Source organism: Cryptomeria japonica, chromosome 9 (genome assembly GCF_030272615.1).
Source record: "Cryptomeria japonica chromosome 9, Sugi_1.0, whole genome shotgun sequence".
NCBI lineage: Eukaryota > Viridiplantae > Streptophyta > Pinopsida > Cupressales > Cupressaceae > Cryptomeria > Cryptomeria japonica.
The window spans coordinates 637682594-637754682 of NC_081413.1; positions in this window are offsets into that span (position 1 = coordinate 637682594).

Here is a 72089-nt window from a genome sequence, read left to right on the forward strand (position 1 = left end):
GATGCCGGTAAATGTGCCTAATGGTGCCGGTGCCTATCGGTGTATGATGTTTGCGATGCTGATGTATGTATAGAATCTTGTTACCTGTTGGTTGCCATCAATGACAACATCAACCATATTCTCATTAGAGTGTAGAATGCCAACACCAAATTTGTTACTTTTAATCAAAGAAATTCATAGTTTTTGTAAATTAAAAGAACACATTTGAGGCTAAGATCATCATATATATATATATATATCATCAAAACTTTAAAAGTACATCATCATATAAAAAATTGACCACTAGACACAAAATATGGTCTTTTCTATATCAACACTTTCTATGGATGGTGGCTACTCAAGCCCTTGGGTCCCTATCATGGTGGTCCCATAGGTGTATAATAGGACAAGGACTTTGAGTGACTCCTGGGAGAGATCATCTAATCTCGGTCTATGACTATGCCTTGATACATGGACGGCTTCACCTATGACTCTGCTAGCTCATGTTGTAGCCGATCCCCCTCTTCTCGTCTAATCTCTAGCTCTATTTGAATTAAGTCCAATAGATCCTTGTGTCATCCAGAACTCCTTTGAGGTCTATGCATGATCTGCAAAGACCGAGGTATGCATGACATAGTGACGATGTCAGATAGGGTCTGCTAGATAAGGGATCGCCACTCTTGTACTCCAACTATAGAAGAAGGAATAAAAATAAAATCAGATATATATCATAATGTAAATTCTAAATAAACTCAATTAAATAAAATATCCTTACTTGGATCTCCTTCCTACCAGTATGGGTCATGTGTCATGGCCATCTTTGATCTAGAGTCCCTGCCCTCTTCATGCTCGTAGTGTCTCTATACTCCACTAGGTGGTGTTGGAGATTATTAGGGTAATCTCGAGGTGGGCCACTTGAAATCAGCTATCTCTCCTTTACCTAAGACTTCTGGTGGATCTAGGGCTATGGTGTTGTCCCTATAGTGATGGAGAATCTCTTCCTCCTCCTCTCTCTCTCTCTCCTCCTCCTCCTCCTCTTCCTCCTCCTACTCTCCTTTCTCTTCCTCTCCCCCTTCCTCTGGATCATCGTCCTCATCATTCCCACCCTGACCTCCCTCCCCACCAATATCACCATCACCTCCTTCCCCATCATCATCATCATCATCGTTTATCTCCTACTATTCTTCCTCCTCCTCCTCTCTCTCATCCTAATGATCTATTGTGTCTCCATCACTTGGGTCCTCAGATGTCTCATGATCCTTAGTAGTGGAGCTAGCTGATCACCTCCATGGCTCAAGATTACCCCTCAGATAATATAAAGGGGAAAAGGCTCCAGGGTAGATCCTATCCCACCATGTGATGTACCTATGATGAGATCCCACATCATCATTAATGGGGACCACGACATCATCTTGATCAGAATCATCTGATTATGCCATCTCAATCTCATCACTTCTTGGCCTAGGAACTACTCCCGGTCTTGTGATCACTTGAGAGTGGCGTATAAAGACTAACACATATGACAAAACAACCTAGTCTAGCCCAAAATTCTGCCTAACACAGTTGAAATAGAATGGGATTATGATATGGCTGTGGCACCCCTCGAGGTAGCAGTTCCTCTGCATAAGGAAAAGCTGACTGTGATGGCCTAGCCATATATTTGTGTGCTAATATGACCTCCATGTGATGAAATCTTATCTCAATATATCAATCAAAATCCTCCAATGTAACAAGTCACCATTCTGCCATGGTCTGGTGAGTGGGTATGCATATACTCTAGGGTCATCTGAGCCAACATTAACTCATACTCCTGCTAGCCTAGTTCATGTGATATGCTCAAACATCCAAACCTGTAGGAGGGTGCATGTCATAAAACTACATCCCTCGCCATAGACATATTCTCCTAAATCATGGTAGAGATGGTCCAACTGTTATAATCAGGGATCACTAAGAGGGGGGGTGAATCAGTGATCTATCAGAAATCAAATCCATAAACATATTCTTTATCCACCATTTAGCAATGCATAATAGAAAAGAACATAAAAATGTAACAAAGAATCCACAACACCTGAATTTTTACATGGAAACCCAAAAAGAGAAAAACCACGATGGGGTTGAAACCCCAATATTCATATACTATGGTCAGGAGTACATAAATATTATATAGATGGGGAATGCACTTGCATTCAGGCTCACTTCCTAGAGCTCACTACTTAATTACAATTGCCCAGAAGGCTACAACCTTTGGGGAAGTCTCACTGACTTACAATTTGATTACAATGAGGAAATACAATGAAATGAACTCTCAAGTAGCATCTGAAAATGCAAGATTGAGTTCTGATTAAGCATTGAATCTCTTACTATCTTCGCTTTGCTGAATACTCTATTTCTGTCTCACTCCAGATTGTCTGAAAGAAAAGTGTGCACATGAAATTGCACTCAATCACACCAAAACAGATCACCACAATTGTATTACCACCAAAACCAATTGCCAATTTGATCTTATATATCCGTTCTTAGCACAAAAGTAATTTCCTTCAAGTCAGCTTCAAGAAGTGTAATGTGTAGCTTCAAGTTTGCTTAAATCTCAAACAAAACATAGCATCGGACCAAAAGAGTGTATTCACACACTTCCTAAGGATCTTACCATTCATCAAGAACATGAAATCAACCACCAAAATTACCGCAATCTTTAGAAATTACTCCAAACCAAAACATTACCGAGATACCTTGTTTTACTGATTAACAACAAATCGGTTAACTGCAGCTTTTGAATAAGATGAATCGTGACCACCAAATCGAGTCTCCAAGAAGAGTTTCCATCAATGACAACCCTAGACCATAAATCAAGCATCAGAGATCACCGGATGAGTGTCAATTGCCAACAATCTCCCCCTTTGGCATTGATGGCAACACCTATGAAAAATGTTAAGTGTTGAAACTTGTGAAACCTCTACAGCGAATGAAGGAATGAAAGAATTAGTGTTGAAACTTGTGAAACCTATACACCAGATGAAAGAATGAAAGAATTAGTGTTGAAAATTGTAAAACCTTTACACTAGATGAAAGAATTATAGAATTCCAAGGCTCCCCCTTAGATCAACAATCCAAAAATTTGTATTATACCAGACTATACACTCCATACATACAATCAACCTGTACATTTTTCACCTCATCTCTCCCCCTTTGACATCAATTCCAAAAATAGGGTGTGCATCAAAATTGCCTATACATATATACACATTCACTGGATGATCAATTCTATACATGTTTCAGGACATCTGCATATGCCATCTTAAGGAACCCAAGATACGTGTTCCATTCTGCCTGCAACTTCTCCAAAATTGAAACAAAACCATTCAAAACATAAGCATGAAATTCTATAGCCGCAATCTTAGTAGGAGTCTCCTAAGACATATTTTGAATGCAGTCCATCTTATGATACACTAAGGTGTCAAACCGAGGACCAATTAGGTTCCAGAATTCACCTGTCCGCCTGATCATCCTCTCCTTCTCCTTCTCAAAATTCCTAGTCTGCTCCATGATATTCAAAATTTGTCCTTCAATGCTCCTGGTTAGGATCATAAGCTTGAGAAATCTAAGAGAACTATCCTCTACAATTATCTATCTGCTTGTCTATCTCAGCAGTAAAATTGGTCAAAATTAGACAAGCCATAAATTTTATTGCCTTCTGCTAAGGCCTCATCAATTAGTTTTAATTGCTTATCTAGTTGGGCTTTATCATTAGTAATAATTTTTAAAAATGCTTGAACTTTAGCATCTTTAAATTTATCCATAGCTTGTCAAGTTGATTCCTTTGTCAAAGAATCAAACTGGGTGGATATATGATGAATTAAGTTCTGAAGATTACTAGATGAATTGGTGTTTGCATAAAGTTGCAGTTCGGTACCACCTATTCCAAAACTTTAACTATTTTTTCAATAAGTCTCTTTTCTTCACATTCTATATGTGCTGACTCCTAACTGGCTTATTCTTGGAGAGAAGCAACAACAATCATCCTCTCTGTTAGAGACATCTGATTGAATGGTTTATCAAAACTAATAGTGAACTATGGAAAACTCCCTTGGCTTTGAATTTTAATTGTGTCAATTGCCACAAGGATCTGAGTCTTCATTGCCTTACCCTTTCCTGATCTATCCGGTTCTTATTGTTTTTCTTCTACCTTTTTCTCAACTTTGACCTGTTTGGATTTGCCTTCTTTAGGTACCTCCTCTGCACCGATGTAACCACTTGGTGCACCATCCTCTACCTCTGCTGATTAATCATTCTCTTTAGCAGGCTCAACCTCAACAGAATCCAAAATTTGTTGTTCCACAAAATCTTGAGTATCCTCTTCCTTATTTACATCATTAACTGGTGGATTTTTTGATTGAGTGGCTTCATGTTGTGAGATAGTATCTACAAGACGGTTCTCAATAAGAAACTTCTTCTAGATTGCACTCGTTTCTCTCCTTTTTTCTCCAACTAGGCCAACCATCAAACTATTTACTTTGTGCTTGCTCCTGAATTCCTTTTTATTCGCTAACAAAATTAATTTGTCAATTTCCTCTAAAGTGATACTGGTGCACTGATTAACCAATTCACTCTCCTTTATTTCTCTATCCATTTGGCTAGCAGGTTTTCTCCTAGCATCAATTAAACTATACATATCTTGGGGAATATATTTTTCTAATTCAATTAATACTTTACTAAATATATCCATGTACAAAATTACAGCTTCCTCAATCTGTCTTTGATCCTTAACATCCATATTCTCATAAAATATAGAGATTTTCTTCAAATTTCCATCTTTAATAATTTCATCAATCAACTCTTGAATAGACAAAGGAGGAACAATATGATACTCTGTTTAGAAGCCTTCATCTTACCAGATTCTATTGTTTCATCCAAGTCAAATTTTGTCTTCTTTCTTCTCTTGGGCTTTCCTATTGGTATAGGATCAGACCTTGCCTTCTTCTCCTTTTGCCCTTTCTTCTCACTACTGGATTGGGATTTCCAGATCACTCTAGAAAACTCTCCTTTCTTCAGTGCCTTGGTAATGTCTGTATCTAATTCAATCTTATATTGGACTAGAGAAACTACTACATATTCACTTTGGGGTTTCTTCTTCTTCCTCAGAACACCTTTACCCTTTGTAGATGAACCAGAGGGTTTTACTATAGCAGGAGGTGTCTTCATCGGAGTGGGAGAAGGTCCTGTTAGCTTTACCTTAACTGGAGCAGGTGTAGTCTTTTATTTCTTTTCTTTCTCAATCACATCCCTTTCAGCTCTAGCAACTCTAACTCTCTCTCGATGATGTCCTTCTTCAACAAGAATGTCCTACACAATCTTTCCAACTTTTTTGTTTCTTGCCGATTCACTGAATTTAGTGAGTAACTTCATTGACTTCTCCTTACAAGTTCCAAACATCTTCTTTGGTCTCTACTAGAGCTTTTAACAAATGTTGTTTATAGGCATCCAATGTGAATTCATTAACCTCATATCCCATAGGCATTATCCATATTGTCCAGAGTTGAACTTGTTGGCATATGCACACTCCAATGAGACATTGTATGTGATTGAAGGTTTTGTCATTGATGGCAACCTTGCAATCCTATGGCACCGGCAAAGGCATTATACCGGCATCAATAGATCACACTCTACACCGGCACTCAGGACACCAGCACCGACATAGAAGAAAGGAAGTATACTGGCACAGAGGCCAATAGGATTTTGTTATATTATATTTTGTTTATTATTGAAAAAAAATTGTAACCTGACATTGGAAAATTGTAAAATGACTCTTATATATAAAAGAGATCATTGTAGACATTTGATATAGGAGACATAAGCATTAAGGAAAATATTAGGTAGACCTATTGTGCAAAATATAGGTTAAGGGGTATATGTAAAGAATAGAGCAGGAACTAGTACTGAACCTAGCATTGAAAATGCTATTGTAAAGCAGTACAAGTTATTGGATTTGTATAATCCCCATTGTAAGTCAGTGAGACTTCCCATTGAGAAGTGAGCTCTATGCAGTTGGCCTTCCTACATGTGTAGGCCCCTATTGTAAGTAATATTATCTTATTGGCCAGTGAGTGAATATTGTGGGTCACAAATCCCACCGAGGTTTTTCCCACACTGGGTTTCCTCGTTAAAATCTTGTGTTATGGCGTGCTTTTCATGTGGATGTTCTTGATTCTATTTATTGCATTATTTCTTGCATACTAGTACACTGTTATATTATGTTCTGCATGTTTTAAGTTAAGAAATTCCATTCATTGGTTAGATACTGATTAACCCCCCCCCCTCCCCCCTCTCAGTATCTGTGGGATTCCTAACAATTGGTATCAGAGCCTGGTCCTCTATTTTCAGAAGCCTAACAGCTTGAGGAAGATCTTGACACCGGTAAAGATGGAAAATCTAATGAAGCAACTTGAAGGAGCTCTTACAAACTATGATGCAGAGAAATTGAAAAATATCAAACTAGAAGATGATTTAAGGGCAGCTTAGGATATCATTCAGGCACTTCAAGAAAATTTAACTGTTGCAAGAAATAAGAGAAGAGAACTTTGTGAAAAATTGCAAAATGAGAATGATGAAAAGGAATCACTTAATGATATAATAAGCAAGCTGAAACAAGAGATCATGACAACAAAGAATGAGATGCAGGACATGACTATGAGATTTTTCAAAGAGATTGAGGATAGGAAGAAGAATGAAGAAGAATTGACCAGAAGACTAATTGATGCAACAAATGAGAACACAAGACTTGGCTATGAAAATGACATGTTGAAGACAGATCTGATGCATACTCAGAATGACTCAAATGAACTGATGAGACAAAAAGAAGTCTTCGAAAGAGAACTAGAAACTGCAAATCAACATAAAGAAAAATTCAAGAAAAGCTCAGAGGAACTTGGCACCTTGCTGAAGAATAAAAAAACTAAAGGTGACACTTCTGGAATTGGCTTTGAAGTTGGTGAAAGCTTCAATACTGCAAATAATCTGGATCATAGCAAACCGGTAAGACAACCTAATGCTTATAAATTCAATGGGAAATGCTTTAACTATAATAAGTATGGTCATAGAGCAAATGAATGTAGATCTAGAAATTATCAAAATATTAACACACCCACCGGTCAATGTTCTAAATGCAACAAAGTTGGTCACAACTCTAAAAAACTGCAGAATGAATGTGAGATGTTATGTTTGTGGAAGATTTGGACATTTATCTAATCAATGCAGAAGACAAACCAGCATAGGTTATGGAAAAGCTATTCAGAAATATAATGTAACTTGTTATGCATGTAACAAGATTGGGCATATTGCTAAATTCTATAGAAGTAAAGGAACACCAGTAGACAACAAAAGTTTTAGCTTGAAAGGTAAGGAAAAAATTGAAGAGGTTAAGCAAGAATTCTCAAAACAATGGATTAGAAAAGTTGATCTAAATATTGGGAATACTCCTCCACCGATAGAACAAACCAATGCTTCACTGATAGGATAGAGTGATGCTTCATCATAAGGATAGAGTAGTGCTCCACCGGCAAGAAGTTCTTCATCTAATTGAAGAAATTTTCCTTGAGGGTTTGGCAAACTAATGACACATATGCTATTATTCCCTCGGTTAGAGATAAGAAGTTGGAAATTACTTATTGGCGGTAAACAATGTTAAGTGAATACTTAACTGACATGCAATTAATGTGGTAGATGGCAAAAAGACACCATAAAATTAAGGTTTTGGCTCTATTTCATTTCACTGAGATTTGAAATTTATGAAGAGCGCAAAGATTCCAAGCTAAGGCATTTCGAGAAAGAAGCAAGAACACTCCAAGAAATCATCCATCCTAAAGGCAGTAAAAGGTATTTAATCACAACATCCACCTCTACAATTGAATATATAGCAAACCCTACTATTGTTGAAGTGATAAAAAGACCTAGGCTAGTATTTCAGTTAGTTCTCGAGGTAACTAAGAAAGATGATACCCTAGGTGCTTTTTCTCAAATTCCTAAGGGAGTTGTTTATGCTAAAGACCCCAGAATGTACATCCATTGCAACATTGAGGAACTAGGAGATGAAGAAATTAAAACCATGTTTAAAACTGTGATATGTGATAAAACTGGCAATGTAAAAGATGAACACAAAATTATTGAGACCCTAGGATTTACAAAGATCCTTAGCATTCCTGAATTTCCCAAGGATGTGATTAGGATAGTCTTAAGCAGGGTACATGGTGAGTTTTTCTGGTTAGATACAGTCCACAAAATCATCAAGGAAGCTGTGAAAGTTGTCACAGGGTTACTGACCACCGGTAAAAGACTAGATAAAACCAAGAAAGTATCCAATGACCTAGTTACAAACCTAACTGGTGCAACATTCGACAAGAGGTCCCTAAGAGTTAATGATGTAATAGACATTAATGTAAGATTCATCAGCATGATATTAGGGTATAAAGCTACTCATGCAAATAGACTCAATTTAGTTTCAAGTTTATGCATTAAGAGTGCTTATGATATGGTCACAGATAATGCAAAAATTGATGTATGTGAGTGGTTAAAAGATGAATTAATTGACAACCTTGGAAAGATCAAGAAGGACAAGAAAGAAACTTTCAGGTTTGGAAATTTGTTAGTATGTCTGATGCTACATATAACAAAATAGGTTCCCGATATAGGCTACAAAGAACTTGGATATGATATACCGATAGGCAAACAATTAACAGAACTAATCAATAACATGGGAGAAGACAAGGAAAACAATATTCATGACTTTTTTCAAGCATTGAAGGCCAAAATGAAGAAAAGAATAAGGTTATCACAAAAGATTGTTGACAAATACAAAGATGAAATATGCTTTGTAATCAAGAAAGATGAAATATGGATGGAAGCAGTCATCCCTAGGACAGTTTGGGTAACCGAGATGGGCTATGAAACAGATGATCACATAGTTGAAACATATGCTAAAGCACTTCTAGAAGCCCCCAAAGAACCTAAGGAAGAAATATTTGGTAGTGTAGAAACTATTGAAAGCCAAATACAATCAAAGAAAAGAGTGAAAAAGGTTGAGGCAATTGTAAGGAAAGGTTCTAGACAAGCAAAATCCATCAAAGAAGATGTATTGAAGAAAACCGGTATAACAGAGGATGAGTTAGCAGCTCCACAACCTGAAACTCACCTATCACTGGTAGGTACTTCTTCAGAAGGTGACATGCCTGCAACTTTCAAAAGAGTAGTAAGAAAAAGAGATCCCTCACTGGCAACCACACCCTCACCCAGGAGGACAAGGCAAAAACAACAAGCAGTGAGATCTCTGGTAAGAAAGGCCACACCAAAGAAGAAACTGACACCCAAGAAGAAGAAGAGGACAAACAAAGACTTGGCCCCTCTTGATATACTACTGAATGAAATCATAGAGGAAGGTAAATTGAAGAACATAGAGAAAATATATGACACCTTAATAGCTGATGAAAAAGAGCAAGTTGAAAATAGTGTTATATTGCACATGGATATGTATAAGAAGTTTTTGATGGAAGTAGTCAATGAAATTCCAGATGAACTATTCAAAAGACTAGAAGCAAGAAGACAAGCAGTAATAGAACTAGATAAGAAAATAAAAATTGAAAAGCTACTTGCTATATATCTAGTAAACTCTCCCAAATAAATTGATGACGTAATTGCTCAAGCCAACCGAACAGTATTTTCTACTGCACATCGGCACATTGCTTTAATGGTTGGAAGAGTTAATGAGGTGACTGAAGAGACTGAAAATGGATGGGACATATTTCTAGTTGAGAAAGAAAAACAAGAAGAATAAAGGAACCCCAAACCCATAAAAGTTTATCAGAAAGATAGAGACAAGGGGAAAGGAAAAGCTGGTGGACCACCTAGTATCAAGGTTAGAGACAACTTACCTCCACCTCCTTTAATTACTCCACCGGTAAAAACAACAACTACAGATGATCAACTGGTAGCTGAGAGTATGGATGTAGAGGATAATAATCTTAATCCTAAAGTCTTATATACTATGGATGTTGATACTCAGAAGATCAACATAGTGGTAGACAAAGATACAACTAATAAGATTGATATGGCTAGTGAGCCTCCGGTAGCTGAGGAAACTGATAACACACAAGAGAAACTGGTAGAAGACAAAGAGAAAAAGGTAGAGACTCAGACTCGGATTGAGGCAATGCAACAAACAGAGGAACAAACAGAGCAAAAGGGTCTGGAACAACAACAATAGCAATAGGAACAAGTACATAAGGAAACAGTGCCACCGACAACTAGTGAAGCAGAAAAACCATTGCTTAAAGAAATGCAGACACAAACAGACCTACCAGAGGTCAATAAAAGCTTGGTCACTTCCACCGGTACTCAGATTGTTGATTCATCATTAGGATACAAATCAACTAATGTGACTAAGGTACTATTAGATTCAATCAAGAAAATAACCGACTGCAGCTCACAAGCTTACAAAGCAATTGATGATACCATACCAATTTTGAAGGTAATTGCTCCTAACTATAATATAGACAACAAAGATTCTTTAGGACAACTTGATACACTGTGTAAATATATCTCAGACAACATTGAGAAAATAAAAGAAGAGTCATTGAAGGATAAAGTAGAAGTTGAAAAACAAAAATTCTTTGATGAGCAAATAAAGAAGTGTAACAGAGATTTTGATACACTTCTACCAGAATTATGTAATTTGTTGAAAGAGTACAAAAATTTGTACAAAGATACCTGTAAAAAAGACTTTTTGACTGTAGATATAGACAAGAAAATGAGCAAGGTACAGGATGAGATCAATAAACTTGCAGATAGTTTTGTCAACTCACCTGATACACTATTAGTTTTTGAGGAGAAGATAACAAATTTTGAGGAAGAACTACTTAAATTGGAAAGAGAGAAAGAAAGAATAGTAAATAAGGCAAAGCATTTGAGATCAAAGCTAAGTCCAAGATTGGACTATCTAGCATCTCTACAGAAGGAAGTATCTAAGGCACTAATAACAGGGAAAGAAAACACCGGTAGAGAATTTGCACCATCTCACCGGTATAGTGAAGAGAATAGAGACAACAATAAAGGACAACAAGAAGTTTATGGATAGTATAAACTTGATTTTGGGAGATCTTTTTCAAATTGTAACCAGCCAGTTACAAGGTTGAAACTACAAACTCTACTGACATCTTGACAACCTTTGTCATTGATGCCAAAGGGGGAGTAGTGGGATGATGAGAAAATTCAAATCATAGGAATCATATGCTCAGGGGGAGCTCACACATTTTTGGTAACATTTTTTGGACTTCACATTTTTGGATCATTTTTGAAATTTCTCATGAGTGTTGCCATCAATGCCAAAGGGGGAGATTGTTGGCATATTCACACTCCAATGAGACATTGTATGTGATTGAAGGTTTTGTCATTGATGGCAACCTTGCAATCCTATGGCACCAGCAAAGGCATTATACCAACATCAGCAGATCACACTCTACACCGACACTCAGGACACCGACACCAGCATAGAAGAAAGGAAGTATACTGGCACAGAGGCCCATAGGATTTTGTTTATTATTGAAAAAACTTTGTAAGCCGACATTGGCAAATTGTAAAATGACTCTTATATATTAAAGAGATCATTGTAGACATTTGATATAGGAGACATAAGCATTAAGGAAAATATTAGGCAGACCTATTGTGCGAAATATAGGTTAAGGGGCATATGTAAAGAATAGAGCAGGAACTGGTATTGAATCTGGCATTGAAGATGCTATTGTAAAGCAATACAAGTTATTGGATTTGTATAATCCCCATTGTAAGTCAGTGAGACTTCCCATTGAGCAGTGAGCTCTAGGCAGTTGGCCTTCCTACATGTGTAGGCCCCTATTGTAAGTAATATTGTCTTATTGGCCAGTGAGTGAATATTGTGGGTCACAAATCCCACCGAGGTTTTTCCCACACCAGGTTTCCTCGTTAAAATCTTGTGTTATGGTGTGCTTTTCATGTGGATGTTCTTGATTCTATTTATTGCATTATTTCTTGCATACCGGTACACTGTTATATTATGTTCTGCATGTTTCAAGTTAAGAAATTCCATTCACTAGTTAGATACTGATTCACCCCCCCCTCTTAGTATCTATGGGATTCCTAACAAAACTGCTTCCATAAGACATTCATATTTGTTCACCATAAAGTAGATTGTCCCCTCATATTTCTTTACAATTTATTTGGGGATTTTGACTCTTTGTTTCATTTTGTCCTAAAAGGTCTTGAAGAAAGCCCGCAAAGAAAAATTTTGATTATCCTTATTGCCAAGTCTATCAAGCCCCTAATTTATCTATTGAGCCACCGGTCTATGAAAAGCCCATTATACTCTATGGATTTTAGGGATCTGATTCATGAAGTACATTGCCTATTCAGATAACCAAAGAACTAAATTTGAAGACATGCTTTTTATCTTGCTTAATTTTCTTCATATTATCACCAACTCCTTCAATAGAACACTACAAAGGTCATAATGAACATCTTCCTTGACCATCCGATAGGTTGCATGGATAGCAGTGCCAGATACAAAATTCAATCAGTTATACTAGTATACTTTGTAATCAATGACCATTGTAGAAAATTTGACATCATCCTCCTTGATTGTTCTAATCTTCATTGATCGCCCATCGAATTTTGCACTGGTTAATTTATTCACTGTTGGGTTTGTGACCTTGCGTAACCCTGTCTTGTCACTGGTTTGATTCAAACAGGTTACAACCTTAATCATATCAACAATGATCTTGTATGGTTGGTCTAGCCATATAAATTCTGCATGGATCCTACTCAGTACATACCTCACCCATTACTTCTCATCAAATGTTGAGAAGCTTCCAAATTGAGTGAAATCCTTTCTCTGCAACTATACAAATTATGGCTTAGGGTTTCCTATCTCATCCATGATGTTGTCGATATAAAGATGGAAAATATCCTCAAAGCCAGTTTCCTCAATCTCACAGTGAATGTAGGCTCGAACATCATCAACGTGCAAAACTTCATGCAGAATAAAAGAGACAGCTCCAACTGGGTCGACTTCTATGGATTTGTAGGGGTGTTTCTTGAACACATGACGGGTCTTATCCTTGACCTCAACAACTAGAGGGGTAGCGATGAAAGATGCAAATGCCATTTTAAATTTTCAAAAAATAAGACTTAGAAAATGCTCTTCAAAAAAAACCTCAACTGAATAACGGATGCCCTAGATCACTCGTTGAATCACTTTTTCTCTATGATCGCTTGAAAACCTTGATTGCCTTGTTCTCCAGCTTGAAAACAATATTTGAAAAGTGAAGAATGATTCTCGTATTTTCCCTTTTTAACTTTGCAAACTCTAATTTCTCTTTGAAATAAATGTGCCTCAAATATCCAACTGGATGCCCTGTTTGACTACCGGATGCCAAAATCAGCCATCTGAATCCTGAATATCAACTAAAATTCAATTCCTACCATCAGTAATTCATCGACTATAGATCTCATCAAGGGGTAATGCTAGATTTGTATTAGTTTGTCTCCCCCTAAAGCCAAAAGCCCTAGTTACTGGATGAAGGTTTTGCATTGGATTTAGGTACAGATCCATTATATGCCTTAGATTCATCCATTACAACAATTTTGAAAGACTAAATAAATTCAACCACAAAACCCTAGCCTAACAACAACAAAGATCCACCAAAACATATGAAGATTATCTAAGACAATGCAAATCAACAAAATGAAAAAGATTATACCATCACATGTCCACTAGGGTTTCAATCTCCATTCTTTCTATTGCCGTTGATCTTGCTTGATATATTTTCTCTTAGATTTTGTGTGTGCACAAGAGCTCAACAAAGAATGGAAATGTGGTTGATAGGTTGATCGCAAAAAAGGCTTGATTTCATAAGATTGATTAGAATGCCAGGAGAATTGATAATGAAAGAAGCATCCTCTTATATGGAAGACGCTGTAAGAAATGGAGGGATAAGATTAAGAGGTGTAAAAGATAGATAGTCAACTAGGATTAAAGAGTAGGTAGAGGAAATAATAAAATAATGAGAGGGTAGGTAGTGGAGGAATTAAGAGATGAATGACATGTGTCATAGGTGGAAAAGGCTAATGAATTAATTAAATAAATAAAGATTTATTTAATTAATAGAGGAAATGGGATTAATTAAATAAATAAAAGTATTTATTTAATTTAAGAAAAGGACAATTTAAATAAATAAAAGTATTTATTTAAATGAGGAAAGGCTTAGAAAAGGATAAATGAATTAATTAAATAAATAAAGATTTATTTAATAAATAGAAGAATTAGGCTTAAATAATTAAATAAATAAAAATATTTATTTAATTAGACAGGACAATTTTACGTGTCTACACCCACATCTTCTTATGCTGATCTATGATCTCATCTACTTTTTCCTTTCCCTTTTCATCTGATTTATTCTTGTCAACCAGAGCAATGTTTTTGCTTCTGTAGAATTTTTCAATATGATCGGTTTTGTTGCATGCTCTACAAACAATATTATTCTGCATAGGTCTGAAGTTCATCTAATTTGGTCTTGTCCTACATGGATTAGAGATATGTCCAAACATTCCACAAGCATAGAATTTCTTATTCTAAACTTTATTTATTACTACTATACACATATTTGACTTGTTTCCAACATTATTGCATATGGAACACTGACTGCTAAAGGTAGGAACATTATTCATGTTGTTCATCAATTATTATTGTTCATCATTTCATTATTCACCCTACTTCTACATTGACTCACCATAAGACCAAACTTGTTGCAAGTAAAAAATCTACCATTAAAGTTATGAGCATTAGGCTCTCTTAGTGGAGGATTCTCGCTTTTCTTCTGATCAATTTTTGCATTGCCTTGTCCAGATTTAGAGGATTCACCATTCTCAAATCCTAGGCCTCGCATATCCTTTCTATATCTCTAACTTTCCAGCATCTCATCAAGCCTTGCTAAACTGGCTTTGAATTTGTCTTTGTATTCATTGGCAGTAGCAAGTTCATCAATCAAGGTAGCAATCTATCTTTCAAGTTCTTGACCATTATTCCTTGATTGTGTTAGCTCAAGATTCAACTAATCATTCTCATAGGTAAACTTGAAGCATTCAACAACTCTTTCCTTCAATGATCGTGCCAGATTCTCTTCATTCTTCTTTCGGTCCTCAATCTCCTTAGTCAACCGCATCACAATGGATTGCATCTCATTCTTAAAAGGACCATTCTCTCTCTCAAGATTTTTCTCTCTCTCAAGCTTGTTAACTTCATCTACTTTGTCTCGGAATTCTGATGCAACCATAACTAGTAAAAACACTCAGAAGACTCAACCAACTTATTCAGCGAGAGACACAACAAAAGTAGCAAGAAAAATAAGAAATTCACATAAAAAGATCATATTAAAGCCAAATAACTTTCGACATTCATCCAGCAATCATTATATTATCATCAAAGAACATCCGATAATTAACCAGTTACATGCAGGCTTCAAGCCAGATACTAATCAACTAGGACTCTAAGAATCATTTGGATCACAACATGCAAATCTCAATCCTTATTCTGAATTCTACTTCCTCTGCCCTTACAAATGATTACATAACATCATATTTATACCCATCGAAACATATCTGGGTCAGTCTCATAAGATTACATTCACCAATGCAGGAAAATGAAATGTGTAATTAGGTCGGCCCTAAGATTTAAGAAATCTTTCCAGAAAATAACAACCAAGTGATGTAGTTTAGTAGGATGGTTGGCCACACGCCAAAGAACATTGAACAAGACCCAAAATGGTTCCACATGCCAATAATCACATCGGTAAAGAAGGAAAACAAATTGGTAAGCACAAGAACTATCCCAGAACCTAGAAATAGTCAACTGAAAGCGATAACTAAGTGAAAACGAACCCAAATGAATTGAAAATATGGAATCAAGCACATGAAACCATCTGGGAACAAAAAATAAGATCTTCCATGAAGAACAAGCAACTATCGGTACATACCGGTAAGAATATAGAAAACTACACAAAGAACTAAACAAGAACAAAAACTAAAAAAAATATTTTTGGTTGATGCAAGATTGCTCATCAACCGGGGATGCTCCTGCATTAGACAACCAAGGTAGAAAAAGATGTTCCATGAGAGGCAACTCATGAACATCTAAAAGGATTCAGAATGAAGATCCCATGCTCATTTCTAATCCAGACATCTTCCTTATCTACCAACCTCTTCTTTAGCTCCTCTGGTACCTCAACCGAATTCTCTAACTTTTGACTCCCTTTGTTTTTATTTATTTTCTTTAGATCTTCACATTCTCCTTGTGTGATGTCTTCTTTCTTCTGCAACTCAAGATTTCTTTTGCCACAAGACTTCATCCAGTTTGTCATCATAAGATCTCTATTGTTTGGTTCCATTTGTCCATCAAACTCATCTGTCAGATCCTTCTACAAACTCATGTCACTGTTCGGTATAAGCTCTACAACTAGTTTTATCAGATCTTTCTTCAAATCCTCTGGTATAACTTCTACAACCAATTCTATCAAACCTTCTAGTATAGCCCCTACCACTAGTTTCTTAGGACTCAGATTCTTCACCCCCTCTTTCTCCTTCAAAGAAATCACTGTGAACTTCTACCCATCCTTTTGAATAGAAACTAGGTTTCTTCTACAGTCATATATAGCTCCTCTATCATGCTGCCAAGGTTTTCCCAACAAGACATGACAAACACTCATAGACACAATATCACATAAAACTTCATCTCTGAAAGGCCCAATATTGAAACTCACCAAACAATTCTCTGTTATCTCTATCTTCTAATCATCTTGTAACCAACTTACCTCATAAGGACAAGGATGCTTAAGCCTCTTCAACCCAAGCTTCACAATTGATGGGGTTCACCTAGCTTGCTCACACTTCACCTAGTTGGTGTTACTCAATTCCACCAACTCTCCAGGTCTAGCTATGCTCTAAGACCTCCAAGTCCTTCTCAATCTCTTCTAGGGCTTGCTTCTTGTCAATCTCAAGCTATTTGCATCAAGCATTTAACTAGGAACCCTACCATTTCAAGGTGTTTCCCACATGCTCATCATTGTTGTCTTGGCCTCATTTTGTCGATTTTACCTCATACTATTGTGAGTTGTTGCAGAAGTGTGGAGGTGTCTTCTAACATGATTTTAATACCATTTGGGTCCATTTGAGGTTTGTGTCCATTAGGTTTCTTACTAATTTCACTATTTTGCCTAGAAAGGGGCTACAAGGAATGAGCCCCTATTAGGCCTCCAAAATCTGGTTTCTGTGGGTTTAGTGGAAAATGGTCCAAAAGAACCTACAACAAGGTTTTATATTATTTAATGATACACCTATACCCAAGTGATTTTAGTGGTTTTAGGTTCCCAACTCACCGTACAATGCCCTAACCCAAAAATGAGGGTTTGCTAGGGTTTTTAGGCCTCTAAACTGGCAGTGACTGGTCAAGTTTGTAAAAAAGAATCAAATGGTCTTGTCAAGGTTTCTCCTTGCATTGGAAACTCTGTATGAACTTCATGGACCCCTCCAAAAGGTTTGGTTGTGGTTTTGTATTCACCCCTATACTTTACACTCCAATTTCACCCTGTCTTCTCTAGCCAGGTTGCTCCTGGACTCACCTAGAACAAGGTGATAGTCATATCAATATTCATCTCCAAAACTTATCCCTACATATATAAACTATACAAGTTGTTTCCTACCATATCCTAATAGGCCGTGATGGTAGCACAGAGGGATTTCATGGGGCAACCATTTTACACAAAATTGCTATGTACAAGCCAAAACTGGTTGATTGCAAACAAAACTATGAAAACACTATCACACACTAACTAAAAAGCTTGAAAATGAAACAAATAACTCTAAAACACACCAAAGAAACTTAATCCATTACTGGATCAATGGATTCAATCCATTTGAATTCACATGATGAACAAAATAAGACAAAATAGTGTCAAACAATCCGAAAATGAGTAGTTTCAGATTGTTGATCATACAAAAACAAAACTCCAACCTTGGTAACTATGAAAGAGGAGGTTTTTATAGTCTTTCCCATGTTTGGATGCATTCTAGGGCATTTTTCTATCCCTAACTCCATCGCTAAGCATTTTAGGACAAAAATTGTCATGACAACTTTTGCAACTTTGCACTTTTTGCTTTTCTAACCTATGACTCCCATTCTAAGTCATTAATCATGACTTTTAAATAATTTCTAAGACTATCCTAAACCTCTCTAATTCTCATACCAATTTTTGCCACTTTTTACCATCAAGAAGGTCAATTTCCTACTCAAACCACTACTTAGCACAAAATGCAAACCTAGGAAGAAACTAACTCAATCTAGGCCTAGATTTGACTCATCACACTCACTCTTGGACCCTCCTAGAGTCCTTATTAAGTACCTAACTTGGCTAAAGTCAATACAATACAAAATTGAGAGAATACTATAAGCCTAAGTCCTAGGTGCTCCTGCACCAACAACCATCTCCTCAGATACTAAATTATCAATACTTCCACTATCTACAATGACCTTATAGCACTTACCACTTGATTTACATATAGTCTAGAAAAGAATCCTCCTCTAAGTAGATCTTGATGGTATGATGAATCAATAAGGATCCGATCAACTACTAAGAGGGGGGGGTGAAGCAGTAGATAGAAAACTAACATAAACTTTTCACCAAAGAAAACAACCTCTCAAGTCAAACTCAGAACTGACTGGTTCAAACACTGAACTATCAAATTGCAATATCATTGTCAAGTAAACTAGTTGACTGTAATAACAAAATAATAGTAAAACAACTCTGAAACTCTCAAAACCTTTTAACCAAAACATCCACATACTTTACTAACAAAAGTAAAAGCTCATTTCAGATTGCCGACGGTCATCATATCATAACTAAGTGGATTTAGCTGTTAAGAAAATTAACCATATCAAACATAACCACAAAAGCATTCACCACTTGACACAATGATTTTGACATTGAAAACCAAATGGGAAAAAACATGGCAGGGATGAATACCCACAAGTATTCTGAACTCTTCTGAAGTTCACCCTGTTAGGAGTCAAGCCAGTTAAAGCTTTACAATAAGTCCTATTAAGAACAGATCCTGTTAGGGACCACCCAGTTAAGGGATTGACTATAATGCCCTATTAGAAGCAATACCTTGTAAGGAGTAACCTCGGTAGAGGATTTGAAATCCAAGCTAATGGATCACCTGATTAGAGGATTTAGATAACACTAAGCTTGTTAGAGCTTACCCAGTTAAGGGATTTGACTATTGTAATTGTTAGAGAACAACAGGGGTTTGCTGATCTGGTAAATAAAACTACTCTACTTGATCATATCCTTTTCATGCTCCTATCTTCCTTTATAGATACTATAGATACATCATCTGGTTCGGCAACCAATCACTCTTACATTAAACCAAAATTTCCAACACACAACAAAACAACTCATCGACCTTATAAACAAAAAAATAGGTTAGTAACACATCACAAACCTAAGATCTCATAGAGATTACAAACAAATTGGTTCAAGTATGACTATTTGATTACATAGTAATCATTGCATAGCATTCAGGACAACCTCGACCACTCCTTGATCACCACTTCATCAAATTTTGTAACTCATCACTCGGTTTCCATTACATGCAATGAACTTTCTCATTCCCCAGATAAAACCATTATCTCTATGCACCAAAAACAATTTGAAACTCCTCTCATACAACATGCATACATGGCATAATCATTACCACTCATCATTTGATCATAAACCAATACAACCAATTCACCAAGCTCCATCAGTTAGGGTTTAGCATATCAACAGGTAGGGTTTACCGGTTCATCTTACTTCTTCTCTAGTAATACTGGTTTCCTTCACAAGCTCACTTACCAGTTGCAAAACAACATTATTACAACATTATTACCAGTTATAATTGACATCAATGACAACATAATAGTTCATCAATGCAATCTTCATGCAAATGAAAACAATCTCCCCCTTTGGCATTGATGGCAATACAACTATCAATACCCTTGATTGTTATGATTGTGAATAGGAATCCTTGTTTACATTTTACCATATATTCTCCTTCAACTAAGTCTCCATGTCTTCAGCTAGTAACTGGCTATATATCTTCTCTCTCTCAATCATACAATTCTTCTCCCCATAATCATATAGTTCTTCTCCCCCTTTGACAACAATGCCAAAGTGAAAGTAAAACACGCAGTGTCATACTTCACTATTCTGCAACATCAACTTGCAACTTGATTCTCCCCATGTGGAATAAATCCACTCTACACCAATCCCAGTTCAAGATTCTTCAATTAGCTCTGGGACTGATGTATTCCACATCATGCTCAATTGACCTCATGTAGGGGCACAACCCCTAGCTGACCTCTAAGATACTCAAAAGTAGTCTTAGGCAGAGGTTTAGTAAAGATTTCCACTAGCTTCTCCTTGGTGGATACATGCTCCAATAACAAATCTTTAGTCTGCACTTTTTCTCTCAAGAAGTGATATTTAAGCTCAATATGCTTGGTTCTAGCATGGAACACCGAGTTCTTTGAAATATTAATTACACTGGTGTTGTCACATAAAATGTTTATAGGTTATGTAATCTTCAGCTTGAATCCTTCCAAAATGTGTTTCATCCAGATGCCTAGGTACAATTCATATATGCTGCATCATACTCAGCTTTAGCAGTGGACTGTGATATACAACTCTGCTTCTTGCTGCTCCAAGATACAAGTCTTCTTCCAAGAAAGAATGCACCACCGGTGTTCTCTTCTTATCATCAACATTACCTACCCAGTTTGCATCTGTATAAACATTCAAATCAATGTTACCTACATATGGATACCATAATCCATAGTCAATAGTACCTTTCAAATATCTAAATATCCTCTTGGTTTCTATCAAGTGTGTCTCCTTTGGATTCTTCTGAAATCTGGCAACTAAACCAGCTACATGAGCAATATCCAATCTACTATGAACAACATAATGTAGTTTCCCTATCATTGACTTGTACTCCTTTTCATCAATAGATGCAACATCATCCTACTTAGATAGTTTACAACCTTTAACCATTGGTGTCCCACTAGTTTAGTCATTCATTCCAAATTTCTTCAATACCTCTTTCACATACTTAGACTATGTGATAAAAATACCACTCTTCATCTACTGAATTTGCAAACCTATAAAGAATTTTATCTCTCCTACTAGAGACATTTCAAATTCACTTTTCATCTCATTTGCAAAGTCATCAATTGTGTCATCATTGCCTCCAAATATGATATCATCTACAAACACTTCACTCACCAGTATCTTATCTCGTTTATATTTGAGATATATATTGTTGTCTTTACTGGTTCTCTAAAAACCTATCTTCATCAGGTGTGAATGTATCCTTTCATACCGTGCTCTCATTTCTTGCTTCAAACCATATAGTGCCTTGTGCAGTTTACACACCATATCCTTTGCATCAGTCAAAGCATAACCATCTAGTTGCTCAATCTATACTTCTTCTTCCAGTATTCTATTCAAAAATGCTGACTTCACATCTATCTAATATACTTTGAATCCCTTATATGCTATAAATGCAAGTAGAGTCCTAACACCTTCCAATCTAGCAACTGGTGCAAATGTCTCAACATAGTCTTCTCTTTCTTCATGTGCATAACCTTTGCATACCAATCTATTTGTTTCTAATTGCTACTCCATCTTCATTTAGTTTGTTCTTGAATACCCATTTATTACCTATCACATTTTTACTCACTGGTCTGGGTACTAGGGTCCACGTATTGTTCTTCTCAATCTGGTCAAGCTCCTCTTCCATAGCTTTAATCTAGTGATCATCTCAAAATGCTTCCTTAGCAGTTCTAGGCTCAAAAGTGGAGATCATGCAAGAATTCTCTCCAGTTCTTCTTCTGGTTAACACTCCAACATCTTTATCTCCAATAATCTGGTCAGGATTATGATTGAGTCTCACATACCTTGGAATAACATGATCATTATCTTCAGGTTCTTCTTCTTCACTATCATCCTCTTCTTCTAAATCTACCTATTCGAGTTGAATTGGTAAAACAATATTCACCTCACCAGCTTTTGGCTTCACCGGTTCTGGTTCCAAAATTAGAATGCAAGGTTCTTCATCCTTTTTATCCTTACTGGTTTCTCCTAAGACTTTAGGATACTCATCCATTCTAACATCAACACTTTCAATGATTCTCTATGTCTAGTTGTTGTAACATTTGTAGGCCTTACTCTTGGTGGAGTAACCGAGAAATATGCCTTCATCACTTTTAGCCTCAAACTTACTAACATAGGCACCTCTCTTGATAAAAATATTGCCAAAAATCTTAAAATAACTGACATTAGGTGATCTACCATGTTGGTGTTATGGATGTCTTGCATTGGTTTTGTCATTGATGTCAACACTTGTCAACACTTATACTTCTGGAGATCTTTGGTTATGTTCAGCAACATGTTCACTGACTTATGCACAGTCACCGGTATCTAGTTCACCGGTAGGTTATATTGTTCACCGACACTGAAGATGATCTGTTATCATCTGGAGATTACTTGGTTATGTCGAAGACATTGTTTGGACACTTGGTTTTGGTGATTTGATTATTGGTACAATCGAGTTTGCATATTTTCTATTACCAGCAAATAGGTCTAAGCTATGGACCAGCAAGTGTTATCTATCCAAATCAGCATGGCACATTATGGAGATGATTTGTTATTATTGTAAATTCATTTAGCTGATATCTTGCATCGCATATTGATTCATTTGTAATTAATTTTATTGTAATATCCTTAGTAAGCTGACCTACACATTTGGTCTTAGGTTTTGGTATATATGTAAGATCTCATTTATGAGATTATGAAGAGAAGATGAAAAAGAATTGTAATAAGGTATATGCAAACATAAGCAGAGCTATACAAGCAGACATCATTTGAAGATTCAAGGAAGGTATGAGGAAGACAATCAGAGCTTAACCGGTACTGAATCCAACATATGAAGATGCTATTTTGAGCAGTACATTATCATTGGATTTAACCATCCAATTGTAGTCAGTGTGATTCCCATTGTGTGATTGAGTAGTGAGCTCTAGGCAGTTGGCCTTTCTGCATTTGCAGACCCATTTATACACACATACTATCTGTAGTAGTATCATCTGATTGTGGGTAAGGTTTCCCACCGTGGTTTTTCCCCTTATAGGCTTTCCACATACAAATAACTCTATTATGTGTTTTGTATGTTATTTGTCCTTCTGTTTCATGCATTAAACTTTATCAGTACTGTCATTAACTGCTAAACTATCTACCAGCATTAAGTTTGGTTTACCGGTATTATGCACTAAATTTGGTTAAATTATATTTGGGTTGAAATCAAGAGACAACTGATTCACCCCACCTCTCAGTTGCCTCCAGGTCCTAACAATTGGTATCAGAGCCTAGTCCTCTTTTTCCATAAGTTTAACAACTTGAGGAAATTCTATGGCAACTAACTATTTCAGGAAGGACAATCTGAAGCTTGATGGAACTAATTATGGTATATGGAAGATCAGAATGGAGACACATCTAAATTGCATTGGAAAAGACATATGGGATGTTACAAAGAATGGCTATGTTGGTTCTACTCAGAGTCAACCTAATCCACCAACCTTGGCTAAAGATTAGGAGAATGATTGCAAAGCAAGAGAAGCACTTTTGAGCACATTGTCATATCAGCAAATCAAGGGATTATTAGACCGATCTATTGCTAAAGCTATTTGGGATAAATTGGAGACATTGAATGAACATGATATCACTGTCAAAATTGCAAAACTAGAATGCTTTCGGGTCAGGTATGAAAATCTATAAAATGGAAGAAGATGAAAGGATTTTTGCTTTTATGGAAAGAGTTAATGAAATTGTTTTGGGTATACAATGTTGTGGAGGATCCTTAAGTGAAGATGAAATTATTTCTAAAGTTTTAAGAGCATTGCCACCGGCATACAAAATGAAAGTAACTGCTATTAATGAATTGAGAACAATGCCTAATGCATCAGTATCTAGAGACACTTTGATTGGAAAACTTTCAGCTTTTGAACTTGAGGAATTTGGTCTTATTGCTACAATTAAGACAGATTTGGCTTTCAAAGCTTCATCATTTGCAGCATCATCATCATCATCTGAAAAATCTGATTGGAAAGCACCCTATGCTAGAGAACTTGAAGAAATCAAAAGAGAGAATGAAGAACTTGAAGAGCTTGAAGCATTATTTTCAAGGAAAATGCCTAAAGGTTTAGTTGGAAGTAAGTATGAAGTTAAAGAACCATTTAATTTTTTTAATTGCAATAAAACTGGTCATATGGCATCTAGGTGTCCTGATAGACATGCAAGATTGAAAGAAGAAGCTAAAAGAACATACAAGCCTAACCCTAAATATCAAAGATACAGATTTAAGAAGAATAGAGACAAGTCATGTTACTATGTTGATGAAGGAGTAACTGATGATTCTGATGAGGAACAGACAGACAATGGATGGGATTTTATTGCAATAACAAAAGATCAACTAGCACCTATTGTTCAACCGATAGAGCAGGCCCTGGTAGCTAAAATTGAAGAAAAGGATGAATGGATTATTGATTCTGGATGTTCACATCATATGACTAGTGATAAGAGTAAATTCTTAACCTTTCAAGAATACAATGGAGGTCTAGTAAGATTTGGAGATGACAAAGATTGTTTGATCAAAGGAAAAGGCACTATATATTGTGATAGTAAGAACAATACTATATAATGTTTACTATGTTGAAGGTTTAAAACATAATCTTTTGAGTGTTGGTCAATTAGTTGAAAAAGGATTTCAGTTACAATTCAAGAATGGTAAATGCAAAATCATGAATAGAACTAGTTTGAAAATTGCAACCAGTAATCAGACTAGAGGTAATATCTTTCATTTGAATAACAATGAGAAGACATGCTTGATTGCAAATATTGATGAAAGTTGGTTATGGCATAAGAGACTCTGTCATGTAAATTTTGATTGCATTGTGAAAACCAGTACAACTAAGGTAGTAAGGAATTTACCTAAGATTGTTAAACCTCACAATCCGGTATGTAAGGAATGTCAATTTGGAAAGAAAGTAAAAGAAACTTTTAAGAGTATTCCATAAAAATCCAATAATGTTCTTGACTTAATTCATATTGATTTATGTGGTCCAAAAAGAACTAGAAGTTTACAAGGAGATAGATATTTTATGCTAATCATTGATGACTATTCTAGAATGTGTTGGGTTACTTTTCTCAGGGAGAAATTAGAAGCTTTTGGGAAATTCAAACTATTCAAGGTGATGGTAGAGAATGAATCCGGTAAGAAAATTAAATGTTTGAGATCAGATCAAGGAGTTGAATTCACATCTAAGGAATTTAATATATTCTGTGAAGTGAATGGAATCAGAAGACAATTATCAGCACGTCAGACATCCTAGCAAAATGGAATTGTGAAAAGGAAGAACAAAACTATTTTGGATGCAGCTAGAAGAATGATATCAGAAGAAAACCTACCTCATGTGTATTGGAGAGAAGTAGTCAATACAGTTGTTTATACATTCAACAGAGTTCACATCAAAGGTGAAACTGGTAAGACCCCTCATGAACTATAGTTTGGTAATAATCCTACTCTTAAATATTGTAGCATAGGAAATTGGAAATCATCACAAGCAATTCAATATTAGTCATAGCTCAATCACAAAAGCTCAAATGCAATGATCAATCCTAATTACATCCAATAGAGATATGAAAACAAGATATTCAAGATTGAAAACTTAAGCAAACCAAATGCAGACTTGAATGTCTCCTTCATGTGGCTCCATTGTCCTTCTTTCTTCTTCAAATAGCTTTGTTGTGGATCTCACCTACTAGTGCATACACATGAGATGAAAGAAAGTAGACAAGATAGAAGTGCAAGAATACTCGAAGCGTGATTGATTCGACAAAATGATTATTAGATTAGGATTGAAGAAATTCATCCAATTTATAGATAAATTGGAGAAAAGATCAAATTAGCATGAAGAGATTCAAATGGAAATTGCAAATCAAAAATGTCAATTATGACAAATTATGACAAATTTGCACTTTCTATGCAAAATTGATTGATTGATAATTCATGACACAATTATGACAAATTTCTATGTCAAAATTGATTGATTGTCAATCATGACAAATTATGACAAATTGAAATGTCATTCCCATGAAATTAGGAGAAAAATAGGAGGAAATTGAATTAGAAATTAGGAAAATTAGAAAACTGGAAAATAGGAATTAGGAAATTAGAAAATGAGGAAATTAGGAATTTAGAAAATGAGGAAATTAGGAACTAGGAGAAATTAGGTAAATCAATTAATAATTTGTCATTTATTAATTAATTCACAAAAAGAGGAATAATTAGTTAGCCAATTAAATTAAACATTTAATTGCGACACGAAGACCTAGGATAAATAAATAAATTATTTAACCTAGAGGGAGAAATGACAAACAAGGTTAAATGAATAAATCATGAAAACCTAGAAGATAAATTAGGAATGCAAGGATGACAATTAGGTCTTGACAACGGATAATTGACGTCGATTCGATTTGATCATGATTCTGACTTGATAAAATGACCAATGTTGACAAACGATGTCATTAATAAATGTGCCAATTGATGAGGAACAATCACTAATTGACCCAAATTGAGAAAGACGACGATCAATGACAAATCAATCACAAAATGACAAAAGTGACAATAATCAATGATAAAATAGATTGCAAAATGACAAGATTTGGAATGACCACAATCAATGACAAATCGATCGCAAAATGACAAGATTAATAAGAGGACAACGATCGATGACAAATCGATCGCAAATCGACAAGATTGATAAGAGGACAAAACCCTAATTAGGATTGACGATGCCCAAAATGATGATAAATGAATACGCAGATAGATGCGACAGGATAAGATTGACCAAAATCATGACTGAAGATTGTTATCGACAAGACCAAACTCGAAAGTGAGACAACTGAAGAATGCAGAAGAAGGACTCGATGCTCACAAATGATAAAGACCAAGTGCCTGACATAGGCGAAATGTTAATGCGACACAAAAACCCTAAAATAAGGCAATGCACCAATGTTAAAGTATGAATCCGCAAGCGTTGACCATTTTTAGACGTCTACAAATATTTCAAAATATTTGGAAGCAAATGTTATATTAGGAGAGATGATTATATTGGAAAATTTGATCCTAGAAGTGATGAAGGAATATTTCTTGATTATTCATCTAAGAGCAAGGCATATAGATGTTTTAACAAGAGAGTGCAGAAAATCATTGAAAGTGCAAATGTGAAGATTGATGAACAGTTTAGAAGGTCTATGGACTCTAAACTGGTAGTTGAGATAATCACAAATGAACCTACAATGAGTAAACCGGTACAGAATGTTCATCCAATCACACCAGCATCATCTGAGAATTTCACAATGACTGAAGAACAATAGCAAGTGAATACACCTAGCTATGTAAGATTGAATCACTCTGAAAGACAAATAATTGGGAATAAGTATCAAGGAGTTATGACTAGAGGAAGACTAGAAAATGAAGAGGTATGTCTAATTTCTCAAATTGAACCAGAAACTATTAATGAGGCATGTGAAGATAAACATTGGATTAAGGCTATGGAAGATGAATTGGAACAAATTTAGAAGAATAACACATGGAAATTGGTTCCTTGGCCTAAAAACAAAAATGTAATTGGAACTAAATGGGTATTCAGAAATAAAATTAATGAAGATGGTAAGGTAATCAGAAACAAAGCAAGATTAGTATGTAAGGGATATTCATAGAAAGAAGGAATTGATTACAATAAAACCTTTGCACCGGTAGCTAGAATTGAGGCAGTCAGATTATTCTTAGCTTTTATAGCACAAAAGAACTATAAAGTATATCAAATGGATGTCAAATGTGCATTTTTGAATGGTGATCTTGAAGAGGAAGATTACATTAAACAACCTAATGGATTTTCTTTGACAGATGACAAAGATATGGTTTGCAAGTTAAGGAAAGCTTTATATGGATTGAAGCAAGCACCTACAGCTTGGTATGCTAGATTGGAAAAATATCTTTTGAAGCTTGGTTACACGAAAGGTAATGCTAACAGTAACTTATACTACAAAGTGACTAATGATGACATCATGGTTATTGAAGTTTTTGTTGATGATATCATTTTTGGAGGAGAAGATGGATTGTGTAAAGACTTTTCTAATAAGATGTAGGAAGAATTTGAAATGTCTATGATTGGAGAGATAAAATTCTTTTTAGGATTGCAGATTTCATAGACTGATAAAGGTATATTCATAAATCAATCAAAGTACTTGAAGGAATTACTTAAGAAATTTGGCATGGAAAACTCTAAACCGGTAAGCACACCTATGACTACAACTGATAAACTATCATTAAAGGATGAATCAACACCTGTTAATCCAACAAGATACAAATCTATGATAGGAGGTTTATTGTATTTGACACAAACAAGACCTGATATTATGAATGTAGTATGTATTGTTTCAAGATTTCAAAGTAATCCTAAGGAAAATCATGAATCAGTAGTAAAAATGATTTTCCAGTACCTACAAGGCACAACAAATCTAGGGTTATGGTATCCTAAAGATGAAAATTTTGATTTATGTGCATACACAGATGCAAATTGGGTAGGAGATATAGATGATAGAAAAAGCACCCCCAGCGGAGTATTTTTCTTGGTAGCAGACTAATTTCATGGTTGAGAAAGAAACAAAGTTGTACATCACTATCAACAACAGAATCAGAATATGTTGTAGCAAAAACTAATTATACACAGGTATTATGGATTAAGAAAATATTGAAGGACATAAAGGTAAAATGCAAAGAACCTATAATCATTTACTATGATAATATGGCAGCAATTGATATATATAGAATTTGGTATTTCACTCTAAAACTAAACATGTTTCTATCAAATTTAATTTTCTAAAAGAGAATGTTGAAGAAAAAGAAGTGAAATTGGTTTATGTGAATACTAAAGAGCAGATTGCAGATATCTTTACTAAGCCTTTTCCTAAGGAAACTTTTGAATATCTAAGAGAGCAGCTTGGAGTTATACCCTCACTGGCAGTAACTTAGACAACTGGAGCATGGCATTAGACTGGTAGAATTATCAAAGAAACCTTTTTCTGGCTTTGATGAAGGAGAGATACTTCTCAGGGGGAGTAGATTGAATAAATTTGGTTATAGCAATTGGTATTTGTAATAAGTTATATGAATTGATTGTATTTGGTTTTTTATTGCTTTGACATATGATGTAAAAGGGGGAGAGATATCAATGGAAAAACACATTATCTTTTCGAGACATTATTCATTGGTAGATAGATTGTTACTCTCTGTATCTGTATTTTGACTTCTGGTTAATGATCTCTTTGGGAGATTGTTGGTTTTTGGTTTTTGGCATTTCTTCTTTGGCACGTAGATGGTTTTTCCATCTTGTGTTGCCATCAATGCCAAAGGGGGAGATTGTTGGTATTATAGATGTGTTGCATTGGTTTTGTCATTGATGTCAACACTTGTCAATAGTTATACTTCTAGAGATCTTTGGTTATGTTCACTGACATGTTCAGTGACTTATGCACAGTCACCAGTATCTGGTTCACCGACAAGTTATATTATTCATCGGCACTGAGGATGATTTGTTATCATCTGGAGATTACTTGGTTATGTCGAAGACATTGTTTGGACACTTATTTTTGGTGATTCGATTATTGGTGCAATCGAGTTTGCATATTTGTTGTTATTGGCAAATAGGTCTAAGTTATGGACCGATAAGCGTTATCTATACAGATCAACAAGGCACATTATGGAGATGATTTGTTATTATTGTAAATGCATTGAGCCAACATCATGCATCGCATATTGATTCATTTGTAATTGATTTTATTGTAATATCCTTAGTAAGCCAACCTACACATTTGGTCTTAGGTTTTGGTATATATGTAAGATCTCATTTATGAGATTATGAAGAGAAGGTGAAAAATAATTGTAATAAGGTATATGCAAACATAAGCAGAGCTATACATGCAAACATTATTTGAAGATTCAAGGAAGGTATGAGGAAGACAATCAGAGCCTAACTAGTACTAAATCTAGCATATGAAGATGTTATTTTGAGCAATACATTATCATTGGATTTAATCATCCAATTGTAGTCAGTGTGACTCCCATTTTGTGATTGAGCAGTGAGCTCTAGGTAGTTGGCCTTTCTACATGTGCAGACCCCATTTGTACACACATACTATCGGTAGTAGTATCATCTGATTGTGGGTAAGGTTTCCCACCATGGTTTTTCCCCTTATAGGGTTTCCACGTACAAATAACTGTGTTATGTGTTGTGTATGTTATTTGTCCTTTTGTTTCATGCATTAAACTTTATCGGTACTGTCATTAACTGCTAAAATGTCTACCAGCATTAAGTTTGGTTAAGTTATATTTGGGTTGAAATCAAGAGACAACTGATTCACCACCCCCCTCCCAGTTGCCTCCGAGTCCTAACATACCATACTAGTATTCATAAGGAGTTTTATCCTTACCTCTCTTTACCAATATCCGGTTCATAGTGTAGACAACTATGCCGAAAGCTTCTCTCCAGAAAACTTTTGCTACTTCTCCTTGTATAAGCATCATTCTAGTAGCTTCAAAAGTTGACCGATTGTTTCTCTCTGCCATACCATTCTGCTATGGTGTCCTCAGTGCAGAAAGTTTCCTCTTGATTCCATTATCTTCACAATATCTAGTGAATTCCTCTAATATAAATTCACCTCCTTGATCAGTCCTCAAACACTTTATCTTCTTACCACTTTTCTTTTCAGCTAAGGCCATGAATGCCTTGAACTTACTAAAGGCTTTTGTTTTATCCTTCAAGAATGTGACCCACATCATTCTTAATAAATCATCAGTGAAGATCATAAAATATCTATCACCTTGAATATTTTAGTCCTCATTGGTCCACAGAGGTCTGTATGAACCAAATATAACAAATGTCCTGCTGAAAACAATTTTCTCTTAAAGGTTGAGGATGTCATCTTTCCTGACTGACATTCTTTACACAGAGTATTCACCGGTTTATCCAACTAAGAAAAACCTCTTACCAACTTGGACTCACTAACCTTAACAATGTTATCAAAATTTATATGACAAAATCTCTGATGCCAAAGCCAACTATCATCTACTTTAGAAATTAAACAATTGTTGACTTTAGGATTCATGTGAAATAGGTTACCTTTCGTCTGCTTGCCAGTTGCAATCAATTCACCTTCGCTCCCATAGATTTTGCACATTTCATTCTTGAATTCCAATGGATAACCTCTTTTATTGAGTTGAGATACACTTAAAATATTGTGCTTTAATCCTTCAACCTAGTAGACATCATTTGCATTGTTCTTTCTATTAAGAGAAATGGTTCCCTTTCCTTTTACCATGTAGGGTGAGTCATTTCCAAATCTCACAACTCCTCCATCAAATTCCTTCAAAGTAATAAATTTTCTCTGGTCATTGGTCATGTGGTTTGAACAACCACTATAAATGATCCAATTATAAGAACTATCTATGTGAGAAACTAATGCTTTCTGATCAGATGTCTCCTCTTTAATGGCAACAAAGACAATGTCTTCATTAGCATCTCCCTTAGATTCCTCATCAGTGATACCACCATCAACTGCAATGAGATAATCTCTTTTGCATTTTGCTTTGTACTTCTTGTACTTCTCATGCTTATTCTCATTGTCACCATTAGGATAGTTAGGTACAATGTGTCCAATCTTGCTGCATGCAAAACATTTTAAAGGTAATTTACCTCTATACTTACCAGTTGCCTCTAGGTAACCGCTTGGCCAACAATGCTTCAAGCTCAATCAAACTATCTTCGTCATCAAATTCTCCGATGGATCTAGATTCATAATTCTAACTAACATCTCTTCTTTTCCTCATAGGAGGGTTAGAAACTGAAGTTCTAAATGCAGATTCAAATTTTTGAACACTACTATCATAACCATTTAATTCAAATGTAATAAGCTTACCAATGATGGAGTCAAGAGTTACCTTAGTTTTATCAATAGACTTTAGCTCCTAAATGGCTGCAACTCAGATAGCATAGACTGATAGAAGGGTTGTCAACACCTTACTCACCACTATGGCATCCTCCACTTTACCACCAGCACTCTTGATCTCACCAACTATCTCTTTGATCCTCTGACCATACTGTTGTATATTCTCACCTTCAGCCATCCGTATGTCATCAAATTTACCTCTCAGACTCTCTTCTTTGGCAATATTCACATGCTCATCACCGCTATAGATTTCCTTAGGTTTCTTCCATACCTCATAAGAAGTCTCCAGAACATAGACATCAACATACTCTGAATCAAATAAAGAAATGATAATGGCCTCCAATGCTGGATTATTTTCTTGTTGCTCTTTCTTTTGATCATCAGAAATAGTTCCACTAGGTGCAACATATTGAGTACCAGCATGTTCTCAGTATTGACTTCCTGGACTCTTGATATAAATTTTCATTCTATCACTCCATATTCTATAGTTTTCCCTATTAAATTTCAAACCTTCTTTCTTCATCACATTCTTCTAGATCTTTACCTCAACTTGTAAGGCTTAGAAACTAGAGGACCTGCAATGCTCTGATACCTATTGATGGTATGATGAATCAATAAGGATCTGGTCAACTACTAAGAGGGGGGGTGAATTAGTAGATTGAAAATTGACATAAACTTTTCACCAAATCAAACAACCTCTCAAGTCAAACTCAGAACTGACTGGTTCAACCACTGAACTATCAAATTGCAATATCACTGTCAAGTAAACCAGTTGACTGTCATAACAAAATAACAGTAAAACAACTCCGAAACTCTCAAAACCTTTTAACCAAAACATCCAAATAATTTACTAACAAAAGTAAAAGTTCATTTCAGATTGTTGTCGGTCATCTTATCATAACTAAGACGATTGAGTTGTTAAGCAAATTAACCATATCAAACATAACCACAAAAACATTCATCACTTGACACAATGATTTTGACGTGGAAACCCAAATGGGAAAAACCACGGTGGGGATGAATACCCACAAGTATTTTGAACTATTCTAAAGTTCTCCCTGTTAGGAGCCAAGCCTGTTAAAGCTTTACAATAAGTCCTATTAAGAACAAATCCTATCAGGGAACATCTGGTTAAGGGATTGACTATAATGCCCTATTAGAAGCAATACCCTGTTAGGAGTAGCCTCAGTATAGGATTTAAAATCCAAGCTAATGGATCACTTGGTTATAGGATTTTGATAACACTAAGCTTGTTAGAGCTTACCCGGTTAAGGGATTTGACTATTGTAATTGTTAGAGAACAACATTGGTTTGCTGATCTAGTAAATAGCACCACTCTTCTTGATCTGATCATTTTCATGCTCCTATCTACCTTTGCACATACTGTAGATACATCATCTCGTTCGACAACCAATCACTCTTACATTCAACCAAAATTGCCAACACACAACAAAACAACTCATCGACCTTATAAACAAAACAATAGGTCGATAACACATCACAAACCTAAGATCTCATAGAGATTACAAACAAACCAGTTCAAGTATGACCATTGGATTACAAAGTAATCATTGCACATCATTCAAGATAACCTCAATCACTCCTTGATCACCGCTTCATCAAACTTTGTAACCCATCATGTGGTTTCCATTACATGCAATGAACTTTCTTATTCCCAAGATAAAACCATTATCTCTCCACACCAAAAACCATTTGAAACTCTTCTCATACAACATGCATACGTGGCATAATCATTATCGCTCATCATTTGATCATAAACCAATACAACTGATTCACCAAACTCCATCGGTAAGGGTTTAGCATATCAACAGGTAGGGTTTATCGATTGATCTCACTTCTTCTTTAGTAATTCTAGTTTCCTTCATAATCTCACTTACCAGTTGCAAAACAACATTATTACAATATCATTACCAGTTATAATTGACATCAATGACAACATAATAGTTCATCAATGAAATCTTCATGCAAATGCCAATAGATCTAGTATCCTTTCTTCTTAACATAAGGGATTCTCCTTGCTCCGATGCACAACCAGATCCAGTACCATCCAGTTCTTCACTTACCACACAACTTCTTGTCATTCCTTGTTTACATTCATAGGATCTATGTCTGGTTTCTCCACACTTTAAACATTTGCCAGTAAATTCTCTACCAGTATTGCTACCACCTTTCCTTGGGGTCTTCTACTTTGGTTCTTTACTCCACTTAGGTTTTGCCTCCTCTTCTTCAACCGGTTTCTTCATACTATCATTTATCTTGAATTTATCCTTTCCCTTATTTTGTTGTCTTCTTCTCACCTACTTTTCGGCCTTCAAAGCATACTGGTAAGCTTCTTCAACTGTGGGAACCTTCAACATACTCATCTCATCTTGAATGTTAAAAGAAAGTCCATTGATGTACCTCACCACCTTTTCTCTATCCATCTCTCTATGTCTAGATCTAATCATCACCTTGTAAAATTCCTTAGTATATTCTTTTACAGTCATGTTTCTCTATTTTAGGTTTTGCAACTTCTTGAACAGTTCCAATTCATACTCTCCCGGTATGAAATTGGCCTTAAATCTTGTAACCATCTGTCTCCACTGGGTGATCTTCAATTCACCATTCTCCACTTTGTCTTTCTGCAATTCCTTCCACCAGAAGGCAATATGCCCTTTCAACTTGGTCTATGCCAACCAGAGTCTCTACGGGTTCTTGACATCCTCAAACTCAAAGTAGTCCTCTAACTCTCTGATCAAATCGATCAGATCCTCCTGGTTCAGCATTCGAGATGTTAGGAATCCTACAGATACTGAGACGGGGGGGGTGAATCAGTATCTAACCGGTAATAAGAATTTCTCAATTTAAAACATGCAGAACATATTACAACAGTGTACCAGTATGCAAGAAATAATGTAATGAACCGAATTAAAAACATCCACATGAAAAGCACACCATAACACAAGGATTTAACGAGGAAACCCAGTGTGGGAAAAACCTCGGTGGGATTTGTGACCCACAATATTCACTTACTAGCCAATAAGAGAATATTACTTACAATAGGGGTCTGCACATGCAGGAAGGGCAACTGCCTAGAGCTCACTACTCAATGGGAAGTCTCACTGACTTACAATGTGGATTATACAAATCCAATATCTTGTACTGCTTTTGTCATGCCCAAAATTCAGGGCAAGAACAGGATAATTTTTTTTTTAAAAACATAAATTTTAAAAGCATTAAATCAACAAATATAACTACAACATGTTTTGTCTTAACTATGTTTAGATTAACTTTATCTACTAGCTCAAATATTTGAAATTAAATAAAATTAAATGTGGAATTCTAAGTGAATAGTTTTATTGTCTACTCGAATTTTAATAAATCAACTAACTCAGATAATTAATTAACGTAGACAAAATTAATCTCGGATAGCCATTAATTGATTTTAGAAAGCTAATTAAAAATTATTCTCCTAGTATCCATTTTAATCCATAATTAAAATATACTTAAATTAATCCATTTTAATCCATACTTAAGATGTGCTCAAATTAAATTAACTAAGATACAATTGAACCCATGATGAAAAACCTCCCATAAGCTTTAATTTCAAAACCTATATCCATGTATGTCAATTAAATCACTATTTTTTTTTTGAAATACCCTTAGGTTGATTAAAACAATAATGTTTGCCCACTTGATTTTATATCCTCAAAAAAATCAACTACACTAAATAAGTATTTAATCCTAAAGATATGCTTTATTCTTTAACTACAACTTTCTATTCATATTTTCATATATCAGTATTTAAATATTTATATTTATATATAATTACATATAAAAATATATATATTAAATTACTATAACAATTTTTTTCAACTTTATAAAAGAACAACATCATGCAAACCCTAGCTAGGGATTTTGCATTATAAAATACCCTTAAATTATAAAACTTACCATTTCTATTATTATTACCCTAGCCCTACCTGGGCTAGGGTTTTATGATAATTTTTCTTGAGATATCATGTAGGGCCAAGTTTGGGAGACCCGACAGTGGCCATGGTAGATGGCGACGTTTGTTGGGGATGTCGGTGCGGTGGTGCACGAAGCTCCACAAGTGGGGCACCCCATTGTGGGGGCCGCGGCCCACATAGTGGCCTTGGACACTATGTGAGCCGCGACCCGCATAGTGGTATGGCCCGCACAGAGGCTGCGGCCTCTCTGGGAGTCGCGGCCCGCACAGGGACTGCACGCCCTGTGCGGCCGAGGCCCCGCGGGGTTCTAAACCCTGCCCCTATGCAATTTTTTTTTTTTAAGTTTATTTATATATATATATATTTTAATATATATATATATATGTATGTATATATATATATATACATACATATATATATATATATATGTATGTATATATATATATATATATATATACATACATATATATATATGTATATAGGCACATTAATTTTTATTTTTGTGTGAGTTTTTATATAACATAAATTATGTAAGGAATAAACCATAGCATTTTGATTCTAGGTATGTATTCGAACAGAATACTAAAATATTATTTTGTTTTCTTTGGATTTATTTCCTCTCATAAATATCCTAAATGTAAAGATTAAATAGATGGATTTAAAAAATATTGATTCACTTACAGCAAAAGTAAAGAAATTAGACTATTTACTGTAGGTGTTATTTTCTGCATATAAATAATGCCGGTATTTAGTTAATCCAAATTTCAACTATATAATTGACCAAATTTAATAAATTTACCAGCAACTAAACAAATCTAGATTTTATTTAAATAAAACTATAATAGATTATGATTTTCATTTTTTGCAATAAATAAATTGCCAGACTTTGCAAATTCTACAACAACTATTTAAATGGCAAATTTTAATAAATTTAACAGCAACTAAATATAGCTATAATTTATTAATCTAGAAACCTTAGAGATGGCTTATAAAATCTTTGCTCTTAATTTCTGTAAATTAAAAAAAAATGCAATCACAGATAAAATAAATTCACATAAATAAATAAATGATTTTTACATTTTCCTGGATTGATCTAACAACTTTTATTTTGCAAATCAAATTTCATTTCCTTCCTAATATTGGAGTATAAATGCATAAAAGGAATAAATAAATCTTTTTTCTAATCAAAATATCCTAAAACACGACATTGTTAATTTCTAGAAATTTAGAAAACTAAACCAAAGATACTTCTTTCTTTTCTCCAGTAATGCATGAATAATTATTACAAAACTTTAAACTCAGTCACAAGACTTTATAGTCACTTTACAAATAGGTCTCTCCTTTCAATCAAGTGAGGACTTTCAAAGACCATAAATTACATTTACATCATTTTTCTGCAACAACTAAATCCAGCCACATCTACTTGTCCTGCAATTTTCTTCTAACAACCTGCAATTAAATAAAAAACTATGACCATGGAGAGCTCACCTCCCAACCTAGGCTAACTGGTAGCCACCCCTGAGCTCAGAGAACCAAGCCCTAGATAGGTAACACACATGCAAACACAAAAGATAGAAAATACACAATCCTAACCCAGGCTACACTGCACCACACATTGTGAGGTCCTTTTCAAGGGTGGTAGTGGACCAAGTACCCTGAGGAGACTGCAAGTATGAAAAAACATATAGCCACCTCATGGTAAACCAATTACATAAAGTATAACAACCCCATATTCCTTATGCCCCCCAAGGATTTCATGCCTTATTTCCCTCCTTATGACCCCCAATGCATAAACAAGCCATGCAGCAAGGGTCACATAAAATCCCTTATGATCACTCTCATAACGAGAGCCTCTCACTCAAGGGTTGCCACTTCTACCACCCACAAGATCCTCCTCTCTCCCAAGAGTATGGGGTCTTGATTACTCCCAAAACACATACATTGCATAAACACAAAACACCAAATAAATTTCCAAGAAATACATGCACGAAAACTAGTCTTTTACACAAACATTTCTTTCAAAACACATGCAATAAGAAATCGTTATAAGAAAAATAAAACAACCTTAAACTGCCCAAAGGTATGCTAGTTTTGTTGAGGATGAGCAACCCAATTCCATAGTTCTTCTCTTTCTACCCTTAGTCAAAATTCTTAATTCAAAATTTATCTTTTTCTTTTCAAATTTCTTTTGTCTCCAAAAATAGGAAGTGGGTGATTACCCACTAATTTTCTAATTCTTGCTTAAGAAGCCCTTTGTGAGAGTTCTCACAAGTTTCTAAAAACTAAAAAGGAAGGAAAGGTAAAATGGGAAAGGGAACTCTCATTCGAAAAGGAAGGTTTACAACTTAGTTCAAGTCTTCTAATTTCAATTTTCGCACAACTTAGAAAAGTCACTTTTTAGGGTGTCTAAAAGGTCACATGGGAGTAGAAACTTGCCTAAAATTACCCCTAACCCTTAGGTATACCTAATGGGCTTTAGGAAACCCTATTAAACTACCCCTAGGTGTCCATTTAACCCTTTTTTAGCCCCTCTGAAGTTTATTTTCGGGTCAGACCTAAGTTGACCATCCCAAAGATTCTTTACCCAAGACATTTATGGAATCTCGTTACATTAATTGAAAAAGCTATAGTTAAACAATTCCCACCAAGAGACAAATTTAAAAATTCAAACATAAATCCACACATGTGTCAAGTGACAGAAAGAAAATACTTTTACAAAATTATACATGAAATCACGTCTCTTCTGGGATTTACATAAATCAATTAAATAACACTTAACACACATGCATCATTTACTATTACGAATAAGATACGGCACAAATGGGGTGTTGTCTCTCCAAATAGACAAACCCTGGCTTTACGAACATACATAGGTCTAGGTTTGGTTCTCCGTAATATTTCCATGGTCACATGGATAACTTCCTATGCATCTCAATTACACATTAGTAACTTCAAGTAACCTCATATAATGTAAAATACAAGAATAATAATACACATAAAATACTTGCATATGATTTACATTTGAACAATTTAATACATCTTATATCCAAGTAATTTCTCATAAGCCATTATCCTAATTCTCATAATTTTGATCCACACATAAAACATACATCCTATTTCTATCATCATAGTAAAGTCCTGCAAATTCTGTAATGACATTTATCACCACAAATTCATCCTATTCAAAAATCATGTAGTGTTCTATATCATAAAGCATCAACATATAGCAATGTTATCCAAATCATGGAATCATATAAGTTCTAAATCCAAAATGCATAAAAATAAAGCATCCATAATAGTCTCAACATAAAAACCACTGGAATGTCTGACTGAGTCGGGGTGGGGCCTCACACCCTCCCCCTCTAGGCATGAACTTCCTCTTGGAGTTCATCAAAGAGGTGGGGGTACTCTGATCTCATACATGCTGCGTCCTCCCATGAAGCTATAACCTCATCATAGCAATCCCACTGGACCCTAACCTAGTCCAGATCTTGACCTCGAAGGGCCAGCGTTCGGCGTGCCAAAATGCGAATGGGCTCCAAAGCTAGCTGCCCATCTGACTCCACCTGCAAGGCATCCCAATCTAAAATATGAGACTCATAATAGATATATTTCTTCAAAACTAATACATGAAACACATCGTGGATGCGTGATAGGCTAGGTGGCAATGCTAAATGGTAGGCAACTGGGCCTATCCTCTCAAGGATCTCAAAGGGTCCTATAAAGTGAGGTGCAAGCTTAGAACCCTTTCCATAATGGATTGGACTCTTATGCGGTCGCACTCTCAAGAAGACTCTGTCTCCAACCAAGTAGCTACGATCTATCCTCTTCGCATCAGCATATTTCTTCTGTCTATCCTAAGCCTCTCTAAGATGTTGCCTAATCAAATCCACCTACTGTTCCATATCCTGAACTATCTCAGGACCAATAGCAACTCTATCCTCTATGTGATCCCAACTCAATGGTGTCCTGCAAGGCCTGCCGTATAATGCCTGATAGGGTGGCATCCCCAAAGAAGTGTGATGCCCATTGTTATAGGAAAACTCCACTAAGGGAAGGTACTCTTCCCATCTGGTCTACAAAGCATATCCTCTAACACCTGATTAACCCTCTCTGTCTGACCATCTATTTCCAGGTGATAGGCTGTACTGAAATTGAGCTTAGTGCCCATAGCTGCCTGTAATGACTTCCAAAAGGAAGAAGTAAAGAGGGAATCTCTGTCAAAAATAATCTTGTGTGGTATGCCATGAAGTTTGACAATGTCTTGCAAGAACACCTATGCTACCGCTGGTGCTGTGAAGGTAGTCCAAACTGGTGAAAAGTGAGCCACTTTGGTCAACTTGTCAACTATCACCAAGATGGCGTCATGGCGATGAGAAGAGATAGGAAGACCAATGATGAAATCCATGGATATGGTATCCCACTTCCACTCTGGTATAGCATGAGATTGGAGCAACCCACCTGGATGGCGGTGCTCTGCCTTTACTCTCTAACACTCGAGGCATCGAGCTACTAACTTAGAAATGAGTTGCCGCATTCCTGGCTAATGATATAACTACCTCAAGTCAGCATGCAACTTTTTAACTCCAGGATGCACTGCATAAGGAGCTCTATGAGCCTCCGTGACAATGAACTCTTGCAATCCCCCAGAGGAAGGTACATAGATGCGCCCTCTATGGCGTAATAGTCCATCGAACTCCAAAGAATAATCCACATATTTCCACTCTAGAGTAGCTTGTGATCGTATCACTTGACAAACCTCTGCATACCATCCGTCCTCTGGCAAATGTTGTAGTATATGGTCTCTCAAATTCATGCCGATAGATATGGTGTAAACCTTGTGATGCTCAAAGCATCTGCAACTACGTTTTCCTTTCCTTCGATGTAGTGAATGTCAAAATCACATTCGCACAAGAACTCCATCCATCTCCTCTGACGTGCATTAAGGTTTGGTTGAGTGAAAATGTATTGAAGACTCTGATGATTTGAATGCAACTCAAAGTGATGACCCAAAAGGAAGTGTCTCTACCTCACAAGTGCATGCACTACTGCTTCAAGCTCAAGGTCGTGAGTAGGATAATTAAGTTCATGAGTCTTAAGTTTCCTAGACTCGAAAGCTATATCCCTACCATCCCGCATAAGAACTGCCCCTAAACCCTCTAGTGAAGCATCTATACAAACCATGAAGTTAGCTGAGGGATCTGGTACAACAAGGATAAGAGGGCTAGTTAATGCCTTCTTGAGTTCCTGAAAGGCCTTCTTGCACTTCTTTATCCACTCAAATTTCTTCCCTTTACGCTAAAGAGAAGTAATAGGATGTGCGACTCTAGAGAATCCATCAACAAAACATCAATAATAACCTGCTAAGCCCATGAAGCTCCTGACCTTTGTCAAACTGGTTGGCGCTGGCCAATCCATAATAGCCCTGATCTTTGATGGGTCAACTAAGATCCCATCACCGGAAATAACGTGCCTAAGGTACTTGACCTCTGATCGAAAGAAAGCACACTTTGACAAACTGCCAAACAACTGATTATCCCACAACCACTGCAATACCCGTTTCAAGTGCTCCTCATGCTCCTTCTCATTCCGAGAATATATCAGTATATCATCAAGGAACACAATTACAAAGCGGTCCAAAAATGTGTGGAATACCCCATTTATGAGGCTCATAAAAATAGCTGGAGCATTTGTAAGACCGAATGGAACCATGGTGAACTCATAGTGTCCATATCTAGTGCGAAATGTGGTCTTGTGGATATCACTTTCCACTATTCTCAGCTGATGGTATCCTAACTTCAGATTAATTTTTGAAAAGACTTTGGCACCCTGAAGTTGGTCGAATAAGTCATCAATTATGGGCAAAAGATATCGCTTCTTGATGGTTACTTTATTTAACTGCCGATAATCCATACATAATCGGAGAGATCCATACTTCTTCTTAACGAAGATGACTGGTGCACCCTAAGGGGATATGCTAGGATGAATATGAGCCTTCTCAAGGAATTCCTCAAGCTTTATTTTGAGCTCATTAAGCTCATTTATGGTCATCCTATAAGGTGCTCTGGAAACTGGCTCGGCTCCTGGTACAAGGTCTATATGAAAGTCAATCTCTCTATGGGGCGACATTCCTGGTAGCTCTGAAGGGAACACATCTAAATATCCCTTAAGGATAGGATGGTTGTCAAGCAATGTTTCCTTTTCTTTCTCTTCTCCTCTATCATTGATAGTGATAGCAAAAAGATGACATCCCTTTCACATGCTCCGCTTAAGCTGCATTGTGGAGATCATACAAAGAGACACGAATCTCTGAATCCTAGTGATAACTATGGGCAAACCATGATCATTCTCACACTCAATCTTTTTCAGGTAGCAATCCATCTTGACTCTGTGGGCATAAAGCCAATCCATGCCAAGTACGATATCGTAAGACCCAAGTGGTGTCACTCTAAGGTCTACTAATGTGGTGGTCTTGCCAATCTACAGCTGACATGCCCTAACCTCTGAATCCACTGACACTCTAGCCCCTGAAGCTAATTCCACTTCCCAACTGACACCCTATCTAGTTGCCACTATCCCTCAACACTCCACAACCAATGGAGATATAAAGGAGTCAGTAGCTCCTGAATCAAACAAAATAGATACATTGTTACCTTTGATCATACCTGTAGCCTCGATGACCGTGGCCTGATGCTCAGCCTGGTGGTTGTCAACTGCTATGAATACTCTATGGGACCTGCCCATATCACCAACTGTCAGCTCTAAAATGGCCATCCGCTGATTCCCTGCCATCTGACCCTAAGGGCAATCCCTTGCCATATGCCCCATGGCTCTACATGTAAAGCAAGCACCCCATGCCTGAAATTGGGCACCCTGAGGCCTAGAGAAAGCCTGTCCTCCTGTCCTACTAGATCCATTGTACCAACCCCTAGAGGACTGCTGAGTCCTTGCCAGAGATGTGTAAGACACCTGCACTCTTTGATCTCGCCTCTGACCCTGAGACTGCCACTTCTTAGGCTTTGTGCCTTGCTGATACTATGGAGGCTTTTGCCTCTAGTTCTATTGTGTCTGTTGCGGAGGAGGGGGTTTGGAGAACCCCTGTGAGTTTTGGTTATTTCCCTTCCAATGTGGTTTCTAGAATCCATAAGTCTGGGGTGTAGGGTTTCGGTTTTGAAACTGATCCCTAGTGTCCTGTGGTCGGACCTGAATCTCCTTGGCTATCAATGTCTTCTCCATGACAACCCGAAGGCTCTCTGGAGTGGACATCCTCACTGGCCCGACTATACCGACATTCAACTCTCTAATGAAGCGATTAACGAGAAGTTTCGTGTCCTTTAGATAATCCACGTAAGGCAAGAGCTCAAAGAATTTGCTCTTGTATTGGGTTACTAATAAGCCCTTTTGTTGGAGGTCGTGAAACTTGTCTATCTGATGCTATCTGAAATGTTCAGATAGGTACCTCTCCCTGAACCTCTCTGTAAATATCTCCCAAGTGAGAGTATCAGGAAGTAGTCTGTACTTGTACTCCTCCTGTCTCCACCATGTGGAGGTCGTTCCTCTCAACAGATGGACTGTGACACGTGCTTTTAGGTTGCTCTCGTAAGAGTGCAATGTGAAGCACCTCTCAAGGCTCAAAAGCCATGCCTCAACTTCTACCCCATCCGTAGAACCTCCAAAAGATGGTGGCTAGAGGTGCATGACCTCCCTGATAAGATCCCCTGGATCCCGACGAGCTCTCTCAAAATAAATTGGCTCCACCACTGGAGGTGGTCCTAGTAGGTGCACAGACTCTAGCTCATTTCCACCCTAACTCTCTACAGGAATAGGAGCTGGACTTCTGCTCCATTCCCTCTCAACTGATCTATGACTCCTAGAGTCCTGATTTCTAACATGAGGGTTCTCTGCTGGAATCCTTTCCTAAACTATGCCAATTAGGTTCTGGATTGCTTCTAAGAGGTTTTGGTTAGGATCATTTGGTTATTCGGGAGGAGCTTCTGGGTTCTCTTCTGGAACCGATTCCTCCCTAGCTACCTCTTTGCGTGCTACGTGCACACACCTAGGACCCCTTTCGCGCTTGCGAGCTCGTCACGTAGTCAAAGGCATCCTAAGAGGAAAATAAAATAAATTAAATAACTAATTTCTTTTGGAAAAAATATTTAATTATTTAAATTTAAATATCCTATAAAATCAATATAATAAAATAAATTAAATAATCTAAAGCAAAAAGTAAGTGGAGAAAGGTTCCTAGTGTGGAAACCTGGTTCTGACACCAAAATATCATGCCCAAAATTTAGGGCAAGAATGGGATAATTTTTTTAAAAATAAACATAATTTTTAAAAGCATTGAATCGACAAATATAACTACAACATGTTTTGTCTTAACTATGTTTAGATTAACTTTATCTACTAGCTCAAATATTTGAAACTAAATAAAATTAAATGCGGACTTCTAAGTGAATAGTTTTATTCTCTACTCGAATTTTAATAAATCAACTAACTCAGATAATTAATTAACGCAGACAAAATTAATTTCGGATAGCCATTAATTGATTTTAGAAAGCTAATTAAAAATTAGTCTCCTAGTATCCATTTTAATCCATAATTAAAATATACTTAAATTAATCCATTTTAATCCATACTTAAGATGTGCTCAAATTAAATTAACTAAGATACAATTAAGCCCATGATGAAAAACGTCGCATAAGCTTTAATTTCAAAACCTATATCCATGTATGTCAATTAAATCACTATTTTTTTTTGAAATACCCTTAGGTTGATTAAAACAATAATGTTTGCCCACTTGATTTTATATCCTCAAAAAAAATCAACTACACTAAATAAGTATTTAATCCTAAAGATATGCTTTATTCTTTAACTACAACTTTCTATTCATATTTTCATATATGAGTATTTAAATATTTATATTTATATATAATTACATATATAAATATATATATTAAATTACTATAACAATTTTTTTCAACTTTATAAAAGAACAACATCATGCAAACCCTAGCTAGGGATTTTGCATTATAAAATACCCTTAAATTATAAAACTTACCATTTCTATTATTATTACCCTAGCCCTACCCGGACTAGGGTTTTATAATAATTTTTCTTGAGATATCATGCAGGGCCAAGTTTGGGAGAACCGGTGGCGGCCATGGCAGATGGTGGCATTTGTTGGGGATATCGGCGCGGTGGTGCAGTCGCGGCCCGCACAGAGGTTGCGGCCTCTGTGAGAGTCGCGGCCTACACAGGGACTACACGCTTTGTGTGACTGAGGCCCCGCGGGGGTTCTAAACCCCGCCCCTATGCAAATTTTTTTTTTGTTTTAGTTTATTTTTATATATATATTTTTTAATATAATTATATATATATATATATTTATATGTATGTATATATATATATATATATATATTTATATATATACATGCATCTTTATGTATATAGGCACATTAATATTTATTTTTGTGTGGGTATTTATATAAATATATATTTTATATAACAGAAATTATGTAAGGAATGAACCATAGCATTCTGATTCTAGGTATGTATTTGAACAAAGTACTAAAATATTATTTTGTTTTCTTTGGATTTATTTCCTCTCATAAATATCCTAGATGTAAAGATTAAATAGATGGATTTAAAAATTTCTGATTCACTTACAACAAAAGTAAAGAAATTAGACTATTTATTGTAGGTGTTATTTTCTGCATATAAATAATGCCGGTATTTAATTAATCCAAATTTCAACTATATAATTGACCAAATTTAAAAAATTTACCAGCAACTAAACAAATCTAGATTTTATTTAAATAAAACTATAATAGATTATGATTTTCATTTTCTGCAATAAATAAATTGATAGACTTTGCAAATTCTACAACAACTATTTAAATGACAAATTTTAATAAATTTAAGAGCAACTAAATATAGCTATAATTTATTAATCTAGAAACCTTAGAGATGGCTTAAAAAATCTTTGCTCTTAATTTCTATAAATTAAAAAAAAAATGCAATCACAGATAAAATAAATTCACAAAATTAAATAAATGATTTTTACATTTTCCTGGATTGATCTAACAACTTTAATTTTCAGCCTCCTACATGCATGCAAATCAAATTTCATTTCCTTCCTAATATTGGAGTATAAATGCATAAAAGGAATAAATAAATCTTTTTTTAATCAAAATATCCTAAAACACAACATTGTTAATTTCCAGAAATTTAGAAAACTAAACCAAAGACACTTCTTTATTTTCTGCAGTAATGTATGAATAATTATTACAAAACTTTAAACTCAATCACAAGACTTTATAGTCACTTTACAAATAGGTCTCTCCTTTCAATCAAGTGAGATCTTTCAAAGAACATAAATTACATTTACATCATTTTTCTGCAACAACTAAATCTAGCCACATGTACTTGTCCTGCTATTTTCTTTTAACAACCTGTAATTAAATCAAAAACTATGACCATGGAGAGCTCACCTCCCAGCCTAGGCTAACTGGTAGCCACCCCTGAGCTTGGAGAACCAAGCCCTAGACAGGTAACACACATGCAAACACAAAAGATAGAAAATACACAACTCAAACACAATCCCAACCCAGGCTACACTGCACCACACATTGTGATGTCCTTTTCAAGGGTGGTAGTGGACCAAGTACCCTGAGGAGACTGTAAGTATGGAAAAACATATAGCCACCTCATGGCAAACCAATTACATCAAGTATAACAACCCCATATTCCTTATGCCCCCCAAGGCATTCATACCTTATTTCCCTCCTTATGACCCGCAATGCATAAACAAGCCATGCAACAAGGGTCACATAAAATCCCTTGTGATCACTCTTATAACAAGAGCCTCTCACTCAAGGGCTATCACTTCTACCACCCACAAGATACTCCTCTCTCCCAAGAGTAGAAGGTCTTAATTACTCCCAAAACACATATATTGCATAAACACAAAACACCAAATAAATTTTCAAGAATTACATGCACGAAAACTAGTCTTTTACACAAACATTTCTTTCAAAACAAACGCAATAAGAAATCATTATAAGAAAAATAAAACCAACCTTAAACTACCCAAAGGTATGCTAGTTTTGTTGAGGATGAGTAGCCCAATTCCACAATTCTTCTCTTTCTACCCTTAGCCAAAATTCTCAATCCAAAATCTATCTTTTTCTTTTCAAAATTCTTTTGTCTCCAAAAATGGAGAGTGGGTGATTACCCACTAATTTTCTAATTCTTGATTAAGAATCCCTTTGTGAGAGTTCTCACAAGTTTCTAAAAACTAAAAAGGAAGGAAAGGTAAAATGGGAAAGGGAACTCTCATTCGAAAAGGAAGGTTTACAACTTAGTTCAAGTCTTCTAATTTCAATTTTCGCACAACTTAGAAAAGTCACTTTTTAGGGTGTCTAAAAGGTCACATGGGAGTAGAAACTTGCCTAAAATTACCCCTAACCCTTAGGTATACCTTATGGGCTTTAGGAAACCCTATTAAACTACCCTTAGGTGTTCATTTAACCCTTTTTTAGCCCCTCTGAAGTTTATTTTCGGGTCAAACCTAAGTTGACCATCCCAAAGATTCTTTACCCAAGACATTTATGGAATTTCATTACATTAATTGAAAAAGCTATAGTTAAACAATTCCCACCAAGAGACAAATCTAAAAATTTAAACATAAATCCACACATGTGTCAAGTGACACAAAGAAAATACTTTTACAAAATTATACATGAAACTGTGTCTCTTGTGGGATTTACATAAATCAATTAAATAACACTTAAAACACATGCATCATTTACTATTATGAATAAGATACAACACAAACGGGGTGTTGTCTCTCCTAATAGACAAACACTGGCTTTAAGAACATACATAGGTCTAGGTTTGGTTCTCCGTAATATTTCCATGGTCACATGGATAACTTCCTGCGCATCTCAATTACACATTAGTAACTGTATATGGTGAAAATGGATAACAATGATAACAATATTGAAAGGCTAAATGAATTCAACCACTAAACCCTAGCCTAACAATGAACAAAGATCCACCATAACATATGAAGATTACCTAAGACAATGCAAATAACTCAAAATCACAAAGATTATACCATCACATGTCCAATAGGGTTTTGATCTCCATTCTTCCTATCTCCATTGATCTTGCTTGATATATTTGCTCTCAGATTTTTATATGCACAAGAGCTCAACAAAGAACGGAATGTGGTTGCAAGTGGTATTGTAGTGTAGCCAAGTACTCCAAAATCAGTCATTAGGGTTTTGTCATTAGTCATTAGGATGTGTCATTAGGGTTTGACAATGAAGAAAGAATCTCCTTAAATAGAAGACACAATAAGAAATGGAGGGTTAAGATTGAGAGGTGTAAAAAGAGAGGTCGGCTAGGATTAGAGGGTAGGTAAAAGAAATAATAAAATAATGAAAGGGGTAGGTAGTGTATGAATTAAGAGATGAATGACATGTGTCATGTGTAGAAAAAGATAATGAATTAATTAAATAAATAAAGATTTATTTAATTAATAGAAGAAGTAGGACAATTAAATAAATAAAATATTTATTTAATTTAGGAAAGGGATAATTTAAATAAATAAATGTATTTATTTAAATGAGAAATAAGGCTAGAAGAGGATAAATGAATTAATTAAATAAATAAAGATTTATTTAATTAATAAAAGAATTAGGCTTAGATAATTAAATAAATAAAATATTTATTTAATTAGACATGACAATTTTGAGTGTCTACATTTTGCCCCTCTTTGAGACAATGCGGCTTGTCGCGTTGTTTCAAAGAAGATAAGATGAACTGATACAGAGTTGCCCCAGTATGGGAATGATATGCCCCCTCGAGAGATTGGATGAAAATGTCTGAAAAGATTACAGACAATCTCTCGATAAGAAAGACGGGATAGAATGGACTGATTGGATAAAGTGACAAAGTCACGGGATAAGGAAGACTGACTCGAGAAATGAGAGCTAGGGCAATCTATAAGATAGACCACGGGGGAAAATACATCCTCATTGTCATCTACACCGTCACAAGAGCATAGTGCAAAGCAAAAATAAAGCAGCAACAGTCAGTAGCGATGGCTTTTGTTCATAGATTTGACCATGTTCGCCGATTCCAGCGACCAGCAGATGCAGGAGAGCCGGTAAGTACCACAAAACCTCCTTGTACTTTGATGCATTTATTATTGTCATTAATTCATACTAGGTAATGTAATAAATGCGCATTTATGTCTTCCAGGTCAAATCGGCAGTTCTGTGTTGAACATATGCTGTCGATTGGATAAGCTGCTGAGAGGATACACTCAAGAAGGTCCTCTAAGGAAGACTAAGATAGGTCAAGGCACTTTGTGATGAACAGTGAGTACCAAGATAGAGTACTTTGTGATGAACAGGGAGTACTACTAGGATAGATAGCAACACTTTGTGATGAACAGGGAGTGCAAATGTGAGTAACACTTTGTGATGAACAGTGAGTGTCACACATGTAGTACTTTGTGATGAACAGGGAGTACTACTAGGATAGATAGAAACACTTTGTGATGAACAGTGAGTGTCACTATGACTGACATGATTTGATTTGCTCGACTGCAGGAGTACTTGCTGATGCTGGAGTCATGGGAGAGATTCCCATCGACTTAGAGGTTGCGACCTGAGTTGACACTTGAAGACCAAGCCACAATTGAGGCTATGGGATTGAGATACATTCTGTATGTGCCTGAGTTTCAGGTGAACATGGGATTGTTGACTGCACTGGCTGAGAGATGGCACTCAGAGACTTGTAGTTTGCATTTGCCGATGGGTGAGATGACAGTCACCTTGGAGGATGTATATAGGATTCTATGGATACTGATCGATGGGGAGTTAGTACCCTATGATCGAGATGGAGATAGGGATGCACTGAGACGAGTGTTCTAGGATCTAGGACTAGGGATGAGGGTGGGACATGTGGCATGGGATACCATGACTTGGACAGGATTAGCACTACCAATAGTGTTGACAGGAGTTATCAGTGGGTTCCTCTGTCTGGATAGGACGACACGAGGGGTGGCTGCAGGGGACACAGGGGCCAGGAGAGTTGATCTTGGGGTGGGTCCTTCTAGGGCTCAAACTCCATCGAGGCCAGGCGGCTCCAAGGGAGGGAGTTCATCATAGCCTTAGAGGGCTCCCTATGTATCAGTATTGTACCATTTTTGTATTGTAGACACCTGTGGGTGATTTTGTAGCCATATGATTTTGACATCATTGTATCATGACACTTTATATATATGAGATGATTCATCTTTGCGGAAGCTATATGCATGCATACTTATGTGATGAAATGTTCTTATGTGATACATGTTTTATGATATGGATGCTTATATGATGCAATGCAATATATTTTTGTTCTTTTATGTTGTATATGTGATGCATGATGCAAATGTGAATGTATGTAATGTAAATGAATATGATAATGCAAATGATTATTTACATAATGAAAATGTGAGATGTGCTAACATGTGTTGTATGCAGGATGTGATGCAATTGTGATATCTATATGTATGTATGAAATGCTTATATGTGGTGATGTAGGTGTAACTATATGAAATGCAAATGTTTTTGGTGTGTCATTATACTCAGTCATGTGACAGCGGGCTACGCAGATTCAAGAAGGACAATGGAAGTCAATCAAGAAAGGGGGATGGAAGACAGAAGATATGAACGTGAAAGAGCTTCTTGTGCGTTATCATCATTGAGCTTTATTATGGCAGAATAGGTTATGACAATCGAGGCATTTGTTCGGCCCAGAAAGTCATTGTACCTGTTTGCATGGAGATAAGACAGTCACAAACAAGGAATGCCCCAGTTCATACTAGACTCACAGTGTCCTCATATCCTTGGACAAGTCATAGCATTACTAAAAGACAATCGACAGACAGCAAACAAAATAGGTGACGATACCCCATCCTCGCCTTTCTAGTCAAAGACATCCTGGAGATAGAATCTCTAGTCAAAGACATCCTGGAAAAGCTAAAAGACATGTCACCAAAAAGATAAAATCAAAAGAAAACCAAGACTCGACACCAACATCCACTGTAGTCCTCAAGTTTAGTGTCTCTTGTCACTTGTTTAAGTCTGATTCGATTGTGGTCACAATGTTTACTTTCACAAAAAGGATAGATAGCACTGAACCATATGTTGTCTGAGTCTGTTGAAAGATTTGATTTTGTTGAAGCCCATTGTTGCTGCTGTGTCTCATTTGAAACTGACTGAATCGATGAAACTGATACTTTATTGCGAAGAAGATGAAACTTTATTGCGGATCTTCGATGCAAATGTTGCTTTATTGTGGATTGTGCGCGGATAGACTGAAGAAAGCTGGAAGAAACTGTACTCCTCGAAACATGTGATGTTCTCAGTTCCACACCCATCACTAGACGTAGGATTGGCCATAGTCACAGATAGGATCTGATTTATTATGGATGAAAAGGGATGTTTATTATGAATGGCTAACCAATCTTAGGTAGATCAATAACAAGCCATGATGGGAATGGGTAAGTTTATTATGGATGAATTAATCGTGAGTGTGTGCAAAGTGAAAGGATGAAAGAGAATCCTGAAGGAGAGAGGAGCAATGTCTCTACGCATGGCGCTAGTGACCCAGTTTTCACCATGGTACTTGCCCAGGGCACCATCGAAGTGGTTTTCACCGTTGGACGAAATTATTTCTCTTTACTTTTCTCAATTTTTTCAATTTTTTTTTGTTGTCACAAGGCGCCTGTTTGCCAGGTTTTCACCAAGTAACGATTTTTTTGTTTTATAATTTTTTTTGTATTTTTGAAATTTTTTGATTTTTTTTGTATTTTTGAATTAGGATATTCTGAAAATTATGTGTAGAACTTGCGAAGGTGCACGCTATTGATAGGATCTTCTAAGGGTTCACCTTCTGTAGTTGAGAGCTGATATGCCCCAGATCCATATACTGCTGTGATGATGTAAGGACCAAGCCAGTTGGGTTCAAACTTGCCCTTCTTATCTCTGTCTTGCTAATTCTTGGGGTTCTCTCTGAGGACTAAGTCACCTACCTCAAATGCGCGAGGCTTGACTTTGTGATTGTAGCTGCATTGTTCCTTGACTGAATGATGTGTAGCTTGAGTGTCTGTCTTCCTTGATAAAGGAATTGAGATAGAATTACTAGTGTGTGGACTACACAGGCCCATATGCGTGTCACCTAAAGAAGTTTGGGCATCACTGATAGCAAAGTCCTTTGAGGAAGCTCCATTAAAGGTCCATGATGTATCACCAGAAGGAAAAGGATGTGTGGAACAAGTGGATGAGTTATGAAGGCCTATGATTGTGAAAAGAAGTGAAAGTAGGATAGCATGATGGAGACTTAGGATCAACAAGTATGCTTTTTGACTTAAAATTGTAGAACTTTTGCCCCCAATTATTTTGGTATTAGGAGAGATCAACTCTTTCTCTTTTTGCTTCATAGGATTTTTATCCTTGACTTTGATTTTTGCTGAGTCCAGTAGCTTTTGATTTTGATTTGGACTAAAGCTCTTTTCTTTATTTTTGACTTTTAAATTTTTCTTTTCAAGGCTTGATTTTTGATCCCCAATGAGTAAGGGCTTTTGTAATTCTTGTTGATCCAAGTCTGGGAGTGGAGTGGAAATGGAATGAGTGGATGAAATAGTAAGGCTATGTGAGCTCTCAAGAGGGTCGGCGATACGCTCAATAGATTCTTTGTTGGAACCACTCTTAGGACTATTGATATCAAGAGTTGCTTGCACCACTAAAGGAGATTTGCATTCAGACTTAGTAGCCACAACACTAGGTGGTTCACACCCAATTCCTTGGCATTGCAAATTGTTTGTAGGTTGCTCCTGTTGACTGAATGGCTTAGCAGATAGTGGGAGTTGATCAACATGAAAGATATACTCACCACATCCCATGTCTTTAAACTTGAATTTTTCCTTGATCTCTGCTTGTTTGGTTGTAGAAGCTTTCAAGGATTCAGGATCCACATATGCCAATGAAGGAATAGCTTCGCAATTGACTGGGATTGTTATTTCTGATCGAGGTTGTAGATTGTTGCAATATATGAATGGATTTGGATCTGCTTTGATGGTCACTTCAACTCCATTGTGTGGAAACTTGATACATCGATGATATGTAGAAGGGACTGCGCTCATTTCATGAATCCATGGACGTCCTAGCAATATGTTGTATGCAAGATCTAAATCAAGGACTTGACAAACCACATCCTTTGTAACTGGCCCAACTCTAAGAGGTAAAATGATTGTGCCCTTGGATGAACGCTCTTCATCGTCATATGCCTTGATGGTGATTTTGTTTGTAGAATTCACAGCTTTGTCAGAATATCCCAATTGTTTAATGGTGCTCAATGTACAAATGTTTAGGCCTGCTCCTCCATCTATCAGGACTCGCTTTATTCGGTGTTTATGTATGAAGGATTCAACGTGTAAAGGTGCATTATGAGGCTGACTTATGGAGGCGTCATCGGCTTCTGTGAATATGAGGGAGTGTGGAACGGATAGGTATCCCACCATGGCTTGAAACTGGTCCACGTTCAGATCAGTAGGGACAGCAGTGTCTCTCAAGATTTTGTCAAGGATGGCTTTATGTGCAGGAGATATACGTAAGAGCTCAAGAATGGAGATGAGCGCGGGTGTCTTCCCTAGTTGTTCTACAAGATCATACTCAGGCTTGGTTGATGAAAGATTGGTATTCTTAGTGGAGGTACCTGGCAATGTAATCTTACCTCGACGGGTTGTAACATGACATTCAGAGGTAGATGCGGACGAAGATCCCACACCTTTTAGGACAATTTTGGGTCTTTGAGAAAGATTCTCAGGATTTTTGTTTTTGATAGTAATGGTAGAAATATAATTGTCCATTGAGATGTGATTGATGGTAGAATCATAATTGTAAGGTGCTCTGGTGTAATTGGCTTGATCATCTGTGACTTTGCCTTTTCCTTTGTCATGTTTTGGGAATGGTTCCTTAAACACCTCATGCTCTTGGTTAGATGAATGTCCCTCAATCTCAATATCACCTCTATCAATGAGATCTTGCACAATGTTTTTCAATCGATGGCAATTACTTGTCTTGTGACCCTTGCTCTTATGAAACTCACAAAACTCATCATCATTCCACCAATTCGGTTTTACCTTTGGTTCATATGGAGGAAAATCTGGGACTGTGATCACTTTGTTTGCTACAAGCTTTTTGAATACTGATTCAAGTGGTTCTCCCAATGGAGTGTACTTCCTTCGTGGTTTAGAAGTTGTTTGATTGTTCACTTGATTGTTGGTAGAACTTGATCCAGAAAAGATGAACTTTGGTCTCACTGTATTGGCATCAACAACACCATCATTAACCGTGTTCTTGTTCTTGTTCCAAAATTTTGGTTTGTCCTTTCCTTTGAAGTCCTCTTTGTTTTCTTTGAATAATTTGATAACTCCTTGTTCAATCAAGACCTTTTCTGTTGCTAGGCCCTTTTCAATGACATCCTTGAATGTAGACAAACAAGCTTTTCTGAGATCATAGCCAATAGTCTTGTTAACGTTTTGTGTGAACATCTCCACCATTTGTTTTTGTGGGATTTCGCAAGAGCATCTGCTAGCTAGGTTTCTCCATCTCTGTAAAAATGTTGCGAAAGATTCTCCTTCCTTTTGTTTCGTATTGCACAAGGTAGTAACTGAGACATCTGTTTCAATGTTGTAAGAGAAATGTTGGATGAATGCTTCTGCCAAGTCGCCCCATGACTTAATACCGGGAGGTAATTGAGAAAACCATTCCATAGCTTGGTCACCTAAGCTCTGTGGGAACAACCTCATCAAGTATGTTTCTTCTGCCGCTACCTCAATGCAAGCTGTGAAGAATTGTCTTATGTGTGCCTTGGGGTCTCCTCTCCCTCTATATTTGTCGAATTTTGGTGTCACAAAATGTGGAGGAAATGGAGGCATTGGAATGCTCTTATCGAAGGGATAAGGGCATATATCTCTCATAGTGTATGTAGGTTTGGATGTACTCATGTCCTCCACTTTCTTTTGTAGATCTCTAATTTGTTGTTCCAAATTATTCTTGGGAGGAGACTGATTTCTTGTAGCATACCCCATGTTTGAAACACCCATTTGAGGAGGAGCTTGTTGCATGTATGGATGATACTGATCGTAAACATGTCCATATGGAGGTCTATATTGTTGCGACATATATGGAGCACTTGGCGTAACTTCTTGTTGAGGAACCCCATATCTGTTTTGTGTGTATAAACCATATTCAACAGGTCTTTCATTTTCCATTGTGTTGCCCCCAATTTTGACATGAGGTCTCCTTGTGTCAAAATTTTGAGGATGTCCTTGAGTATCCACTTGTCTTGATTGACCCATATCTTGAGCATGTGTTTGAGCATAGGGCCTCCATGATGGTCTTTGAATGTAAGTATCATATGTTTGAGCTTGTGTATGTGGGATTGCCGGTTTTTGAAGCAGAACTGATGGTGACTCAGGCATCATATTCGGTCCTCTATTTCCTCCACTATTTGGTCTCCTTTGATCCATGTTGGGTTGAGCTTGTTGTGAGGGTCGACTTTCCATAAGTTGAGATAAGTCAAAATCATGCGGTATTTTAGCTCCACTTTGTGCCATCATGTTTAAAAAGTATTGACGATCTCTCTTCATTATCTCTTCAACCAATCTATTGAATTGAGGATCCATTATGGATTCTTGTATGTCTGCTGATAGTATTGAAGAGTTGTCAACATTGTCATGGTGTGTAGTATTGTTGTTTATAGCATTTGCGCTTTCCACATTTGGATTGTTTCTATAAACATTCATGTCTGGTAATGTAGTGTGCTCAGGATTGTAGAATAGATCATTGTCATACTCATAAGAACTCATGTTTGCAGATTCTTGAGCTTCTTTAGCTATTCTCCTAGATTTTTGAAGGCGGGTTTCAACCATGAACTAGGTGTTTGACCAATATGTGAGAGACTAGATGAAAAATATGAAAAGAGTATGGAAGACCAAGAGTTGTATGGAGTGTAAATGAATCTTGAGGTGTACTTGCAATGTCCAAAGTGTAAGACCAAGTATGTATGTAGTAGAGTAGGTGTGACTTCCAAAGAGAGGATAGTTTCTCTTGATGAGGTAAGCTGACCTTGACTCTAAGTAAGACCAAATGAGACCCAAAGGTAAGAAACCTTGATGAGGGATCACTTAGCAAAGTGTAGTAGTATGTAGTGTGTTGACAAAGTATGATGAGGACAAGCAAATGACCTTTTGACGCAAGTTTAGACAATTGTGAATGTAAAATGAGATGTGAAGCAATGATGGACTATGTGAGACCCAAGGACAGGTTGAATGCTAGATGAAATCTGAAGAGACAACCTAGGAAGCTCAAGTATGCCGAAACTGATTTCTTTTGTTTGTTGGACTGTGAAATTTTTCCAATTTGTGAAGTTTTTGGTTGTGACCAAATCTGAATGTTTGACTATTTTTCGTGACAAGAGGACACAATGTTGATGAGGACTCAGTGTTTGCAAGTGTTTAGACTCCAAAATGACTCCAAGAAAATTGTGTTGTTTGATGTAAAATTGTTTTGCATACACTTGAAGACACAAAAGACACAATGTTTTGCTGTTTGGTCTTGATTGTTTGAATGTTTAACATAAGTCAAGCACAATTCTTATGGCTGGCCAAGACAATAGTTGTTGATCCCACATGGGGTTTTACCCCCGAGGCTACGCTATTCAGAGCGGATACTTAGATGCTTGACCTCACTGGCTCCACCCTCGGCACTCACTTCTCGGGTCAGCCAAGCATCAGTCCCCATGAAAACTCCCCATGGCGAACTTTGTATCTCTACTAAGAACCGTATGTGTGTGGGCTGCTACCAGAGGTCCGACCTCCTGCCCCAACAACTAGAAGGATTTGGGCCTCTAAAACAAAAAGGTGCTAGTAAGGGCATCCGCTCGTGTGGCCATACATGCAGCACTTTCAACTCTGTAAATACAAAAGGCTCCCAGCTGGTAGGGGTTACGCCCTACAAATGATCAAATAAATTTGATCAAACGGGTTTATGGGGAGACATAGTGTCGGTATGAACTAATCAGCACACGTTATTCATAGTTTTCACCATGAATACATTTGATTATAGTGGTTTGGATGAGGTGGGTTTTCCTCGCTACCACTTGGGTCGTTCTCTTCTCACTAGTAGTCCTAATGACCACACCGGAAGACAGACCCTCTAAAGATTAAACAAAAAGAGCCTATTGCTCAAGACACAAAAGACAATGATTCAATTTTAGTGCACCAATTGAAGTGTTTGCTAGTCTATGAAAACAAGGCACACAATAAAAATCCCAAAAAACCTTGCCAAGGGCCTACAACAAAGATTTATTAGTAGTTTGGATTGTTTCAAATGATCACCCCTTCCTGCAAGCACACAAGTTAGGTAAATTTTAGATCCAAAAGACTTTGTGAAATAGGGGCCTTCAATAATGCGTTTTGTTGACCAATTCAAAGACCTGATTCATCATAAAAAAATACCACCTGTAAAATTTTAAGAGATTTCCAGAAATGTAAGAAAATCCAAAAAATTTGCTAATTTTCTCCAAAAATTAATTTTTTATGAAAAATCATAAAAAATTCATATAAAATGCAAATTCAATCCAAAAAATCTAAAATTTTTACTGGAGAGTTTTGATGGTCTTCCAAACCTATACAAAAAATTTCCTACAACAAATCCAAGCAGTTTGTGAGATATGAGTAAAATAATGCAAAACCCTAATTTTCAAAGATCTGATTTTTGAAGAATGATTTTGCATAAAATTTAAAATCACAAAGAACAGATCCTATGTATAATTCTGAGAGATTTCCAAAAATGTAAGAAAATCCAAAAAATTCGCTAATTTTCTCTCAAAATTAATTTTTTATGAAAAATCATAAAAAATTCATATAAAATGCAAAATCGATCCACAAAATCTAAAATTTTTACTGAATCTTTTTTATACTGTTCTCGACTTGCACAAAAAAATTTATGGCAAAATCATGAGCCATTTGTGAGATCTGATCAAAATAAATAAAAACCCTAATTTTTAAAGATCTGATTTTTAGGGAAATATTTTGCATCAAAATTAAATTCACAAAGAACAGATCCTATGTATAATTATGAGAGATTTCCAGAAATGTAAGAAAATCTGAAAAATTCTCTCATTTTCTCTCAAAATAAATTTTTTATGAAAAATCATAAAAAATTCCTAAAAATTGAAAATTTGCTCCAAAAATTTTGAATTTTGGATTGAGAGCTCCTGATACTTTCTTCAACCTGCAAAAACAATTTGGTACAAAATTTCCAAGCCGTTTATGAGATATGATCGAATCTCTCCAAGATCTTGATTTTGTGTCCAAAACCCTAGCTGCACAAGGTTATTCTCCAAATTGTTTTACAAAATAGCAATATAGGGTAAGAAAAATCTGCAAAAAAAACATAGATCTAAGAAAAATCTATGTCCCACCGGGCGTGCCAAAATGTATATGGTGAAAATGGATAACAATGATAACAATATTGAAAGGCTAAATGAATTCAACCACTACACCCTAGCCTAACAATGAACAAAGATCCACCATAACATATGAAGATTATCTAAGACAATGCAAATAACTCAAAATCACAAAGATTATACCATCACATGTCCAATAGGGTTTTGATCTCCATTCTTCCTATCTCCATTGATCTTGCTTGATATATTTGCTCTCAGATTTTTATATGCACAAGAGCTCAACAAAGAACAGAATGTGGTTGCAAGTGGTATTGTAGTGTAGCCAAGTACTCCAAAATCAGTCATTAGGGTTTTGTCATTAGTCATTAGGATGTGTCATTAGGGTTTGACAATGAAGAAAGCATCTCCTTAAATAGAAGACACAATAAGAAATGGAGGGTTAAGATTGAGAGGTGTAAAAAGAGAGGTCGGCTAGGATTAGAGGGTAGGTAAAAGAAATAATAAAATAATGAAAGGGGTAGGTAGTGTATGAATTAAGAGATGAATGACATGTGTCATGTGTAGAAAAAGATAATGAATTAATTAAATAAATAAAGATTTATTTAATTAATAGAAGAAGTAGGACAATTAAATAAATAAAATATTTATTTAATTTAGGAAAGGGATAATTTAAATAAATAAATGTATTTATTTAAATGAGAAATAAGGCTAGAAGAGGATAAATGAATTAATTAAATAAATAAAGATTTATTTAATTAATAGAAGAATTAGGCTTAGATAATTAAATAAATAAAATATTTATTTAATTAGACATGACAATTTTGAGTGTCTACAGTAACTTCAAGTAACCTCATATAATATAAAATACAAGAATAATAATACACATCAAACACTTGCATACGATTTACATTTGAATAATTTAATACATCTTATATCCAATCAATTTCTCATAAGCCATTATCCTAATTCTCATAATTTTGATCCACACACAAAACATACATCCTATTTCTATCATCATAGTAAAGTCTTGCAAATTCTGTAACGACATTTATCACCGCAAATTCATCCTATTCAAAAATCATGTAGTGTTCTATATCATAAAGCATATAAGTAAAGCATCAACATGTAGTAATGTTATCCAAATCATGGAATCATATAAGTTCTAAATCCAAAATGCATAAAAATAAAGCATCCATAATAGTCTCAACATAAAAACCACTGTAATGTCAGACTGAGTTGGGGTGGGGCCTCACAGTTTTACAATAGCATCTATAATGCTTGATCCAATACCAGTTGTTGCTCTGCTTCTTACATAAACCCTTTTCCCTATATTTCGCATAATAGGTCTGCCTTAATATTTTTCCCTTTCACTTACATCACTTTCTTAACTTACAAAATGTCTACAATGATCTGTCTTATATATAAGAGTCATTTTACAACTTGCCAAGTCTGCTTACAAAGTTTTTACAATAATAAACAAAATATAATATATCAAAAATCGTGTTGGCCTCTGTGCTAGTATGCTTCCTTTCTCTGTGCCGGTGTAGAGTGTGATTTGTTGATGTCGGTGCACTAACTTGTCAGTGTAATGCCTTGCTGGTATAATGTCTTGCTGGTGTCATAGGATTGTAAGGTTGCCATCAATGATAAAACCTTCAATCACATACAATGTCTCATTGGAGTGTGCATATGCCAACAATCTCCCCCTTTGGCATTGATGGCAACACTCATGAGAAATTTCAAAAGTGTATCCAAAAATTATCAAAAATGTGAAGTCCAAAAATGTTACCAAAAATGTGTGTGCTCCCCCTGAGCATATGATTCCTATGATGTTGAATTTTCTCATCCACTACTCCCCCTTTGGCATCAATGACAAAGGTTGTCAAGATGTCAGTAGAGTTTGTAGTTTCAACCTTGTAACTGGGTAGTTACAATTTGAAATAGATCCGCCAAAATCAAGTTTATACTCTCCATAAACTTTTTACTATCTCTTATTGTTGTCTCTGTTCTTTTAGCTATACCGGTGAGATGCTGCAAATGCTCTGTCAGTGTTTTCTGTCCCTGTATCAGTGCCTCAGATATTTCCTTCCGCAATGATGCTAGATAGTCCAATCTTGGACTCAGTTTTAATCTTAGATTCTTTTCCTTATTCACTATTCTCTCCTTTTCTCTTTCCAATTTAAGTAATTCTTCCTCAAAATTTGTTATCTTTTGCTCAAAAACTAATAATGTATAAGGTGAGTTAACAAAATTATCAGCAAGTTTATTGATTTCATCTTGTATCTTGCTTATTTTCTTATCTGTGTCTATAGTCAAAAATTTTGTCTTGCAGGTGTCTTTGTACAGAGTTTTGTACTCTTTCAATAAATTACACAATTCTGGTAGAAGTGTGTCAAAATCTCTAGTACACTTCTTTATCTGCTCATCAAAGAATTTTTGCTTTTCAATTTCCAATTTATCCTTCAGTGTCTCTTCCTTTATTTTCTCAATTTTTTCTGAGATATATTTACACAAGGTATCAAGTTGTCCTAAAGAATATTTATTGTCTATATTACAGTTAGGAGCAATTACCTTCAAAATTGGTATGGTGTCATCTATTGCCTTGTAAGGTTGTGAGCTGCAATCTGTTATCTTTTTAATTGAATCTAAGAGTACTTCAGTCATATTAGTTGATTTGTAGCCTGATGATGAGGAACCTACATTCTGAATACCGCTGGTGGAAGTAACCAAGCTTGTATTGACCTCTAGTAGGTCTATTTTTGTTTTCATTTCCTTAAGCAATGGTTTGTGTACTTCACCAGTTGCCGGTGGCACTGTTTCCTCATGAACCTGTTCCTGTTTCTGTTGTTGTTCCTATTTCAGAGCCTTTTTCTCTATTTGTTTCTTTGTTTGTTGCATTATCTCAATCTGAGTCTGAGTTTCTACTTGTTGCCCTTTGTCATCTATCGGTTTCTTTTGTGTGTTTTTAGTTTGCTCATCTACCGGAGGCTCACTAGACATGTCAGTCTTATCAGCTATACCTTTTTCTACCATAATGTTGATCTTTTGAGTATCAACATCCACTGTATATAAGACTTCAGGATTAGGATTAACATCCATACTTTCAACTATTGGTTGATCTTCTGCAGTTTTTACCGATGATGTAGAAGGAGGCAGTGGGGATAAGTTATCTTTAAATTTTATACTCAGAGGTCCACCAACCTTTCCTTTACCCTTGTCTCTTTCTTTTTGATATACCTTTATTGGTTTGGGGTTCCGGTATTCGTCCTGTTTTTCTTTTTCTACTAGGAAAATGTCCCATGCATTTTTTGTCTCTTCAGTCACCTCATTAACTCTTCCAACCATTAAAGCAATGTGTCGGTGTGTAGTAGAAAATACTGACCGGTTGGCTTCAGCAATTAAATCATCAATTTCTTTGGGTGAATTCACTGGATATATAGCAAGTAGCTTTTCTATCTTGATTTTCTTGTCAATTTCTATTACTTCTTGTCTCCTTGCTTCCAATCTTTTGAATAGTTCATCTGGTACTTCATCTAAAACTTCCATAAAAAATTTCCTAGACATGTCCATATGTAATATAACACTATTTTCTACTTGTTCTTTTTCATCTGCTGTTAGAGTGTCATATAGTTTCTCTATATTCTTCAATTTCCCTTCCTCTATAATTCCATTCAATGGTATGTCAAGAGGGGCCAAGTCCTTGTTTGTCCTCTTCTTCTTCTTGGGTGTCAATTTCTTCTTCTTTGGTTTAGCCTTTCTTATTGGAGATCTCACTGCTTGTTGTTTTTGTCTTGTCCTCCTAGGTGAAGGTGTGGTTTCTGGTGAGGGATCTCTTTTCCTTACAGCTCTCTTGAAAGTTGTAGGCATGTCACTCTCTGAAGAAGTGCTTACTGGTGATAGATGAGTCTTAGGTTGTGGAGCTGCTAACTCATCCTCCGTTATACCAGTTTGCTTTAACACATCTTCCTTAATAGCCTTTGCCTGTCTAGAACCTCTTCTCACAACTGCCTCAACTTTTTTCACTCTTTTATGGGATTGTATTTGGCTTTCAATAGTTTCTATACTACCAAATACTTCTTCCTTAGGTTCTTTAGGGGCTTCCAAAAGTGCTTTAGCATATGTTTCAATTATATGATCATCTATTTCATAACCCATTTCTATTACCCAGATTGTCCTAGGGATGACTGCTTCCATTCAGATCTCATCCTTTTTTATTACAAAACATATTTCATCCTTATATTTGTCAACAATCTTTTGTGATAATCGGATTCTTTTCTTCATTTTGGCCTTAAGTGCTTGAAAGAAATCATGGATATTGTTTTCCTTATCTTCTCCCATATTATTGAATAGTTTTGTTAGTTGTTTACCTACCGGTATATCATATCCAAGTTCTTTGTACCCTATACCGGGAACCTGTTTGGTTATATGTAGCATCAGACATACTAGCAGATTTCCAAACCTAAAAGTTCATTTCTTTTCCTTCTTAATCTTGCCTAAGTTCTCAATTAATTTGCCCTTCAACCACTCACATACATCAATCTTTGCATTATCTGTGACCATGTCATAAGCACTCTTAATGCATAGACTTGACACTGAATTGAGTCTATTTGCATGAGTTGCCTTATATCCTAATATCATGCTGATAAATCTTACATTAGTATCTTTTACATCATTGACTCTTAAGGACCTTTTATCAGATGTGGCACCAGTTAACTGAGTAACTAAGTCATTGGAGACCTTCTTAGTTTTGTCTGGTCTTTTACCAGTGGTCGGTAACCCTATGACAGCTTTCACAGCTTCCTTAGTGATTTTGTGAATTGCATCTAACCAAAAAAATTCACCATGTACCTTGCTTAAGACTATCCTAATCACATCTTTAGGGAATTCAGGAATGCTAAGGATCCATGTAAATCCTAGGGTTTCAATGATCTTATGTTCTAGTTTCACATTTCTAGAGTTATCACATATGACAGTTTTAAACATGGTTTTAATCTCTTCATCTCCTAGTTCCTCAATGTTGCAGTGAATGTAAATTCTGTGGTCTTCAGGATAAACAACTCCTTTTAGAATTTGAGAAAAAGCACCTCAAGTATCATCTTTCTTTTCTACTTTGGGAACTAATTGAAATACGGGCCTAGGTCTTTTTATAACTTTGACAATAGTAGGGTTTGCTATATATTCAAGTGCAGAGGTGGATGCCATGATAAAATACCTTTTACTACCTTTGGATGGATGATTGTTTGAAGTGTTCTTGCCTCTTGCTCGAAAATACCTTAGCTCGGAATCTTCACCCTCTTCATAGGTTTGAAATCTTGGTGAAATGAAATGGAGCCAAAACCTTAAATTTATAGTGTTACTTTGCCATCTACCACATTAAATGCATGTCAGTTAAGTATTCACTTAACATTGTCTACTAGTAAGAAGTAATTTCCAACTTCTCATCTCTAACCGAGGGAATAATAGCACATGTGTCATTAGATTGCCAAACCCTCAAGGAAACTTTCTTCAATTCGATGAAGAACTTCTTGTTGGTGGACTATTACTCTGTCCTGTCGATGAAGCATCACTTTGTCCTGCTGGTGAAGCATTGATTGGTTCTACCGGTGGAGGAGTATTCCCAATATTTAGATCAACTTTTCTAATCCATTGTTTTGAGAATTCTTACTTAACCTCTTCAACTTTTTCTTTACCTTTCAAGCTAGAACTTTTGTTGTCTGTCAGTGATCCTTTGCTTCTATAGAATTTTGCAATATGCCCAATCTTGTTACATGCATAACAAGTCACATTATTCTTTTGAATAGCTTTCCCATAACCTATGCCAGTTTTTGTTCTGCATTGATTAGATAAATGTCCAAATCTTCCACAAACATGACATCTCACATTCATTCTACGATTCTCAGAATTGTGACCAACTTTGTTGCATTTAGAACATTGACCAATGGGTGTGTTGATATTCTGATAATTTCTAGATCTACATTCATTTGCTCTATGACCATACTTATTACAGTTAAAGCATTTTCCATTGAAGTTATAAGCATTAGGTTGCCTTACTAGTTTGTTGTGATCCTATGTGTTTGCAGTACTGGAGCTTTCTCCAACTTCAAAGCCAATTCCAGAAGTGTCACCTTTAGTTTTTTGATTCTTCAGCAAGGTGCCAAGTTCCTCTAAGCTTTTCTTGAATTTTTCTTTATGTTGATTTGCAGTTTCTAGTTCTCTTTCTAAGACCAATGTTGACAAATGATGTGATTAATAAATGTGCCAATTGACAAGGAACAATGACTAATTGACCCAAATTGAGAAAGACGACGATCAATGATAAATCGATCGCAAAATGACAAAAGCGACAATAATCGATGATAAAATAGATTGCAAAATGACAAGATTGGAAATGACCACAATCGATGACAAATCGATCGCAAAACAACAAGATTGATAAGAGGACAATGATCAATGACAAATCGATCACAAATCGACAAGATTGATAAGAGGACAAAACCCTAATTAGGATTGATGATGCCCAAAATGATGATAAATGAATACGATGATAGATGCGATAGGATAAGCTTGACCAAAATCATGACTGAAGATTGTTATCGACAAGACCAAACTCGAAAGTGAGACAACTGAAGAATGCAAAAGAAGGACTCGATGCTCGCAAATGATAAAGACCAAGTGCATGACATAGGAGAAATGTTAATGCAATGCAAAAACCCTAAAATAAGGCAATGCACCAATGTTAAAGTATGAATCCGCAAGCGTTGACCATTTTTAGACGTCTACAAATATTTCAAAATATTTGGAAGCAAATGTTATATTAGGAGAGATGATTATATTGGAAAATATGATCCTAGAAGTGATGAAGGAATATTTCTTGACTATTCATCTAAGAGCAAGGCATATAGATGTTTTAACAAGAGAGTGTAGAAAATCATTGAAAGTGCAAATGTGAAGATTGATGAACAATTTAGAAGGTCTATGGACTCTAAACTGGTAGTTGAGATAATCACAAATGAACCTACAATGAGTACATCGGTACAAAATGTTGATCCAGTCACACCGGCATCATCTGAGAATTCCACAATGACTGAAGAACAATAGCAAGTGAATACACCTAGCTATGTAAGATTGAATCACTCTGAAAGTCAAATAATTGGGAATAAGTATCAAGGAGTTATGACTAGAGGAAGAATAGAAAATGAAGAGGTATGTCTAATTTCTCAAATTGAACCAGAAACTATTAATGAGGCATGTGAAGATAAACATTGGATTAAGGCTATGGAAGATGAATTGGAACAAATTTAGAAGAATAACACATGGAAATTGGTTCCTTGGCCTAAAAACAAAAATTTAATTGGAACTAAATGGGTATTTAGAAATAAAATTAATGAAGATGGTAAGGTAATCAGAAACAAAGAAAGATTAGTATGTAAGGGATATTCATAGAAAGAAGGAATTGATTACAATGAAACCTTTGCACTGGTAGCTAGAATTGAGGCAGTCAGATTATTCTTAGCTTTTACAACACACAAGAACTATAAAGTATATCAAATGGATGTCAAATGTGCATTTCCAAATGGTGATCTTGAAGAGGAAGATTAAATTAAACAACCTGATGGATTTTCTTTGACAGATGACAAAGATATGGTTTGTAGGTTAAGGAAAGCTTTATATGGATTGAAGCAAGCTCCTACAGCTTGGTATGCTAGATTGGACAAATATCTTTTGAATCTTGGTTACACAAAAGGTAATGCTAACAATAACTTATACTACAAAGTGACTAATAATGACATCATGGTTATTGAAGTTTTTGTTGATGATATCATTTTTGGAGGAGAAGATGGATTGTGTAAAGACTTTTCTAATAAGATGTAGGAAGAATTTGAAATGTCTATGATTGGAGAGATAAAATTCTTTTTAGGATTGCATATTTCATAGATTGATAAAGGTATATTCATAAATCAATCAAAGTAATTGAAGGAATTACTTAAGAAATTTGGCATGGAAAACTCTAAACCAGTAAGCACACCTATGACTACAACTAATAAACTATCATTAAAGGATGAATCAACACCTGTTAATCCAACAAGATACAAATCTATGATAGGAGGTTTATTGTATTTGACACAAACAAGACCTAATATTATGAATGCAGTATGTATTGTTTCAAGATTTCAGAGTAATCCTAGGGAAAATCATGAATCAACAGTAAAAATGATTTTCCGGTACCTACAAGGCACAACAAATCTAGGGTTATGGTATCCTAAAGATGAAAATTTTGATTTATGTGCATACACAGATGCAAATTGGGTAGGAGATATAGATGATAGAAAAAGAACCCCCAGTGGAGTATTTTTCTTGGTAGCAAACTAATTTCATGGTTGAGAAACAAACAAAGTTGTACATCACTATCAACAGCAGAATCAAAATATGTTGCAGCAAAAACTAATTATACATAGGTATTATGGATTAAGAAAATATTGAAGGACATAAAGGTAAAATGAAAAGAACCTATAATCATTTACTGTGATAATATGGCAGAAATTGATATATCAAAGAATCCGGTATTTCACTCTAAAACTAAACATGTTTCTATCAAATTTAATTTTCTGAAAGAGAATGTTGAAGAAAAAGAAGTGAAATTGGTTTATGTGAATACTAAAGAGCAGATTGCAGATATCTTTACTAAGTCTTTTCCTAAGGAAACTTTTGAATATCTAAGAGAGCAGCTTGGAGTTATACCCTCACTGGTAGTAACTTAGATAGTTGGAGCATGGCATTAGACCGGTAGAATTATCAAAGAAACTTTTTTCTGGCTTTGATGAAGGAGAGATACTTCTCAGGGGGAGTAGAATGAATAAATTTGGTTATAGCAATTGGTATTTGTAATAAGTTATATGAATTGATTGTATTTGGTTTTTTATTGCTTTGACATATGATGTAAAAGGGGGAGAGATATAAATGGAAAAACACATTATCTTTTTGAGACATTATTCATTGGTAGATAGATTGTTACTCTCTGTATCTGTATTTTGATTTCTGGTTAATGATCTCTTAGGGAGATTGTTGGTTTTTGGTTTTTGGCATTTCTTCTTTGGCACGTAGATGGTTTTTCCATCTTGTGTTGCCATCAATGCCAAAGGGGGAGATTTGTAATTGATTTTATTGTAATATCCTTAGTAAGCCAACCTACACATTTGGTCTTAGGTTTTGGTATATATGTAAGATCTCATTTATGAGATTATGAAGAGAAGGTGAAAAATAATTATAATACGGTATATGCAAACATAAGCAGAGCTATACATGCAAACATTATTTGAAGATTCAAGGAAGGTATGAGGAAGACAATCAAAGCCTAACTAGTACTGAATCCAGCATATGAAGATGCTATTTTGAGCAGTACATTATCATTGGATTTAATCATCCAATTGTAGTCAGTGTGACTCCCATTTTATGATTGAGCAGTGAGCTCTAGGCAGTTGGCCTTTCTGCATGTGCAAACCCCATTTGTACACACATACTATTGGTAGTAGTATCATCTGATTGTGGGTAAGGTTTCCCACCATGGTTTTTCCCCTTATAGGGTTTCCACATACAAATAACTGTGTTATGTGTTGTGTATGTTATTTGTCCTTCTGTTTCATGCATTAAACTTTACTGGTACTGTCATTAACTGCTAAAATGTCTACCAACATTAAGTTTGGTTAAGTTATATTTGGGTTGAAATCAAGAGACAACTGATTCACCGCCCCCCTCCCAGTTGCCTTCGGGTCCTAACATACCATACTAGTATTCATAAGGAGTTTTATCCTTACCTCTCTTTACCAATATCTGATTCATAGTGTAGACAACTATGCTGACAGCTTCTCTCCAGAAATTTTTTGCTACTTCTCCTTGTATAAGCATCATTCTAGTAGCTTCAAAAACTAACCGATTGTTTCTCTCTGCCATACCATTCTGCTATGGTGTCCTTGGTGCAGAAAGTTTCCTCTTGATTCCATTGTCTTCACAATATCTAGTGAATTCCTCTAATATAAATTCACCTCCTTGATCAGTCCTCAAACACTTTATCTTCTTACCACTTTCCTTTTCAGCTAAGGCCCTGAATGCCTTGAACTTACTAAAGGCTTTTGTTTTATCCTTCAAGAATGTGACCCACATCATTCTTAATAAATCATCAGTGAAGATCATAAAATATCTATCACCTTGAATACTTTTAGTCCTTATTGGTCCACAGAGGTCTGTATGAACCAAATATAACAAATGTCCTGCTGAAAAAGATTTTCTCTTAAAGGTTGAGGATGTCATCTTTCCTGACTGACATTCCTTACACAGAGTATTCACCGGTTTCTCCAACTGAGGAAAACCTCTTACCAACTTGGACTCACTAACCTTAACAATGTTATCAAAATTTATATGACAAAATCTCTGATGCCAAAGCCAACTATTATCTACTTTAGAAATTAAAGAATTGTTGACTTTAGGATTCAGGTGAAATAGGTTACCTTTTGTCTGCTTGCCGGTTGCAATCAATTCACCTTTGCTCTCATAGATTTTGCACATTTCATTCTTGAATTCCAATGGATAACCTCTTTCATTGAGTTGAGATACACTTAAAATATTGTGCTTTAATCCTTCAACCTAGTAGACATCATCTGCATTGTTCTTTCTATTAATAGAAATGGTTCCCTTTCCTTTTACCATGCAAGGTGAGTCATTTCCAAATCTCACAACTCCTCCATCAAATTCCTTCAAAGTAATAAATTTTCTCCGGTCATTGGTCATGTGGTTTGAACAACCACTATAAATGATCCAATTATTAGAACTATCTATGCAGGAAACCAATGCTTTCTGATCAGATGTCTCCTCTTTAATGGCAATGAAGACAATGTCTTCATTAGCATCTCCCTTAGATTCCTCATCAATGATACCACCATCAACTACAATGAGATAATCTCTTTTGCCTTTTCCTTTGTACTTCTTGTACTTCTCATGCTTATTCTCATTGTCACCATTAGGACAGTTAGGTGCAATGTGTCCAATCTTGTTGCATGCAAAATATTTTAAAGGTAATTTACCTCTATACTTACCAATTGCCTCTAGGTAACCACTTGGCCAACAATGCTTCAAGCTCAATCAAACTATCTTCATCATCAAATTCTCCGATGGATCTAGATTCATAATTCTGACTAACATCTCTACTTTTCCTCATAGGAGGGTTAGAAACTGAAGTTCTAAATGCAGATTCAGATTTTTGAACACTACTATCATAACCATTTAATTCAAATGTAATAAGCTTACCAATGATGGAGTCAAGAGTTACCTTAGTTTTATCAATAGACTTTATCTCCTAAATGGCTGCAACTCGGATAGCATAGACCGATAGAAGGGTTCTCAACACCTTACTCACCACTATGGCATCCTCCACTTTACCACTAGCACTCTTGGTCTCACCAACTATCTCTTTGATCCTCTGACCATACTGTTGTATATTCTCACCTTCAGCCATCTGTATGTCATCAAATTTACCTCTCAGACTCTCTTCTTTGGCAATATTCACATGCTCATCACCGCTATAGATTTCCTCAGGTTTCTTCCATACCTCATAAGAAGTCTCCAGAACATAGACATCAACATACTCTGAATCAAATAAAGAAATGATAATGGCCTCCAATGCTTGATTATTTTCTTGTTGCTCTTTCTTTTGATCATCAGACATAGTTCCACTAGCTGCAACATATTGAGTACCAGCATGTTCTCAGTATTGAATTCCTAGACTCTTGATATAAATTTTCATTGTATCACTCCATATTCTATAGTTTTCCCTATTAAACTTCAAACCTTCTTTCTTCATCACATTCTTCTAGATCTTCACCTCAAGTTGTAAGGCTTAGAAACTAGAGGACCTACAATGCTCTCATACCTATTGATGGTATGAAGAATCAATAAGGATCCGGTCAACTACTGAGAGGGGGGGGGTGAATCAGTAGATAGAAAACTGACATTATCTTTTCACCAAATCAAACAACCTCTCAAGTCAGACTCAGAACTAACTGGTTCAACCACTGAACTATCAAACTGCAATATCACTGTCAAGTAAACCAGTTGACTGTCATAACAAAATAACAGTAAAACAACTCCGAAACTCTCAAAACCTTTTAACCAAAACATCCAAATACTTTACTAACAAAAGTAAAAGTTCATTTCAGATTGTTGTCGGTCATCTTATCATAACTATGTGGATTGAGTTGTTTAACAAATTAACCATATCAACCATAACCATAAAAGCATTCATCACTTGACACAATGATTTTGACATGGAAACCCAAATGGGAAAAACCACGGTGGGGATGAATACCCACAAGTATTCTGAACTATTCTAAAGTTCTCCCTGTTAGGAGCCAAGCCTATTAAAGCTTTACAATAAGTCCTATTAAGAACAAATCCTATTAGAGACCATCTGGTTAAGGGATTGACTATAATGCCCTATTAGAAGAAATACCCTTTTAGGAGTAACTTTAGTAGAGGATTTAAAATCCAAGCTAATGGATCACTTGGTTATAGGATTTTGATAACACTATGCTTGTTAGAGCTTACCTAGTTAAGGGATTTGACTATTGTAATTGTTAGAGAAGAACATGGGTTTGTTGATCTAGTAAATAGCACCACTCTTCTTGATCTGATCCTTTTCATGCTCCTATCTACCTTTGCACATACTGTAGATACATCATCTCGTTCGACAACCAATCACTCTTACATTCAACCAAAATTTCCAACACACAACAAAACAGCTCATTGACCTTATAAACAAAACAATAGGTCGATAACACATCACAAACCTAAGATCTCATAGAGATTACAAACAAACTGGTTCAAGTATGACCATTGGATTGCAAAGTAATCATTGCACATCATTCAAGATAACCTCAATCGCTCCTTGATCACCGCTTCATCGAACTTTGTAACCCATCACGTGGTTTCCATTACATGCATTGAACTTTCTTATTCCCAAGATAAAACCATTATCTCTACGCACCAAAAACCATTTGAAACTCTTCTCATACAACATGCATACGTGGCATAATCATTATCGCTCATCATTTGATCATAAACCAATACAATTCACCAAACTCCATCGGTAAGGGTTTAGCATATCAACACGTAGGGTTTATCGATTGATCTCACTTCTTCTCTAGTAATACCGGTTTCCTTCATAATCTCACTTACCAATTGCAAAACAACATTATTACAATATCATTACCGGTTATAATTGACATCAATGACAACATAATAGTTCATCAATGCAATCTTCATGCAAATGCCAATAGATCTAGTATCCTTTCTTCTTAACATAAGGGATTCTCCTTGCTCC